Source organism: Gossypium arboreum, chromosome 2 (genome assembly GCF_025698485.1).
Source record: "Gossypium arboreum isolate Shixiya-1 chromosome 2, ASM2569848v2, whole genome shotgun sequence".
NCBI classification, from domain to species: Eukaryota; Viridiplantae; Streptophyta; class Magnoliopsida; order Malvales; family Malvaceae; genus Gossypium; species Gossypium arboreum.
Genome location: NC_069071.1, coordinates 75,709,043 through 75,781,131, shown reverse-complemented (window position 1 = coordinate 75,781,131; position 72,089 = coordinate 75,709,043). Strand labels below are relative to the sequence as shown.

The 72,089-nt window shown below is 32.8% G+C and overlaps 1 protein-coding gene and 2 long non-coding RNA genes across 3 annotated transcripts; 2 read left to right on the top strand and 1 right to left on the bottom strand.

The window, feature by feature from the left end:
- Nucleotides 1-33,808: 33,808 nt before the first annotated feature.
- Nucleotides 33,809-34,322, top strand: LOC128283742 (uncharacterized). Its single transcript, XR_008274151.1, has 2 exons — nt 33,809-34,125; nt 34,219-34,322. It is a non-coding gene; the product is annotated as an uncharacterized LOC128283742 (long non-coding RNA).
- A 27,071-nt stretch (nt 34,323-61,393) lies between these two features.
- LOC108466801 (uncharacterized) lies at nt 61,394-64,940 on the top strand. Its single transcript, XM_017767164.2, has 7 exons — nt 61,394-62,229; nt 62,320-62,583; nt 63,353-63,869; nt 63,962-64,161; nt 64,249-64,361; nt 64,441-64,581; nt 64,671-64,940. The coding sequence occupies exons 1-7, from the start codon at nt 61,690-61,692 to the stop codon at nt 64,750-64,752; spliced, it is 1,857 nt and encodes a 618-aa protein (XP_017622653.1). The 5' UTR covers nt 61,394-61,689; the 3' UTR covers nt 64,753-64,940.
- Nucleotides 61,775-62,913, bottom strand: LOC128289169 (uncharacterized). The gene is made up of 2 exons (XR_008278878.1): nt 62,339-62,913; nt 61,775-62,218 (listed from the first exon to the last, which is right to left on the bottom strand). It is a non-coding gene; the product is annotated as an uncharacterized LOC128289169 (long non-coding RNA).
- Nucleotides 64,941-72,089: the final 7,149 nt, after the last annotated feature.

Here is a 72,089-nt window from a genome sequence, read left to right as displayed (position 1 = left end):
ATTTCTCGTGTTTCAAGCTATCTTTATGTGAAGATATTGGATAAAAATGGTAAGCTTTAGCTATTTTTAGTTTTATTGGAGATAAATGGTTAGTTTTATTTTTATTTTTGGAAAACTCAATTATTTATGGACAATTTCCTTTTTCCAAACTTGAGCAATCATCTAATAAAATAATAATAATGTTTGCTATCTTCTATGCTAACGTTTTCCACGCGAATTACCAACTTTGCTAGCATGAACCCGGCCTTGCTGTATTCGCCAATTCGTTTATTTCATTTTTATCCTTTAAATGTTAATTTTATTTAGTATTTAAACCTTTAACTTATTATTCGATTTGACACCTAAAAGTTAACAGTGTTAAAAAACATGTATTGACGATGTGGCATGTGTGACTAGCATTGATCAGTGTTTACCAGATAAAAATATGTTGAAAAATCATTTTAAAATTGTAAAACTTATTTAAAATAAAAATTGTAAAAAGTATTTTAAAATTTAGAAAAAAATTTGTTAAAATTATTTTAAATATTAAAAAGTTGTAAAATGATAAATATTGTAATTTTTTAAATGTAAAAAGTATTTTAAAAAACTAAAATGTTAAAACTATTAAAAATATTAAAATGGTAAAATGGTTAAAAGTGTTTTCAAGTTAAAAAATTAATATTTTGTGAAACTTGCCTGCCTTAGCTTAAAAAGAAAAAAAAACAATTTGAGATTTATGGAAATTTCGTTTGGAATATGAAGAGTGAAAGTGAACCAAATTAGCTCAAACTGATGATCGGAGTCGTATTCATTTAGTTTTGCTTAGTTCGAATATCAAAACGGTTAATTATTAGTATTTCTGATATTCGGTCGCAGAGTTAGAAAAAGTTTTAATTAAATTCTATATTTTTTAATAATAGAAATGTAATTTTATTATTTTAATTAACTATATCTTTATAATTTTTAAATTATTATATCAAATTATTATTATTTTAGAAGGTTAAAATGTAATTTTATTATCATTAATTTAAAATTTTATAAATTATAAAAAATTAAATAAAAATTATTCATTTTAGGTGCTCTCTTCAGCACAAGCACTATGGTTTTTCACCACATGTGTGCTGCAAATTGTCTTTGCCACTCTATACCATAAATGTGGTCTTTTTAAGTTATAAAATGAATAACTCCAATGTTCTGCATTGAATTTGATGCTTGTCTCGAAAGTTCGAAATAAGACACCACTATTAATCTTTTTTACATTTTTTAAAAGTTTACAATTTTATAATTTTTACAAATTTTTAATGTTTTTAATGATTTTTACTAATTTTTAATGATTTCTTGTCCCATGAAAACAGTAGTCAACTCCAATTACTGATGATCAACTTTCATCATTGGTTACTGTGACATGTCATCGATTGATGATGTAACGTATTTTTATGGGTCAATTTTTTTTAACTACGTTTGCTTTTAGGTACCAAACAGTAAAAGAGCAAAGTTGAGGTATGAAAATAGAATAAAAAAATTTAAGCATTCAAGTAGGAAAACGTATATAGTTCAGAATCAAGTCGTGAATAAAACTTTTGTTTTTTATTCTTATTGTATTGGGCAAACTATCTCGTTAATTACTCTAAAATAGTATTATCTCTATCTTCATCATCTTATATTTTTTTTCATTCAGTCATTGTATTAAGAAAACTATCCAAAATTGTCACTCACTCATTTTCTCCATGACGGAAAGATGACCTAGCATGTCAGTAATTTTTTCCACCTATTTTCCACATTATTAAAAGATTATAAATTTAAATGAATTTAAAACGTCAATGATGTTAGTAGAAAACGCCACCCTAAAAAAAAAACCTCTCCAATAACAACAACGTTACTGGATCCCTACATCTGAGCTGACTCGACGAGAAAGCCGCTACACTTGAAGCCATTAACCTTACAACATTAGTCACGCCATTGACTTACTTCTTCTTGATGAGTCTTCGCCACTGTTAGAAAATCTAACACTTGACTTCAACAATGGAAGATGTAATAACTTGAAAGTCGGTGGTGCCAAAAAAATGTAGTTTCAGCATCCCGATTCGTTAAATCAGACTCGTAAATATTTTCATTATATTTTTACAGAGTTATTTTTGTAGTGAATTGAATTTCGGTTAGATAATTTCGTCGAATTAGTGTTTAATTTAAGTATATGGATTAAATCGTATAAGTGGTAAAAGTGTAATTTACTAAGGGATTATATTTGAAGTTAAGGGATTAAAGTAACAATTATTCACTAAAATAAAAACATGTGGCCGGTTAATAGTATATATAGGTATGTTATATTATATTTTATAAGTTAAATTAAAATTTAAGTTATAAAAATGGATTATTTAAAAAAAAAAAAGAACAAAATGCTAGTAGTGGATTGAAAGAGAAGGTGATGATTCTCTTTTCAATCGCATCATTTTCGAAACAAGAAAGGCCAGGGAGAGGAAGAGAAACGCACCGAAGTGGTTTGCTAGCGTTTAAACTTAATTTGGTTTGTGTAATTTTATCTTTTTTTTTGTTGTTGTAATTTTTATGTTTTTATCATCCCAATATTATAAGTTAATCGATTCATGTCCTATTTTTTGGTATTGCTTAAGATTTTAGATGTTACCATTGTTGAGTAGTTAAAGTTTTAGGGACTAATTTGATAGGTTTTTAGGTTAAAATTGAAAAATGACTAAATTATGAAGTTAATTGTTGATTCTGAACAATAGAGATCAAATTGTGAGAAGTTCAAACTTTAGGGGTAGAATTGAGAAAAAGGGAGTTAAATTTGGCTTAGAGTGAAATTGATATAAAAAATTAGGGTTAAATGTGAAAGTTAGGCTAGTCTCGATTTTAGGAACTACATTGAATTTTATGCAAAAGTAGTATAAGCTTTGTAATTGAATGTGAATTGGGTTGTGCACTGTTAATTTATTTTAATTATTTCCTTCTGTAGCTAACTTCATCTCGAAATCTTCAAAAAAAAAAAAAAGAAAAGACAAGGTCGACGACGAATTGTTCAGAACCTACGGTGTGTGTTTCTATAATCCAAACTATTTTAATTGTTGCATTGAACATTGCATTATATGGTGAGTTATAAGGTAAGCTACAAAGTTGAATTAGTGTGATATGTATTGAAATGGTTGAATTAGTTGCTTGTACTTGGGATTGTATTGAGTATTATTGAAAAATGAAATTGATTATATGGAAAGAAAATATGTTGGTATGAGCATATATATATATATATATATATACATATGATTGAATTATTTGGATTGATGAAACTATATTATGAAATTAATGAATTGATTTATGAATTGAACCGAGAATTATACTATCCTATTGACTGTTCGGGCAGGCTTGAGTATAATTGGCATGCCATAGGATATGAAGAGTTCAGCATTTTACAACTACATGTTGGGGAGTGTCGGGCACCTCATTTGTCGGTTATACCGACCAGTGCTGGGAACATCTATTGTTGGTTTTATCGGCCAACACAAGGCGTAAATTTTTTTTACGGATTATTCCGTCAGACACTGGGTTCCAAACATTGGTGTGTTGGTTAGATCCGCGTATCTGAGTCCGAGTCATGTTAATAGAGAGAAATAAAAAGAAAGTGATGAAATTGGAAATGGCAATGGACATAAAGATGGATGTGAATTTTGGATAATTTATAATGAACGTATAAAATGGAAATGTAATGATTCTTGAAATTGCTTATGTTTGAATTAAATAATGAGTTACAAAAGATGAATGAAGTAATATATTTTTCCTTTCATTACTTGAATTGCATTTTTCGTTATGTAATTGAATATTTTGTACCATGTTTAATTACTCAGATTATGGAAGCACCACTGAGTTATACTCAGCGTATGTTTGTTTTCTTATGCGCAAGTTAGGTACCTAGTAGATCTATCATTCACTCAACATCTGGTAATGATCCCAAATTCAAATGTTGGTGAATGGTCCTTTTTGTTGGTTTTGACATGTACCTAGGTGTTAATATGTTAGTTTTGGTCATTTGGAATCATAGTGGTCTTTTGTGGTGTATAAATATGTATATGTGTGATGGAAATGATTAATTTGTTGATAGCTTGGAAATGTTTTGCTTTGGGATAATTGCTTAATGTTGTCATAAATGAGTTGGTTACATAATTGGCTTTATGCTTAATGATTGTTTGGAACTAGCTAATACTTGATATGCCTAGTGGTGTTAGTATGGAATTGGTAGAGGTCAAATTATAATTATGTTTTCCTTATTAGCCTTGGAAGTCTTGTTACCTAAGTTGTAATGTTAGAATGGTCATCAAATAGGAAATAGTTAAAAGACTTAATGTGCTCAAGACTAGTATGTTTGATCAATTTCATTTTAAGTTGTTTTGAATTATTGAAATGTGGTGCCAATGAAGGCACATTGGTTAGGCACATTGGTTAGGCACTTAGGTTGAATGCTTTGACATGATTTAGGCTTGTTATAATTTGTTTTGAAGGCTTGAAAACTTGTGATGTTTTTGGTTTGGTACCCAAGTAAATGGTTGTGTTTTGACTTGTTTTAGAAGCTATTTAAGGTGCACATGGCCTGAGACATGGGCTACCACACGGCCTATCCACATGATCGTGTGTTTTATTGTTTTTAGGTGTAGGTCTCATACGGTCTGGCACACAACCTGTGATACAGTCGTATGTTCTAAAACAATTTGTCAGATGGCCTGCGACACAACCTTGTGACACAACATCGAATTGAACACGGTCTAATACACGACCTACGACACGACTGTGTGTGAATATTTCAATTGTTACATGGTTTAACACACGGCCTGCAACATGGTCGTGTGTAATCATTTCAAAAGTTACACGGTCTGTCACACGGTTGACTACACGACCATGTCCCTATGACACATGGCTTGGGCTATGCCACACGACCATGTGACCTTTGTTTTCAATTTTTTTTTAAAATTTTCCGAAATTTTCTATTTTGTTTCAAAATGATCCCCAAACGTTCCCAAACTATTTTTAGGGTCCTATAGGCTCGGTTTAAGGCCCGTAAGGGTATTTTCATTATAAATCAAATGTGTTTTTTATTATTATTTTGTAATTATATTTGAATAATTATTTCTATTTAAAGTTAAATGTTTCTAATTGTAATGAAATATTCCATTACCTTAATTCAGCGACGGAGATGGGTTAAAGGTGTCACAGAAGAAACCCTCTCTGATGAAACAATGGTGAAGCTTTAATCTCTCTGTAGTACCTAAATGAGAAAACCCTTGGTTTAATCATTAACGACCCAAACAGAGACGTCCTTTTGCTCCAACATACACTCCCTCCTCTCCTATACCTCCAAGGTGACGTTGTGTTAGGCTTCATTTTCATCCTCTCCATTGCTAAACTCCTTTCAAACCCAAATGAATACAACCTTTTTAAAACAAAATTAAAAATTTTCTCACAATTGTTGTTCATGTTCCTTCTTCTAGGTGAAGACTTTTTGGTTATTTTCGTTATGGTGTTTTTTGGAAAATATTGCAGAGGAGTTTTGGTTAGGGACTAAACTATTTAGGTTTTTTTTTTGTGTTTTTTCGTTTCCTACTAACACTATTGTTGTTTTAAATTTATTTAAATTTCTAACCTTTTAATTATGTGGAAATAGGTGAAAAAAAATGTTGACCCGGCATGCCCAATCATCTTTCTATTATGGAGAAAATGGTTAAGTGATCATTTTAGACAATTTTCTTAACGATAGCGACTAAATTGATAAAAAAAAAATTAGAGTGACCAAAATAGAAACAACACTATTTTAAGATGATTAATAGAGTAGTTTACCCTATTTTATTTTAATATCTAAGTGATTGGGTTTGTACCATTTATATACATTAATGGGTAAACTACCTAGATAGTCACTTTAAAATTACTGCATTCCTATTTTGATCACTCTAAATTTCTTTTTATCAATTTTAGCACTATTGTTAAGAATTATTCCTGCTTTGGCCAATCCGTTAAAAACCAAATGGAATGTTGATTGTGTCACCACGTGTGCATATTTTTTTACAAGTATTTAAATTAAATTCCCCTAAAAAATCTTAAACAACAGGCTTTCAACCCCAAAAAAGCCAGCCCAACACCTCTTCTGTTCTTTGTCTCCATTATTGCATTATTGTTATTAAAACTCTTATGTTTCATTATTTTTAAGTCAAAGCAATAGTCAGTCCTTCACCAACCTCCTTTTGCTCCTCTTTTCACTTCTCATTCACCACCTTATCTTCAGATGTCTCTCATCTTATTTGAGTTTGTTTGTTTTTCAATTTCCTTTTGAGCTGTCAGAAGTTTGATGTATTTTAAAGAATTACTAAAATCCCACATTGTTAAAGAAAGACCTTGAGGCCCTTGTTTATAAACCATTTTACTTTATTGGGCTAATAAGAACCAAGTTGAGAATGTGGATTTGTGCTTTTAACCCAAAAGGCTAGTGTAATGTACATCTTACCCTTTTTGTTTTCAGAATTATTTTTTAAAGTCCAAGAAAAGTGAACTTCTTAAGTTCTAGCACCTACATTTAGCCAAGCTAAAAATAGCTTAATCGATTGAAACTATTTTTAGTTAAGTCCAAGTTCATTGAACCATTTTCAAACTATTTTTAGCTAATTTAATCAGCTTACCTTCTATAATTAAATAGTGAAACTTTATAAATACCATGCATGACAATCTATTCAATCAACTTACCTTTGCTATATTTAGCTAGTGAAATTTCTATAAGTACCATACATGGCAACCTTCAAAATCATTCAACTAGTTTATTCTTTATGTTCTCTTTCAAACACTTTGTTTTCTCAAAAGCTTCTTTCTACAATTTTAGCTAAGTATTTAATTGGTTTGTTTTTCCTTATTTCATTTTCCTACTGGTTAATAGAACTACTTGCTAAATCTTAGGGGGTATGCAAATTCATGCTTCAAGCAACAATTCTAATTTTCTAAACCATGATTTCTAGCAATTCTATCTTCAAATCTGCCATCTTATTTGAGTTTATTTGTTTTTTAGCTCCCTTTTGAGCACTATAGGTTCTTCTATCCATGGTGTCTCTTCCTTCCACATCTCCCACCCCTCTTATTTCTCTTCACCTTTTTTTTTCTCTTCATTGTTGCATTGCTTTAAACCTATCAGGGAAACCTTCACCTTCTTGTTAGATTAAAAACATGTTAAATCCTAAGTATAAATTCAAATCTTGTGGTAAAATCAAAAACTTGTTAAATACTATTAATTTAAATTTCCAATAAAAATATCATGTTTAGACCTAAAACCCAGATCTTATTCGTTGCATAGGCAAGTATTCTAGGTTTAAGATGTCCTATCGCAATTTCTTAACAAGTTTGAACCTTCGACGAAGTAAGCACTGACCATCACTATCGCCCACCGTGGCTTATATATTCATATGTAGTCTGAAAGAGTCCTTATTTTTACTACCCAAGTTAATCCAGTAGGCTTTCAAAAAGAAACAAAAAGCTAACTTAGTGGGTGTAACATCCCTTGCCTGACCCTATCGTTAGGTCCAAGCTACAAGATGTCACATTCATTGCTAGAACAATTACATTCAAACACAACATAATTTTTCTTAATTCAACAATTTATAGCCAATAACATGATCATTACATCATTATATCATAACATATAATGCACCGAAGTGCAAAGACCATAGGCATCAAATGTTTAGACATTTTCAATTACATCCCTCCACTACACCAAAGTCTCCGTAGAGAAAAATAATACTCGATGATCCATAATAGATGTTGAATCTCGATATAACCTGTCATAATCTTTATATCATCACATATCATGTACAAGCAAGCGTATGACCCTATTGGCATGTTAATCATATCCTAACATTTTACTAAGTTCACATAGGCATCAAATATCCATATTTGCATTACCATACCCTATAATCATTCATATTCGCATATTCATGCCCTACAATCATCCACGTTTACATATCAAACCCTATAATCAGTCACATTTTTATTTTCATACCCTATGCAATAAACTATCACATAGTAAACACTCTTATTTCATTTCAAATTCCATTTTGTTTAATAGCCATGTTTGCCAATTTTCACCAAACTTGTATCAAATGTTCAAACATATATATAATGAAAAAACATAAACATACATAAAACACAAGGAAAGGTAATAAGTTCCATATCAACTTACCTTTTCAAAATACAAAAGGGTAGATTCTTTAGGGACCAATCCATAATTTTTGCTTTTCCTCTATTAGCTCCACTTTGGTCCAATTCTTAGTCTATACAAATATTTTATATATCAAATCAATACCATACATTATCACACAATGTCATGAGATGCATGATCCTAAATAAATTTATTTTTTTTTGTAACACCCCTAACCCGTATCTATTGCCGGAATAGGGTTACAGAGCATTACCTGAATTTACAGATTAATTAACAGACATTTTATATAATTTAGCATACATATCAGGAACCAATCAAAATAAATTATAATGTCCCTTATGCCAGCCCTCGAGGCTCAAAATATACATTGGAAATAAGACGGGACTAAATCGGTTACTTAAAGAATTTTTCAGAAAATATCAAAATTTTTCAAAGGTGAAAGAGACACATGCCTGTGTGGCCAAACTGTGTGCAAGAGACATGCCCATGTCTCAGGCCATGTGGGCGTTCGAAATTGGGACACATGGCCGTGTCCCAACCTGTGTCCAAACTTTTGAGCTCTCTAACTTGGGTCACACGGCCAAGTCATACGCACATGTGTTAGGCAGTGTGAGCATTCATTTTTGTGCAAATTTAATTTACAGGGAACACACGGCTATGTCACTTGACACACGGCTGAGACACACGCTCGTGTCTCTGCCCGTATGGACAAAAATAGACTATTTTCCTAGCCATATTTCTCATCAATTTGTCATCAACCTAAATCAACATTTTTGGACATCAACAAGCCATAACAAAGCATTCAAATCAAGCCAAAATCAATACTTAAACATGTAATACTATCACATACCGACAATATGCCCTTAGGCTCTTTAAATGACAACATAACTCATATCAACCAAATAACCAATTTCACCTACATGACCTAATACATATATGCATAATTTACCAAATATACCAATTCAACCCAACCATCAATATTCCTATAAGATTTTCATCATTCAACCATTTCAAACACATATCAAACATGATAAGGCCACTTATATACATATCAAAATTTATCCATTACAAGCCATTCAAATGGCTAGTTCCATCAAAACATTTATATGCCATCAATGTCAAGTTAACCTATACATGCCACTATAACCAAAATTAATTTACTAATTATACCGAAAAGGCCGATAGATACTGTGAAGTTACTCCGCCAGTTTCCAACCAAAATGAGCTTTTGAATTACTATAAAACATGAAAAATAACACAGAGTAAGCATTTAAGCTTAGTAAGTTCGTATAACAAGGAAATTAACTTACTATTTAATCACATTTAAGGTAAGCATACTAATATAACCAAACCAATTTGGCCTAAAGCCTAAACACATATCTTCAACATGTTAGCCATGTAACACTTTCCATAACCAATAAACATGGATGTACATAATCGCTAGGTAAGATCCACATACATGTATCATCCATTTCATATTTCAATATATCATGTAATATCATTTCCATGTAGTTCAAGTATATACCCGTAATTGTTCATTTCAAACTCATATTGTTTCATATTAGAACTTTACCCCTTGAACCATTTAAAATATCGTTGGATACACGGGTAGTACACACGAAGTGTACAAATATGTAATCCGTCAATTCATTTACTTGTATGCTTATACAAGCATATAAATGAGAAGCTCTTCCCAGCCATATAACGGAAAGCTCATATGAGCTAAGTAACGGGAAACTCATACGAGTTGTATACCGAAAGCTTTTGCGAGCCAAATATCGAAAAGCTTATGAGAGCTAACTATCAGAAAGCTCAAGAGAGCTGGGGTGTAACGCCCTAAATTTCTGTAATTTTGTCTTTTGTGATTGTTGAACATGGAAATATCAAAAATTTTGTTTTGATTATTTTTGGTATATATATATGTGGTTTAAGAGGTTATGTGCTTTAGGGTGTGTTTGGGAGGTCCCAAGTTCAAGTTTTAACTTGGGCTAAATTTTGGTTTTATTTGAGTAAAGCCTGACTTTAGGTCAGTGGGCTTATAAGGAATTGATGGTAAAAACCTAACAGAATGGACCTGCTGGTCTAGTGGTTAAGATGTGTGTTGGTGTGTTAGAGGTCTGGAGTTCGATTCTCAATAATAGATATGAGATTATTTTTGCTGCAAGTTTCAGTAAAGTGTTGGGTTTTATTAAAATTCTGAGTTGAGAGTTTTAGGAAAAATTAGGGGTTTTCTTATTTCCTTCTTTTTGGAAAAATATTTTCTCTGCCGTTCTTCCTCTTCCAAACCCTAGCTGTCGAACTTCTCTTCTTCTTTTTCCCTTCTTCTCCGTCTTTCTTCTTCTTCGTTTTCTTCTTTTTCGATTAGTGGTTTCGTCGGTTCGGTAAGTTTGGTTTTTAATAAAATTTAAGGGATTTCCTTGGAGATTTTTCAAGAGGGATTTTGGTTGATGTTTAGGGAATACTCTAGGGTTTGTGGATCATTAATCGAGCTCTTAACAGCGAGGAATCACCATTATTTGTTGAAGGTAAGTAGATATCTCGTTTCAGGATTTGCCTATTCTTAATAATCTGACTTAAGAGACTGATTTTGGACTCGGTATTGTCAATTAGGCTTTAGAGTGCTCATGGTTGGATTAATAGCAAAAAGGAACCAAGTGTGTACTCTGATTACGCAGAAAACGAGTTTCAACGAAAGCCGAAAAGTGGCCTATCGACCCCATACGGGTGTATGGTCTTCCGTGTGGTAGCCTACGTCGCTAGACACGGGTGTATCACTGACGAGCCAGGCCGTGCGCGCCATATGGGCGCAACAGACACGAGTGTGTGATGGCTTGTAGGCCGTGTGTGAGGCACGGGCTCAGACAAATGGGTCGTGTGGGCCACACGGTATGTGGGCCCACACGAGCAAACCACACGGGTGTGTGGGATCTGGGCCAGGCCGTGTGATCCACACGGGTAAGGCCAATTTGAGTCGTATGACCTACACAGGTATGTAGGCCCACACGGGCGTGTGAGCCCCTTTAATCTGAAATGTTCTGTAAGGTTGCACGGGTCGCCCAAGTCGACTGTGACCTGTAGTGGGGTCAGTAAGCCTTATCTAGACTTTTAATTCTTGGATGTATGGGTATGTATGATATACTTAGCATGATTATTTGATCTGTTCTATTCTGTAAATAAAGGTATGATCTGTTTGTCTGCATTATAGCATGCCATGCGTGTATGATGCATTGCATCGGGGGGGTTTGACGAAGTGAAGGGAGTACCTGAAGGGCTTCATAAGCTCGTTAACGGGCAGCTAAGTTGTATACTTATGATATGTGCTGCGACGCGGTACTTTATGGTGTGTAGGGTTGGATGGGTCAATTATATCCCCATATACGGTGTACAGGGATGGGTGAGTTGATTTTATCCCCACATGGTGTGTTGGGTTGGACGGAGATGGTGTGCAGGGTTGGTGGGCATGATATTTCTGATATCGATCTGTTATGCATGCAATATCTGTATGGCTGAGGCTGAATAACTGTATTCTGTTATTTGTTTGTATTCATGTTGTTTGTGGGGATGTACACACTGAGTTGTGAAAACTCATCCCTTTATTTATTTATCTGTTCAGGCAATCCCCAGCAGTAGATGGATCGATGTGACGGAGGGCTTGATGGTGACCACTGGTAGACATTTATGGATCTTTGAGTAACACTTTATTTTGTCTGCTTTATTTAAATATTTATTTTGGGTTTATCTTGGGGATTTTAATTTGTTAAATTATAGATTTATGAATTAATGATGTTTTAGCTTCCGCGTTAATGAAATGTTTTCACTTAATATTTGGAATAGAGATTTCACGACTTAAGTAAAGATAACAAATTGGACGACTTTTAACTTGCTAAGGTTTTTCTAAAAAGCACTCACATATGACGCCGCCAGATTCGACCGTAGAGTCTAGGCCAGGTTTGGGGGTATTACATGGGGTGTATCCGTAACACATGCAAGATTACAGCCATATCGGGAACCCTAATGACATGTCATTTGTATTCTTCGAATTTCTAAGGTTCAAACGGGACTCGATAATTACCGGATATATTATCATAATTATACATGGAAATTTGTACAAATCACACACAACAATATTCAATTTAAAACATTTAAATATATAATTTAGTTACAGGAACTTACCTCGATCAGTATATGTAGATACGAAGGCTACTAATCCGATACTTTTTCTTTGCCTTGATCTAACTCCGTATTAGGTCTATCTAGATTTATACGAATGAATTTAACTCAATTTAATATAATTCATATTCAATTTAATCCAACACACATTGTTGGAAAAATTACTATTTTGTCCCTATACTTTTAATTAATTACAATTTAGTCTCTAGACTCGAAAAATGAAATTCAGACAATTTAATCCTTATTCAAGCCTAGCCGATTTTGATACATATCAATAGCAGCCCATGTTTTCCACAAAATTTAGAAATTTTCCATAAATTTTTCATCTTTTCAATTTAGTCTCTAATTGACAATTTCATCAAAATTCTCTTTACAAAAGTTATTTACCTAACAACAACCTTTCATTTTCTATCTTAAAACTTCAAAATTCAACTATACTCATCCATGGAAAAACCCTATTACTTTAACGGTTTTTGCAAATTAATCCCCGAGATAGCTAGATTAAGCTATTACGATCTCAAAAACATAAAAATCATTAAAAATAGGATAAGAATACTTACCCAAATGAGCAAAATAAGTTTGCTAAAAACTCAAACTTCCATGGCTAGAGTTTCTATATTTTTGATGAAAGATGATGAGAATAGATAATAATAATTATTTAATTTATTTATCATCATTTTATCATTTAGTTTCTAAAATTAACCTTAATATTTTCTTCAATTTGCAATGATGAATAATCCTACTTATCCACTAATTACTCTAAATGGTCTATTTGCTATATAAGGACCTCCAATTTTAAATTCGATAGCTATTTGATACTTTTAACTATTAGAATTCAATTTTCACACTTTATGCAATTTAGTCATTTTTATCAAGTTAGGCATGTAAACTGTAAATTTCTTAACGGAATTTTTATATGATATTTCTATCATACTGTAGACCGTAAAATAATATTAAAATAAATTTTCTTCCGACCTCGGATTTGTGGTCCCAAAACCACTGTTTCGATTTCACTGAAAACGGGCTATTACATTTTTATTACCTAAATATTTTATATTTTATTCAATTTAGTTCCTATACTCGGGATAAACATATATTTTGATTTTTATCTTTGGATTAAAAATCAGTTTCACATACTTTCATTAGGAACCTTATATTTTCTATTTCTAGCATAATTTTATGAAAAGTTTTACATCTATACAATTTGATCCCGAATGTTACAAAGCTAGCAAACAAGCTTAGATAACTTTATAATTTAGTACTTTTCATGTTCTAAGCTCAATATCTATCAATTCCAAGCTTAATTTATTAATTTATCAACAATGACAACTTCCTAAAATTTCAAAAATTGATCAATTTGATGCATGAGCTAGTTAAATCAAGCTTTTATGATCACAAATCTATAAAAATTACAAGAGCTCGTTAACGGGCAGCTAAGTTGTATACTTATGATATGTGCCGCGACGCGGTACTTTATGGTGTGTAGGGTTGGATGGGTCAATTATATCCCCATATACGGTGTCTGAGGATGGGTGAGTTGATTTTATCCCCACATGGTGTGTTGGGTTGACGGAGATGGTGTGCGGGGTTGGTGGGCATGATATTTCGATATCGATCATTATGCATGCAATATCTCGTATGGTGAGGTTTGAATAACGTATTCATTATTTGTTTGTATTCATGTTGTTTGTGGGATGTACACACCGAGTTGTGAAAACTCATCCCTTTATTTATTTATCTGTTCGAGCAATCCCAGATAGATGGATCGATGTGACGGAGGGCTTGATGGTGACCAACGGTAGACATTTATGGATCTTTGAGTAACACTTTATTTTGTCTGCTTTATTTAAATATTTATTTTGGGTTTATCTTGGGGATTTTAATTTGTTAAATTATAGATTTATGAATTAATGATGTTTTAGCTTCCGCGTTAATGAAATGTTTTCACTTAATATTTGGAATAGAGATTTCACGACTTAAGTAAAGATAACAAATTGGACGACTTTTAACTTGCTAAGGTTTTTCTAAAAAGCACTCACATATGACGCCGCCAGATTCGACCGTAGAGTCTAGGCCAGGTTTGGGGGTATTACATGGGGTGTATCCGTAACACATGCAAGATTACAGCCATATCGGGAACCCTAATGACATGTCATTTGTATTCTTCAATTTCTAAGGTTCAAACGGACTCGATAATTACGGATATATTATCATAATTATACATGGAAATTTGTACAAATCACACACAACAATATTCAATTTAAAACATTTAAATATATAATTTAGTTACAGAACTTACCTCGATCAAGTATATGTAGATCTGAAGGCTACTAATCCGATACTTTTTCTTTGCCTTGATCTAACTCCGTATTAGGTCTATCTAGATTTATACTGAATGAATTTAACTCAATTTAATATAATTCATATTCAATTTAATCCAACACACATTGTTGGAAAAATTACTATTTTGTCCCTATACTTTTAATTAATTACAATTTAGTCTCTAGACTCGAAAAATGAAATTCGACAATTTAATCCTTATTCAAGCCTAGCCGATTTTGATACATATCAATAGCAGCCCATGTTTTCCACAAAATTTAGAAATTTTCCATAAATTTTTCATCTTTTCAATTTAGTCTCTAATTGACAATTTCATCAAAATTCTCTTTACAAAAGTTATTTACCTAACAACAACCTTTCATTTTCTATCTTAAAACTTCAAAATTCAACTATACTCATCCATGGAAAAACCTATTACTTTAACGGTTTTTGCAAATTAATCCCGAGATAGCTAGATTAAGCTATTACGATCTCAAAAACATAAAAATCATTAAAAATAGGATAAGAATACTTACCCAAATGAGCAAAATAAGTTTGCTAAAACTCAAACTTCCATGGCTAGAGTTTCTATATTTTGATGAAAGATGATGAGAATAGATAATAATAATTATTTAATTTATTTATCATCATTTTATCATTTAGTTTCTAAAATTAACCTTAATATTTTCTTCAATTTGCAATGATGAATAATCCTACTTATCCACTAATTACTCTAAATGGTCTATTTGCTATATAAGGACCTCCAATTTTAAATTGATAGCTATTTGATACTTTTAACTATTAGAATTCAATTTTCACACTTTATGCAATTTAGTCATTTTTATCAAGTTAGGCATGTAAACTGTAAATTTCTTAACGGAATTTTTATATGATATTTCTATCATACTGTAGACCGTAAAATAATATTAAAATAAATTTTCTTCCGACCTCGGATTTGTGGTCCCAAAACCACTGTTTCGATTTCACTTGAAAAACGGCTATTACATTTTATTACCTAAATATTTTATATTTTATTCAATTTAGTTCCTATACTGGATAAACATATATTTTGATTTTTATCTTTGGATTAAAAATCAGTTTCACATACTTTCATTAGGAACCTTATATTTTCTATTTCTAGCATAATTTTATGAAAAGTTTTACATCTATACAATTTGATCCCGAATGTTACAAAGCTAGCAAACAAGCTTAGATAACTTTATAATTTAGTACTTTTCATGTTCTAAGCTCAATATCTATCAATTCCAAGCTTAATTTATTAATTTATCAACAATGACAACTTCCTAAAATTTCAAAAATTGATCAATTTGATGCATGAGCTAGTTAAATCAAGCTTTTATGATCACAAATCTATAAAAATTACAAGAAAATGACTTAGTTTCCATACCTAATGAATGGTCGAATGTAGAAGGAGAAGTTTGAAGTTTTCTCCAACCCTTAGCTATGGTGGAGGATAGGAATTGAAAAAGATGATAGCAATTCCACTACCTCAACTATTTATATTCTAATTAGTCATTAGTTAATTTAGTTTGATTACTTTAATCATTTTTAATTAACTTAAACTAGTTGTTAATCACACTTAATGAAAATGGTATCACATCTACTATATCTCAATTCAATATGGTTATTAAACCATTTTGGCCCCTTTGGTTAATTGTTATATAAGTCCTCAAGCCTTTTCTTAATTAAAACTTTATAGCTATTAGACTTTTACAATTTAGTCCCTGAGTTTTAATTAACTATTTTATCGACTACATTACTCAACCATTATTCAATATATTTTTATATTAACTCCATAAATGTTCTTATTTTATATTTAGACTCGATTTACGAAAATAAGATTCTAAAATTGCATTTTCCAATACCACTGAAAATCAAGTTGTTATAGTGGGACTTTCCATTGACAAATCAATACCTTTCTTTTTTATATAAAGAAGAAGCTAACATCACCTGTAGAACATGTCTCTAATAGTGGTAGTTCCAAGCACAAGGTGTAAGAAAACAGAAATAGGGAAATGGGTATCAGAAAACCAACTTTCTAATGATTGTGAAGATATTTGGTTAGTGTCTTATGACTCGATAGAGAAAGCAACCAAGACATTTGATGTGGCTCTTTATTGGACCTGAAGTTAACTTCAATTTTACTAAAAACCCACTAGAGTTCGTCGAAGAGAGGTCACTTACCCACTAGGAATTCAAGCAGTGGCTGCTAGGTTCGCTAACTAGGTCGTTGACTAAGACGAAGCTAATAATAATAACATTAATTATTCGAGTAACGAATGTTTCATCAAGACAGAATAGTGCATGTCATTGGGAGCGGCTGCGTTTTAGGAATAGGAGAATAGTGAAATAGGGCAGTAGTTGTTTTTTAGCATTGATACTAAATACCAAGGGATGTTAGATTATGGGTTATATGTACCGTGAGTCATCTCTTGTTGAGTGGTGGTGATCAACTGTATTCTCCACCCCTGATAAGTTCGCCACCTATTAATCAATTGAAAGTGCTAAAACAATTTCTTTCTTTTTTTTGAAAAATTAAATTAATGATGTGTAAAAATATATATACATGTGGTAGCATAATCAGCATTTCATGGTGGCACAATCAACATTTTGTTTGAATTTTAATGGATGAGTGACCAAAACAAGAACAACTCTTAATAACAATGCTAAAATTGATTAAAAAAAATTAAATAATCAAAACAAAAGCACAGTAATTTTAGAGTGATTTTTAGGTAGTTTAGCTTACATTGATTTGATGAATTCTAAATGTTAACTTGCCCATGTGTTGTACTGCAAGAACTAAATAAAGAGTCCATTTTAAAAAAAAAATAGCTTGAGGGTGTAAAAAGCCTTCAAACTTAAAAAAAAAAAAAAGAAATTAAGCTCCCGCTTCTTTTTTTTTTTTTGCACTAAATCCTGTACTTGAACTGCTAAAATGTATCAAAAAGACGTTTTGATTGTTAACTTAACAACTGATCGTTAAAGTTAACTGCCCCTAATTTTTTTCAATTAAAGCCACTACGTGTCACAACCACGACGTGACATATGGCAAAAATAATAATAAAATAAAAATTAATAAAAGTTATAAAATTATAAAAATTATTAAATTTTAATAAAAATTTAAAATTTATTAAAATTAGAAAAAATTTATAAAAATCATAAAAAATTATAAAATATATAGAAATATAGAAAAATTATAAAATTTTATAAATGTTAAGTATGACTCTATTTCAATCAAATTTGAGAAATAATCTTATAGTTAAACTCTGTTTATTTGTTTTAATAAACACCGATTAGTTTAGATTATTTTATTATTATTTGACCTATGAATTTAGCCTATAAATAGGCTCTTTTACGACCTTATAAAATACACCCATTAGATATTAGAACTCATAACACATTTAGAGAATTTTGTGTTTATGTTTTGAAGGTTTTTTGTTTTTGGGTTTTCGTGGTTTAGTTTTTATCTCCATCTTTTGTACTCTTCGTTCTTTTGCCATTATAGTAAAATTATCTTTGCCCGTGATTTTTTATCCTCTTTGGAGGGATTTTTCCACGTTAAATTTGTGTGTTCAATTTCTCAATTTATTCCGCTATTTTTTTACTTGTTGCTTAATCGGGTCGATCCTAACAATAAATTCGTAAAAATTATAAAAAAAGTAAATAAATATAAAATTCGTAAAAAGAATATAGAAATTATCCCATTATCGTGTCTCTCCAATATGCCCAAGTCAATCATAATCAATCCAATGTTTCCTTGGTTTTGCTTACCTTTCTCCTCCTACTTGCATTCAATCTTTTCTTGTTGGCTTTGTTTAACAAACCAATTTTTACCCAAACTTTAGAAATATTAGAAAAAATGGTGTCCTTGTAGCTATTGTTGCATTTTGTTATCCCATAGCATGCACCATTTGATTCCTTGTAATGCTTCCTTGTCAATGTTAGTAATGATGTGCAGTGTACGTGTGTATCCAAAAATTATATGATTTAATATGTTTGTAATGATTTATAGTGAGTATGTATGTATGTATGCATGCAAGTATATACATATGTATGTATGTAACACTCCTCGAATCAACTCCCACAGCAATTTTGATGCAAAAAAATTTATGACCTTTTATCAACTCATTCACTAGTATAGCTTTTTCCTCTATTTAATTTTATAATTTTTATAATATTTTTAAAATTTTATACTTTTACTATTTTATAAAAAGTTATAATTTTTCTATATCACTATATATTTTATAATTTTTACAATTTTTATAAATACTTTACTATTTTTATAACTTTTGTGATTTTTATAATTTTTTCTATTTTAATAAATTTTAAATATTTTTCTATAATTTTTATAATTTTTCTATAACTTCTATTGGTTTTAATTTTTTCATTTTTCATCACATGCCATACCGTATTATGACACGTGATGACTTTAATTGAAAAAATTAGGGACCATTAACTTTAACAATTAGTGGTTAAAGTTAATAATCAAATGACTTTTAATATAATTTAATAATTCAAGTATACAATTGAGTTTAAAAGAAAAAAATCTTGAAAAAGTTGAAGTACTTTTTACATTGCTAAGTCAGAATAAATAAATAAAAAAAGAGGCTACGGCAGAGAATAGGGATGCTTTAAAACTAAAGAGGGTAAAGTTGGAAAATAAATATAAGTAGCCTTTACACCCCACCCTATCATTTCTTCTTCTGCACATGGTTTATTTTAATTGAAATCTTAGAGTTGACTGTAAGTACCCTAAACTTTGGGTAAATTAAGAGAATGATACTCTGGGATATTCTACTCATTAGGGAATTAATAGTATTTTCCATGCGCTAAGTCAAAACTAGGTATTTAATTAATGATTACATATCTCTCTAACTTTAATTTTATTCAATTATAAAAATAAAAAAAACTTGATTTTACTCAAAATTTAACAATTATACAATGTATAATTTTATACACCAATAATAATACATTATCATGAAAATTAAATCCATATGATATATCTATTAATAATGTATAGTTTATAGTGTTAATACAATATAAAGGAAGTTTTTGTTTGGAACGTCATATCCCATTCTCATCAACCCATGTTCAAATTTTTGTAAACACCTTTCACATTTTCAATGATAAATTTTTAAAAAACGGAATACTGCATGTCTCTCAAAATTTTATGAAATCTACATTTTTAATTCTATTTTTTTGAAAAGGAATTACGTGGATTCTTCGCTAACTTTAGTTGAGAATTACGATACTTAGACTATTAAATTTTACAAGTAAGATTAACGTAATGACACATTTCAAATGAGTTAATTACATTTTTCATACATTACTTTGATTTATGTCAAAATGCGACCAAGTTTTAATTTGTGATAACTGTTAAAATTAATATGCTTTAATCACATTTTTAATGTGTTTTTGGGTAATTATTCTACGTTAATGATGAATTTTTTACTCATAATCCTTTAAATTCATATTTTTACACTTAAGAGAGTATTTGGGAGCGAAAAACAAGTGAAATCCGAAAAATCGGAGAAGGTACAGAAGTCACATGGGCTGACCCCTTCCATACGGCCAAGACACACGATTGTGTGAGTTACACGGGCTGCTACACGACCATGGGCAGACCGTGTCGATTTCATGAATTGACACTCTGAACTGCAGGAAAACACGATTTTTAGGATTTTCAAGATTTTAAGACGTATATATGACAATAACAAGAAGATAGGAGTGAGCTGTCATAGAATATTTAAGAATACAACTCGAAAAACACCATTAAAGCCAATTCTGAAGCAGATTTCCGTAAATATTGAAGACTCTTAATTGATTTCTTAGAAAGCCATCATGAGTTTCTTTGTTTCTTGTGGTTATATTCTGTCTTGGATGTTTCTATTTTCAAGGATGAACTAATTTTCTAACTACCTAGGAGAGATGAACCCTATGATGAATTATGTCATTTGATTTCTATTTTACGCAATAAATACTTAGATATTGTTCTCAATTTTGTGCGCTTAATTCTTGGTTTAATATCTCTACACTATTGATTCATATTTGATGTGCTTAAATCAGAGGAGGAATAGACCCTGTTTAGGAGTAAATCTTGCATAATTGAGTGGAATTGCATGTAATCATAAAAATAGGACGACATAAATCTACAGGATTAAATTCAAATCTAATTGAGAAATTCATAGCTCGAGTTAATGTGATAATAAGGGTTTTAATTAGACAGAAATTTCAATTAATCAACCTAAAGTCAGTTGCTCTTACTCTCGAAAGAGATATTAATATAATTTAGGGATTTCTACGAATCAAGATCCTAAGTAAAGAAATTGCGTAATTTAGATTGATAGTAACAAATGAAATCTAGGTGAATTCTTTCATGAGTATTGTTTCGCATATTGGTTATTATGCGACTATTTTCCTGATTTGTTTTTTGTTGTGTTTGTTTTTAATTAATTTAGTTAATTTTAGTTTTTAATCAATCACTCGAATTTATCGGTTAAATAATAAAAAGATGATAATTACTAGTACTTTTAGTCTTCGGGGGAACAATATTTGTGCTCTCCGTAGCTATACTATTAATTGATAGGTATACTTACCTTAATCAAATTTTTAATTAGTTTACTATGCATCAAATTGATAAAAAAAACTTGAAAACTTGTTTAGATTTAATTCTTAGGTAGGTTTCTTTTTCTCACAAATTTATTTTAATTTGATTCATAATTATAATTCTAAGGGTTTGGTTCAATCCTTAACACTATATTTAGGTAAATAAATGTAAAGAAAAGAAAAGAAGAGGAAAGGAAATGAGATATGTTTATTTTGTTTAGATAGTTAAAACTCATAAAGTAAATGGCTTTTTATTATCTTTGTTTAATTAAACCGTAGAAAGTTAAGAAAATAATTATTTATAATATTTTTTCTGATTATATTATTTTTATAAATTAACTTACATAAAATGTTAACAAGAAAGATTATCTTAGCCCAGAGTGATCCCCCACTACCAAAGTAGAGACACTTTTATCTCGCCAGCTTCTTACTGCTTCATGGGGCTACCTCAAAATGATATTTTGTATCTTAAAGGAAACATTACTTTCGTTTCTCCAACTTTTTATCTAAATTGGGATAATTAAAAACTATAAGTAACTCAAAGAAAAGTAAAAGATATTCAACTTTCTTTACTCTCTTTGCGTTCCCTTAGTTTCCTTCCCTTGTTTTTATTCAATCCAAACTATATACATGGTGGGAGGACTTGTGTAACACCCCTAACCCACATCCATTGCTGGAATAGGGTTTCAGAGCATTACCGATCAAACAGTTATAATTTCAAAACAAAATCAAACGCATCCAAAACATGTCATAACAATCATCCTACGTGCCTAACCAATATACCCTCATAGGTACCACAATTATATCAATAAAACATATCAATAGAACATCATTCAAATCCAACTTGTAAACATGCCAAATTCAATCTATTTTACCTAAATCATGTTCATTTTAGCATTAACTTAAAATATGCCACAATATGACCTCAAACATAAACACATATTATATGTATATAACCAACCAATATTAAACTTATAATCTCATTTACTTTACAATCAAACCACAAAAGAATTATTATTTAGACACCCTAGGTACATACTGACACAAAAGGATAAAACATCACCACTTTTGAGTTCGAGACTGTTGTTGGATGTTGAATCGACGATCAAAATTTAGTACTAAACCTACACACAGAAAACAAAAATGTACGTTGAGTAAAACTCAGTGGTATTTCTATAATTCGAATATAAAAAACTATGAATTCACAAATATACAATCTAAATATTTCAATAACCATATCACATTTCATTTGTTTCACAATATCTCAATTCTCATATTTGTTATATAAATAGCTTTTCACAATATAATACACTTATCATTTAAACAATAATTTTGTTCATTCCATATCCAATTCATGAATACACAAGTCATGTGTCTCAATCCATCTTTCAATTCATTGTCTCATTTTCATTTCACATGCAATATCATCTAACATCAATCATAATGCAATTTCAATTAATTACCCCTATTAACACGACTCGGACTTGGAAGGATTCACGGATCCAACCAAACACACCAATTTGGCACCCAATGCCTCATCGGATAATGTGAAGTAATAATTTGACACCCAATGTCCCATCGGCTAAACCGAAGTAAATTGGCACCCAGTGCCTCATCGAATATATCCGAAGTAATAATTTGACACCCAGTGTCTCATCGACTTGAAGTCGAAGAAATCCCTGAACTCTTCCAATCTTATGGCATGCCATCTATATCCGACTCAGCTCGATACAGTTAATAGGGTTTCAATTCTCTTTTCAAATAGAACCAATATCCAATTCAATTCAAATAATCAATATATTCAATATATATATACCAATTCAATCAATATAAATTTAATAAATTCATTACATACTAAATCAATCCATTTCAATTGCAAAACACAACAATTGCAACCTCAACACTTACCATATGCATTAAATTGAATTATAACAATTAACAACTAAATTTGGATTATAGAAATACAAACTAGAAATTCCGAGCTATTGCTCGTCGACTTTATATTTTCCCTATTTAGTCGAGGGTTCTGGTACGACATTAGCTACGGAATTAAAACAATTAAAATTCATCAATACAACACAATTCAATCTCATATTTACTATTTTAAATTTTTACTCAATATTTACTTAAATTTCAATTTAGTCCCTAAACCGAGACTAACTTTATTTCTTTACAATTAATCCTATATTTTCATACAAATTTCAGATTAAACTAAATTCAACTCCATAATTTCATTTAAATCCCTAAAATTTGAATTTTTACAATTTAGTCTCTATTACCCAAAATTTACAATTTATTCTACAATTCAATCATTTTTCATTTCTAACTTAAAATCTATAAATTTAATCCCTAATACTAAAATTATTCAACATAGACAACACTTAAAAACTCAATAATTTCTAAAATTTTGACATGGGTCGGGTAGTATTTAATCTGGATTCTAAAAACATAAAAATTACAAAAAAATAGACTAAATTAACTAACCAATTAAACTTAAAACCTTGAAACCCTAATTTTTCATTCATTCTTTCTTCTCTTTCTTTTCTCCCTATTTCATTTATCTTTCTCTGTTTCTTTCCTTCTTTTCTATTTCTTATAATAATATAATATATTATTATATAATAATATAATATATTTACTTAACATTTAAGGTTTATTTTATATATATAATAAATTTTCACATGTTTTAAATTTTATGTCGCCTCATTTAATGTCAATGGCATAATTCTTTTTTAATCCCTTTAATTTTCTTTAATCTATAATTCAACTTTCATCCTTTATGCGTTTAGTCCTTTTACCTAATTACTCTTAATTCATGCAAATTCACCTAAACAAAACCTAATTAACCACACAATTAGCTTAATAAATATTTCTAATAAATGTTTACTAGTCTAATTTATGAAAGCGGAGTTTTAAAAATACATTTTTCGACACCCGTGACTATCAGGTTGTTACTGCTTGACTCATTTTTTTTTCCAAATTTATTTTCCATTTTTAAAATTTTCTAGTTTTGTAAATTTATATATGGATTACAATGTTTTTTAAACTAGAACTTTGATTGAATCAATCGACTACCAATTATTGGTTCGACCGATTTAAAGTAAATGATTATTAAAAATTTTAAAAATAAAAACTAGTTCAACAAGATTTTTAACTCGATTCAATTATTTTGTACCAATTTACAAGTCAATCAATTTTATACTTTTAATCAATTTGATTCTAACCAATTGGATTAGCTGTGATGTATTTATTCATGTTAATCTTATTTAAAATTATTTATTTAGATATTTTTAAATTTTATACTGCTTTATTTCATAGGATAATATGCATATTGATATTGTTTATGTATATAAAAAGAAAATGTTGAAACATGAATAAGTGACATAATCTATTTTGATAGGTTTGGAAATATATTATTACATTTTGTTGGATTTTATTCGACTAATTTATCTATAAAGGCCCATTTCCAAGTATATTTACGGAGATGGGCCAATTTCTGTATTATTTATCGAAAAGGGTCGATTTTGACAAAACGCATCACGTAGGAGAGTTTTACGATGAAATTTTAGCAAAACGTGCCCCTGGGGGAGCGATTTTGCCATGTCAGCACAAAATGTGCTGACGTGGACGCGCTTTGCTGATGTGGCAAAATCGCTCCCTTAGGGGCGCGGTTTACTTTGAGTTTTTTTCTAGGTTAGGGCTTTTTGGATGTTTAGTCCCTATGGTTTTTTGGTTTAGGGTTTTTATGATTTTTAGGGTTCGGGTTTTGTTAAAATAATTTAGGCTTAGGTTTGTAAGGGTTAGGGTTTTATTAAAATAATTTAGGGTTTTTGGTTTTAAAAATTTTAAAAAATAAATCAGGATTTAGTGTTCTTTTTTAAAAATTAATTAAATTAGGGTTTAGGGGTTTAAAATAAATAAATTAAACTAGGGTTTAGTGTTTTTAAGAAAATTAATTAAATTAGGGTTTAGTTTTTTAAAAAAGAATATTGTGTTTAGGTTTAGGGTTTAGAGAAAATTATATTGACAATAAGGATTTTTTTTCTACAGTAGTTCCTGAAAAAATAATTTTGAGAATACGGTTCTAAACAAATAGTGTAAAAAACGCTTCAAGCAGGATGCACTATCAGTAAAAATACTAAAAAAAGCTCACACGTAGACATTCTTTTTTTACAGTAATTCCTAAAAAAATAATTTTGAAAAGACGTTTCTGAACAAATAGTGTCAGAAGCGCTTCAAGTAGGATGCACTGTCAATAAAATTACCGAAAAAAGCTCCCATGTGGACGCTATTTTTCTATAGTAGTTCTTGAAAAAAAATTTTGAGAAGACGGTTCTGAACAAATAGTGTCAAAAATGCTTCAGGCATGATGCACTGTCAGCAAAATTGATGAAAAAAGCTCCCATATCGACGCTCTTTTTCTACAGTAGTTCTTGAAAAAATAATTTTAAAAAGATGGTTCTGAACAAATAGAGTCAAAAACGCTTCAAGCAGGATGCACTATCAGCAAAATTGATGAAAAAACTCTCATGTCGACACACTTTTTCTACAATAGTCAAGGGTGCTGCAATCAGTGAAAACCCTTTTACAAAATGTCGGTAGTACCCTGCCAGTCCTAGAAAACTGCGGATCTCGGATACAGTATTAGGCAGCTTCCAATCCAAGATAGCTTCAATCTTTTGACGGCTGACTTTAATCCCCTTAGCAGAAACCACATGTCTCAGAAACGTTACTTCACGTAACCAGAACTACATTTAATGAACTTGGCGTACAATTGTTTCTCTCGCAAAATTTATAGAATCATTCTGAGGTGTTCATCATACTTATCTTCTTCGAATACACCAATATATCATCAATAAATACCACCATGAACTGATCTAGATAGGGTTGGAACACTCGATTCATCAGATCCATAAAAGCTACTGGTGCATTCGTCAGTCCAAATGGCATCACTAGGAACTCGTAGTGACCGTATCGAGTCCTAAATTTTGTCTTATGAACATCAACCTCCTTAACTCTCAACTGGTGATACCTTGATCGGATGTCTATCTTAGAGAAAACTGAAACACCTCGAAACTGGTCAAACAGATCGTCTATCCTCGGTAAGGGGTACTTATTCTTGATGGTTAACTTATTCAATTATCGGTAGTCGATACACATACGCATGGATCTATCATTCTTTTTCACAAACAGCACTGATGGTCCCCATGGAGACATACTAAGACGAATGAATTCATGATCCAGTAATTCTTGGATTTGAGCCTTCAGCTCCACGAGCTCTTTCGGTGCCATTCTATAGGGAGCGATGGAAATCGAAGCTGTACTAGGAAGAAGCTTAATCCCAAAATCCACTTCTCTGCTTGGAGGTAACCCCGGTAAATTTTTAGAAAACACGTCTGGAAAGTCTTTAACCGTCCTGATATCCTTAACCACCGAATCCCCAGAATCTGAAGCACTGATATAGGCCAGACAGGCCTCACATTCCTTACGAATCAAATTTTCGGCCCTTAATGTAGAAATCACATTTGATAAATAATTCTGACGCTTACTACTACCTCGCTATCCTCCGCAATTCTCAGTACAACCCTTTTCGTGGCACAATCCAAGATCACTCGGTGCTTGACCAACCAGTCCATTCCCAATATTAGATTAAACTCTCCAAAAGGTAGTTCCATTAGATCAGCCAGAAAGATAACCCATTGAACCTCTAAAGGAACGTCTCTAAACAACTTATTTACCCTTACTAATTGTCCTAGAGGACTCAGTACTGTCACCTCACTTGTAGTGCTCTCAACCAAGATACCCAAGTTCTCAGAGATAGTACAAGCTATATAGGAATGAGTGGATCCTATATCTATCAGTGCAGTATAAGGTATATTATAAATAAAGAACGTACCAGTGGTAATGTCCGGAGAATTTCCGTCCTCTTGGCGACGTGTAGCATAAACTAGAGTTGGCTACCTAACCTCAATATTACCAGCACCTTTGCCCGGTGCTCTTTGACCACGGCCCAACCTATTACCACCTCTGACATAACCACGGCCCATCGGTGGCTGCTAAACTGCTCTTGGTGGTGCAATACTAGTACCCGTAGTTTGCATATGTTTGGACCTCCTTGGACACTCTCTAATATGATGCTCTAGAGAACCACACCTCAAAGATGCCCTAGTTCTCTTCCTACACTCGCCCTAATGGCGCCTACCACAGTCAATACACGGCTCATCAACTCTGGCCTTTTTCTTAGGCCTCTGAACAAAACTCGAGAACTCTGAATCCCTCTTATTCCTACCCCTCTCTCTGTTCTGGCGCTTAGTGCGCTTCACTTCCTCAACAATCTTCGCCTTATCGACTAGAGTAGCAAAGTCCCGCTCCCTCTATGGAGCTATTAGTACCCTCAGATTATCCTTGAGGCCGTCCTCGAATTGAATGCATCTCTCATACTCAGTCGCCACTATACCACGCGCATAGCGACTTAGTCATAAAAACTCGGCCTCGTACTCGGCCACTGATCTATCCCCCTAAGTCAGATTTAGGAACTCCCTCCTACGGGCATCCACATAACTGGTGCCCACATACCTCTCTTAGAAAGCGGTCTTAAAGATCTCCCAGGTCTGTCGATCGAGCTGAGTGCCCTCTTTAAATGTAATCCACCACTGGTAAGCCTCATCTCTCAGCAGTGACACTGTACCCTTTAGTTTTACTCGGGTGTGCAGTCCAAATCGTCCATAATCCTCTCTATGGCCTCAATCCAGTACTCAGCCATGTTAGGGGCAACTCTAGCAATATCCCTGAAAATCTCGGCTCCATTAGATCGGAGATGTTACGTAACCGACCCTCGGCCTCTAGCTCCAGTGTTGGGCCCAACGACTCTTTCTAAAATCTATAACATGGTTTGAGACAGTGCGTCATCCCCAGCCGCTCGATCATGAGATCCAGACCTAAACCCAGTCTCTATAACAGGCGACACCGACGTCTCACTAGTGTCTAAATTTGGCATATCACCCAGTGAAGAGAACTCAGCTCGAGCCCCTCTACGGCCTCTACCACGACCTCTTGTACCCTGTCCGCGAGTACCTCTTGTGCTTATTATCTATTCGCATTTTATCTGTATTAATAGTTTTATGCATCAGTTTACAGTTCCAGTATTTATTAACAGATATTTTATGAAAACACTATTAGAAGTTTACAGCTTGTTTCGTACATCGTAGTGTCTATCAGTTTAACTACAGTCTCAGTGTATATTTTTTTATGTGTTTTCAGTACAGTCTATCTGTGGTAGTCTCAGTATATACTACCTATAGCAGTTTCAGTTAAAAACATTTAACAGTTATAAAGAACTTAAAGAATCGGCGTCAGAGACTCGATGTACCACACGTTCGGTAAAAATATTTACAAATCAGTTCCTAGAAAATCACATCTTAAAATCCACATCCATAGCTGAGTTTTACAACCTGGCTCTGATACCACTAAATATAACACCTCAAACTCGGCCTAAAACATTATAGCTTAATCTGACAATGTCACATGATAGCGTTTGAAACTAAGTTCTTACAGTAAAATAATTTTCCATTTGTTTACACTTGTTGACCCCAAAATTATGACCCATCGAGTCAATCATTTTTACCCATTTTGTTGCAGAAGCTTTAAAAAGTAATTTTTGAGTAAATCGCATGATTAGAGAAAATTTTCCTTTTTAAAATCGAGTTTTTAAACGTCTTAGCCGTTATAAATCCATAAAAGTAAATAATAACCCAAATTAAGTAAAAGTCCCAGAAAACCCGCAATTTACATAAAAAATTACCCCAGAATATGATTAAATATTTAAATAACCAAAGTTGAAGAAATAATTTAAGTACGTGTCGCTACTGTTAAGTCTTCCGCTGCACCAATCCGTCAAGTCTGGGGATTACTTGTACAGGATAAACAGAAGGATGAGTTTATGAAAACTCAGTGTGTAATTCCTCGAGCAAACAAACAGACAATATACACAATAAACTTAGTCTGGCCTAAGCCCCTTTCAATATCAGTGTCAGTATCAGTTAGTGTTTTAGCCCTTCTCAGTACAAAAGCAGCTATGCATTTGGGCCTTAGCCTACTACAATATCAGCAACCAGTACAGTAACAGATTATGTAGTAAACAAGTCCTACCCAGCTAGCCTCTACACACCATCTTCGTCCAACCCTACACTCCTTGTGGGGATATAATCAACCCACCCATCCCTACATTCCAAGATAGTACCGAAAGCGGCACTAGATAGTAATTTGCAGCTGAGATATCAATATTAGACTTGAAGCCGTCAGTATACTTCCTCCATATATATTATCCCATCCCCATGCAATGCAACATACAGTCGTGGCATGCTATCACATAGTGTCATGCATATAATTAGTACAGTATTCTAATTATGCTCAGTAAACAGTCATACATATATCACTCAGTCAATTAGGGATCAAAGCATTGCTTACCGACCCCACAGTAGGTTCACAGTTGTCTCGGGCGACCCGTACAACCCTAGCAAACAAATCAGTAAATGGAGCTCACACGCCCAAGTGATCTGTAGCTTTGGTCATGTGGATCACACTATCTGGCGCAAATCCCACACGTCCATGTAGCCCACACGGCCTAAATCGGTCGAGCCCATGTCTTACACACAGCCTACTTGGCCATCACACTGCCTTGTCTAGCGTGCACGACCTATTTCGTTGACCAAATACTTGTATTCTATCACATTGCCTACCACACAGGCGACCACACGCCCGTGTGGCATCGACAGTAAAATTTTTTGACTTTTCGTTGAACCCCGTTTTCTGCATTTCTGGTACACACCTGCTTTCGATTCGAAGCTAAAGTCACCACGAGCACTCCAGGGCCTATTATTAGACACATTTCACTCAGTTGATTTTTTAATCAATTGAATTAAACCAAACCCAAAATAGGGTGCTCGTTGAACGAGCGATAAAAAACTTACCTTCAAAAGAACAACAATGATTCCCACAAATCTAAGCCTCCAGCAAACAATTTTGAATCCCTGCAACCCTTCCTAAACGATAACAACGACACTTATCAACAAACAGTTAATAACAGTTAAACAGAGACCAAGTTTACTTAACTAACAATACTAAACGATCGCAGTTAAAGGAGGAACGGCACGAAACCGAGTGGGAAAGAATTTGGAAAGAATTTCGGCGGCAAAAGTAAGGTGAAAATGACAGCAAGAAACAGTAAGAGGAGAAAATCGACAGAGACCTTTTTTTGGAGAAAAAAAATCAGAATTTTGGTAATGGGGAAAAACATACAATCAAATCCCGATAACTACCCCATTATCCCAATTTACTCCTAAAAACGTTCCTCTTGACTCCCCATTCATTCCACTACTCAGAATCACATTCTACTCAAACACTCACACGATACAAACAACAAAATAAATCATTTATCCGCATAGGGATTTGAACTTCGGACCTTCAGGCACTTAACAGTCCACTTAACCACTAGACCAGCAGACCCATTCTGATATATTTTATCAACATTTATTTATAAGCCTACTAACTAGAGATAGGGGTTTATTCATTTAAAAGAAAAAAATTGCTCAAACTAAGGCTTAAACTTGAGACCTCTCAAACACTTCCCAGATCACTTAACCACTGAGGCAGACATATATTTGTGTCACACACATATGAAAATAAATATATGGGATTTTGGGACGTTACATTTGAGAAATTTAGGGAGAAATTTTAGAGTTTTTTACCAAAATTTGAAGAAATATTGTGTGAAATAATAGAAGGGGGTTTTATACTTTTTTTTGACCATTGGACCCCCTAACGGTCAAAAAATAAAATAGCGTTGGGGAAAAAACACAGAGCAAAACACGCTTCTGGGGGAGCAATTTTTCCACGTCAGCAAAGCGCGTCCACGTTAGCGCATTTTGTGCTGACATGGCAAAATTACTCCCCCAGGGTCGTGTTTTGTTGAAATTTCACCCTAAAACGCTCCTACATGGACGCATTTTGCCAAAATCGGCCTTTTTTGGTAAATAATGCAAAAATTAGCCCATTTCCAATGAAAATGAGCCTTTATAGGTAAATTAATCATTTTATTTCCATTTATATTTAAGCTCTCTCAATTTTTTATCCTAATTCAAATTATATATATATACAAGGATAAAAGGATCTTCCTCCTATTAACACGTGGGTACTCACCCATGCTCCATTTTTTTTCGCATTTTACAAAAAAGGTTTAATTTCAGTTTTAGTCTTCTATTATACTTAAATTTTAAATTTAATCATTATACTTTAATATCTAACATAATTTAGTCCTATATTTTCATAATATTATTAATTAGTTCAAATAATTAATATAGTTAAATTTTTATTAAAATGTTACATGGTTATATATAATTTGAATATTAGAGATAGGCACATTTTTAACTTTATAAGACAATAGTAAAATTTCAATTTTGACCCTTTACTATTCTAAAACTTGGATTAAATCTATATACTTTAATTTTGACATAATTTAGTCCTTCTACTTTTATAATGTCATTAATTAGTCTAAATAGTTAATATTGTTAATTATTTCAATTACAATGTTGTAGCCATTTTTTTAAGAACACTATTCCAAAAAAAATTATTCTATCATAACGAGTTCAAATGCATGTTGTTAAGAGAAAAAATCACATAATTATTTTCAACATAATTTTTATTACATCATTACTAAGCGATTTTTTTTTAAAAAAGGTCACACTATCGAATTTAATTAAAGAATTTTAATGGTGATAACAATTGAACTTGAATTTTTAGTTTTGAAAAGTAAATGAACTAAATTCTTGAAAATTAAAATAAAGAGACTAAATTTCAAATATATGAAGTATATAGGGACTTAAATCATATTTTAACCTTCAAATCTTTACTCCATAGTTGGATACAAACAAATTATCAACCCATTTCAAAATGTCACACAAGTGAATGATAGAAGAATTTTAACAGTAATAACAATTAAACATAAAATATTAAATTCAAAAAGTAGAGAGTTTATATCTTTAAAAAATTAACATTTAAATTTTTACTTTATAATTTAATATAAAAAATAATTAATTTAAGACGAAATGTGAGAATCAGATGTTTATTTTGTAAATTGTAATCTAAAATAAAGTTTGAATCCACCCATGTTAAAAGTAAAATCATATGAATTAATCAATCGATGGGTTGCCCTAATATAACATTTCATTGGGTATAAAAGTTTGAAAAATTATTATGATTAAAGCTTTGAGATTAGATGTAAACAAAAATTTAAATAATAATACACAAGTGATTAGTTGAGTTCATTGATAATTGTTAGTTGGTAGGAAAGATCTCACGTTGAAATTTTGTCCCATATAAACCATTCGCATTTTCACTACATTTTATTTTAGTTTTAAGTTTTATGTTGTGCCAGAATGGTCTTATTTTAGATATATTGTATATTTTCTAATGATTGATTTTAATTATAATTATTTGAATTGTATTATAAATTTCTAATTTTTTATAATATTCCTAAAACAAAAGGGAACATTTCTTTTGTTGGTGTTTTTTTAGGGATAATGTTGACTTTAGCCCTAAAACTTTGGTCAGTAGGATAGAAAGAAAATTGGAATGCTGAAAATTTGTAAGGGTAGAAAATTAAAAGGATGGAAAACATATATTTTTTTTCGTAGCTATGCTTAGTAGGAGAGATAGAAAATTGGAAAGAAATGGTAGAGTTGAAAAATGAAAGAAAAGAAAATAAAACATTTGAAAAATACATAATTTTGAATTAACATGCATATCTCTCTTATTTTCTCTCCTCTCATCATTCTAATTTGGAAGGATTGATTTTTATGCATCAGGATGAAAAATAATCATCTTTCTTGTTTTCTTTTCTCTCACTTTTCTTCTCAACCAAACACGTTCAAAATTTATTTTCTTTCCACTTTTTCACCAAATCAAGCACACACTTAATTTTTACATTTTTTATTTTAATTAAATTTGACCCTTAACCTTTTAAAATATCCAATTTTGTTTATCTACCTTTTGCAAAAAGAGTCGAATTGATTTTTTTAATAGAAATACTAACTAAAATATTAAAATTTTAAACATGGCGGTCTACATGACAATCCACATGTACTTCATGCTAATTGTTTTGAATTTTTATGAGCTTTTTATAATTTTTTTGAGTTTTTTTTATAAATTGTAAATTACTATTAATGTGACATCAAGACAAATAGTACTATGTTCGTATGAAGTGGACGTGAATTGATATGTAGGTTGCCAAGTTAACATTGTTAAAAATAAATGTTTAATTAGCGTTTTTGTTAAAGAAAAATAATTTGACTCCCAATGACCAAATTTAACTAAAAAAAATGAGCCAAATTGATAAAAAATATAAATATCAAGAACTAAATTTATCATTATGTCTTTTTTTTAGCTAAATGGTTATAAAACAATAAATTCATTGTTGGTATTTATAATTATTTAAAGGAAAAGGCGGAATTGGTAATTGAAAAAAAGAAAAGAAAAATAGAAAGTTGGTTTTGATGATAGCCGTATCCAATAAAAAAAGCAAAAAAGTTGAGCCGTCCTATCGTTTTTCTGGGTTGTATCATATTGGCAGATAACTTATCGTAGGAGCAGATTTCACATGCACCATAATATTAGATTTGGCTTCTCCTCTAATTTTGAAAATAGATATGAAATGAAGTCGTGCGATGCCATGTGCAGTTTCAAGTGTGTCGTTATCCTAGTCCAAATTCATGGCTGTCATTTGCACGGCGTTGAAGTCAGAGACGCATTGCTTTACTGTCATATTCTAATCTGCCTACAAGGTTTCGGCTAGTTGTTTGTTGTTCAATGTTTTCTTTCCCCCCATGACCATGTGATTCAAACTAACGCACAACTTTATTCTGTACCCGTTTCAGGAATCAAGAAAGTTCTTATAGTTTTGGGAATTAAAAGAAAAAACAAATTAAGCCCAGTTGGTTAGGTCACTAACATGTCTTTCTGGGTGCGAGATGGGAGGTGCTCAATGAAATCATTTGTTATTATATCATGAGCTTCATCCATAAGAGCCCATAACACAATTCTGTATATTGTAAGAGTGTGTGTTGAGAGCCTTAACGGAAATAGTTGGGGTGCGCCTTGGATTCTTGAGTGGTGAACATGGGTGATGGCAGAGTCACATGTGATTTATAGGAAAGGAGGGCACTCACTCAATTACCGTATTGGGAATGTGACCAAATACAAAGGATATATTATATATACAAATCAACATATGATTTGAGTTGTTTGTATTAGAATTAGAATTAGAATCGTATTTTATTTTGTTTATTTTAAAAATAAATAAATTATTTCATAAAAAAGTAAATTAATAATTTTATTAAAAATTCTATTCATTTTGTTTGAATTAATATTTTCACGTTAATATGAGATATATATGATATATTACGATTCTTTATTTGAATATTAATAGTAAAACGGATGAGATTTTATTTTAAATGAGGAGTTTGTTGTTTAATCTAAATATAAGGATTAATTTTTATATATTTTAAGTAAAAGGGACAAAATACACTTAATTACATAATATCTTAATTTTAAATATAAAAATAAAATAGCAATAAATATAATATTGAAACATTCAAGTTTTGAAGGACGGAAAGTGGATTAAAGAATATGGATGAAGCTAGAATAATTTTTAGGGTCAAATAAAATTTTAATTTTTGATAGTTTATATTTTTAAAATTCTTAAAGGATTAAATTAAATTTTTATAATTTTAGGACATCAAAGTAAAATTTTATTTTTAGTAATTTAAATTTTAAAACAATTAAAAGCTAAAATAATAGTTTTACATTGCCCAGCCCCTAGATGAAGAAATCAATCGATGAAAAAAAAAGTAATATTGCGTAGTTTTATATATAAAAAAATCCTTATCATTGATGCACCGCCCGTCTCGATCCTCCTTAGCAACTACTGTACTGGGTTCTAGTTTGACTGATCTTGTGGCAGCGACTACTTCCTATTTTTATAAAAGAGTTCACCATCTACAAAAAAATAACCTTTTTTAAGAAAAATGATGGGTAGGAGTAAAGTGACAACAACCACTTGCTTAGTTAGGAAAAAGAAAACATATACTTAATAAACAAAAATAGTTCATTTAAAATTTTATTTCAAGATCCTACAGTTTTGAAAACTATCACTCCCGTTCAACTTTACTATTGTCTTCAAAATACTACTTTCATATATAAAGTTTCATTCACTTAGTATATTTTAAAAGTTTTAAGTAATTTTGTTGATTAAATTAGTGATTAATTTACTTTTTAACACCATTTCAATACATCATTATAGAGATTTTAAGAACTCTAAAAAGAAGAAAAAATCAATGAAAAGTCAAACAATTCAAGCTGCCCAAGCCTAAAAATACATGGGTTATATTTAAGTTGGTTTGTATCAAGAAGCTTTCATGCGTAAGGATTACAAAAATAAGGTCCTACAAAATGCTAAACCTTGCAATATCGGCCCATTTTATTGGGAGGTTATGAAATTGTGTTTTGGACTTCAGACTTAAAAAAAGACGAGTTGAGATCTTATATCTTTTTTTTTTTTGTATTTTCAATGATTGTTTTTACGGGTCATGTTCAAAATTTATGTCTGCTTCAATTAATAATATTGTTTTCAAGATTTGAACTTATGTTTTTTATTTGAAAGTGCAATGTACTTTACTAATGCATCCAATCATTTGTTAATAGATATTATATTAAAATTTATATCTATTTAAATTAATACAAATGTGAGTTTCGGTTGCTTGAAATTGGTGTGAAAATTCAAATATCACATGAATTTGAAATAATAAGATATTAACTAGTTTTGATAAATAACAAAATCATGTGACTTGTTACTTAAATTGAGTGATTGTTTTCACTTATTGATGGCTATTAAGACCACCGAATATAAATTTCTACGCTCTAACTGAATTAATCAGTAGTTTTGAGAAGCAGGGTTGATCTCACATGGACTATGATTTCTAATATCATTTTTATTGTGACTAGATTCCAAAGTCGTAGCATCTGTTGTGCCTACAACTTGTAACGTGTTGAGCTGAAAATAAATTAATGGAGGTTTTAGTTGATTAGGTTAAAAATATAAAAATGAATAGAAGGAAATAATAATTGAATTATAATTCTAAAATAAAATTAAATAACTGAGATTAAATTAGGAAATCAAATATGCGAATTCTTAACCTTAGACTCGGAATATTCCAGAAGTCGATCCTTAAAAGTGAAAATTTCTTTCCAAACAATAAGTTGGTTATATCGATCAATGACGCCTTAACAACCAAATCTTCCTTATGTAGTTGACTCTGATACGCCCTGCAAACCAACCCTTGCCAACTATCTAACCACGTAACACGCGTCCACAATTTAAGATCTCAGCAGCCTTGCGATCTAGAAGAGCTCAACTCGAATTAACGGCCTCAACCGTGTGGGTCCTTTAAATTCGAACACTATCTCCTTTAATGGAATCCAACAGGTTTTTTCCCACCTGGACACGCCAATTTGTTCGCGGGAACCAGAATGCGGCAAACGACCGACTCATTTTCCCAACTGTGCGCCAAAAACTCCAATCCAATGCATACTTTTTGAATTGAAATTGAATTAACTTTAAGTGACAATTGTGACTATCCCATATCCCGGAGAGATAATGAATACGTGTTGTAAGGTTTTTAGTGTGAGTTCATTTCTTACGATTCTCGATTGAAATGATAACCGGCCCAAAGCTAAATGGAGATTAGTCGAGCATGAAATTAATCCAACTTGATTGGTTTGTAAGAGTGGATTTTAATGGAAAATAATAGGTGGAGAATGGAGGGGACTAAAAGAGCAATTGCACCAAAGTATAAAAGGAAGAAAGAAATGACAGAATGTTTGACACAAGAATATGCAAATTGCTTTCTCAATTCCAGTCTGTTTCCATGTCACAATTACAAGCCTTTATATACACATTTCAAAGAGTCAATTTCACATGATTTTCTCCTAGAATCATGTTCGACAACCATACAAAAAATCATATATTTTTTATTTCTAAATATAGGATATTGTCAAAGTAAAAAAAATCTGATATTTTTTCTCAACCCAAAAATAATTCTACAACTTTCAATACAGTCCATCATATTGCTTTTTGTACCAATTTAGCTTGATTTTGCTTATTTTTGAACTTCGGCTCTTCAATTGCGTCCCTAATAAAATTTAAGCAAGAAATCACCAACTTAGTAGTAGTCTATTCAAAAATTGACAAAAATTAGGTACATTAAACACATAAAATTAGCTTTCCATCAAATTCTTCCTACTTAGCCTATGCTTGTCCTCAAGCATGTTGTACATTCCCATAGTAGAAACCATTCAATAATTTTGTTTCGAAATCAAGTCTCATTCAATAGCCATGCGCAATGCAAGCAATTTAGGTGTAGCACGAATAACAATTTTCTCAGTTTAACTAATAAGTTTTTATAAAATTCCAACAATGTGCAAAATCAATCATTTCACTAAATTGAAGCTCTATCAAACTTGCAAAGCAGTTGTTCTTGATCAATTTATTCAACAAGTTTGGTACATAGTTGAATCTTTTTATGTGATATGAGATGACAACCCAAGCACCTCACCCCGGTTACTCAAATTGAAACGTCTCCAAACGGATTAATTTTCCCTACTCATGGTAGCTCGGTTAGTGAATGTTTGCAAATTTCAATTTGCCACTCAAAACTTTTGACGTGAGGTGAGATGACAACCCAAGCACCTCATCTCGGTTACTCAATTTGGTCACATTTCTAAAATCTTCATTCATAACTAAGCTATCAACGGAGTAGTATGTATATATATATATATATATATATTATTTTAATTTTATTCTATATTTTTTCTTTATATTAACATAAAATAAAATGACTAAACTGAGATATGGGTACTTTAATTATGCAAGTTTAAAGAGCTAACAATTTCCATTTATTATTAACTTAGCCACAATATTTTCAATTTTACAAAACACTTGTCAATCAAACTAAGCAATAAGCAATTATTCATGAATCACCCAACCATTTGAATCAACTAAGCATAAGAATTAAAGGCTCAATTTTAAACAAATTAAGGAATAATCTTAGTATAAGAATTAACACATGCAATGAAGATCAAATAATAGCATGACATGTCCTACAAATCCCGCTACTTAGCCTACATTACCCTCAATGTCCAAAAAGTATAAGAAAGAGAAAGGTTAAGTGTACTCCCTATGTATGTTTAATTTGGCGGAGGGTCGGTTCAGGTTGATTTTGGTTGGTTAGAGTTGGTTCTGGCCAGTTTGGTTCGGTTCGATTTGGTAGTCCTGAGTGTTTGTTTTAGCAAATGGCAGCACTGAAGTTTGATAAGACATGCACACGCCATAATAAAAATTCAATTCTGATTTATTTTCGGATGAAAAATGATAGCCTTAAACATATAACCTTGCATCTACGACGTGTTTTGTAACTTTGGCACCTCCACCATTGTTCTTAGAAAACAACACACTAAAATAGATTAAATAATAATCTTAATTTTTTATTTTTAACATAAATTAAACCAAATTCAAAATTAAATAAATTAAAATAAATAAATTAAATATGAGAATTAATTCTTCCACTACGTGCACTTGGAAGTTCTCATAAAAAGGTTTCACCCTTTGCCCATTGACCTTAAAGCACTTTCCAGTTTCTTTGCTTTTAATTTCGACTGCACCATGAGGAAACAATTGAGTAATAACAAAAGGACCTAGCCATTTGGTTTGAAGTTTACCTGTAAAGATCCTTAGTGTGGAATCAAAAGCAACACTTTTTGTCCTATTAAAAATTGTTTACGAGATATTTTTTGATCATGAAATGTCTTGGTTTTGTCTTTATAAATTCAAGCACTCTTTTATGCATCATACCGAATTTCTTTGAGCTCTTGAATATGTAATTTTCGATATTCACCTGTGGCGTCCAGATCCATATTGCATTGTTTAACATCCCAATATGCCTTGTGTTCCAGCTCTACCAGAAGTTGACACGGTTTACTAAATACGAGTTATTAATGTGACATGTTTATATGTCACTTGTAAGCTGTGCGGTATACCTACAATGCATCATTTAGTTGTAAGCTCCAGTCCTTTTCTATTTGGTTTCAGGGTCTTTTTCGAAATTGATTTAATTTCTCGGTTCGAAACTTCTACTTGAAGGTTTGTTTGTTGGTGATAAGCTGTGACCACTTGTTGTTTTACCCCCATACTTCTTCATAAGTGCATCAATTATCTTATTATAGAAGTGTGTTCCTCGATCATTGGTCAATGCTCTTGGTGTGCCAAACCTAGAAAAAATAGAGTTTTTCAAAAATCCCACTACAGTTTTAGCATCATTACGACTGATAGCTTTAGCTTCTACCTATTTAGATACGTAATCAACAACAAGCACAATATAAATATTACCAAATGATGAAATAATTGGACCCATGAAATCAATCCTTCGTACATAAAAAATTTCACAGACATGTATAAGTGAGGGGCATTTCATTCCTTCGGCTCAAATTACACATCTTTTGACATTTTACGCAAGTCTTACAAAATAAGTATCACGAAAAATGTATGGCCAAAATAATCCACACTTAAGTACCTTATGTATAGTACGTTTAAAGTTAAAATGTCCTCCACAAGCTAAGAATGACAAAAGGCCAGAATAGATTGTACCTCGGTTTTGTGAAAAATCGTCTGATTACCTGATTAGAACAGTGTTTCCATAAGTAGGTGTCATCCCAAATATAGTACCATGAATCTCGTTTGATTTTGTCCTTTTTTAGAATGTGGTAAGTTAGAAGAGATAATACCTGTAGCGAGTTAATTTACCATATCCGTGTACCATAGGTAAACTGTTTGTGCCGAAAGTAGATTCTCATTAGGAAAATTGTCCTTTAGTGGCGTATCATCTTTTGAGAGCGGTAACAGACTTAAGCGGTCTGCTACTAAGTTTTCACACCCTTTCTTATCTTCAATCTCGAGGTCAAACTCTTGTAAAGTAGAATCTATCTAATCAACCGCGATTTTGCCTTTTTTTTATCAAATATTTTAAAGTTGCATTGTCAGAGAAAATAATGATTTTATTTTCCAACAAATATTATCGAATTTTTTCCAAAGAAAAAACAATAGCTAATAATTCTTTTTCAGTGGTTGAATAGTTTCTTTGGGCGACATCTAATGTTTTTGAGGCGCAAGAGATGCGTGGGGTTCCTTCCTGATTCTTTGCCTAAGGACAACTTCTACATTGTAGGGTTCCTTCCTGATTCTTTGCCGAAGGACAACTTCTACATTGTGATCACTTGCATCACACATGATCTCAAAAGGATAATCCCATTTCGATGGTTACACAATGAAAGTTAAAATAAGTTTATGCTTGAGAGTACTGAATGCGTCATTACATGCTTGATTGAATTCGAACCCTTTGTCTTTTTACAAGACATTGCAGAGCGATTGTGAAATTTTGAAAATTTTTCAATAAAACGCTTGTAAAAACCTATATGACCAAGAAAAGAACAGATTTCCCTCATATACGTAGGGTATAAAAGTGAGTTAATAACGTCAGTTTTGGCCTTATCGACAACAATCCCTTTAGTAGAGATAGCATGACCTAAAATTAATCCTTATCAACCATAAAATGTCATTTCTCATATTTTAGAAATAGATTAAATTCTAGGCATCTTTCCAAAATATTGGTGAGGTTTAATATACATTCACTAAAAGAATTACCATAAACCGTGAAGTGATCCATAAATACCTCAACTATTTGCTCAACATAGTCAAAACATATGCTTACCATACATCTCTGAAATATGGTTGGCACATTATAGAGTCCAAATGACATCTGTCTATAGGTGAATGTGCCAAAAGAAAACATGAACATCATCTTCTCTTAGTCTTTCGGTACCACTGAAATCTGGAAGAAATTTGAATAGCCAGCAAGATATCAATAATTAGATTTACCGACCAAGCGTTCGGGCATTTGGTCAATTAAAGGAACTGGAAAGTGGTCTTTTCAGTTAAAGCATTCAACTTTTTATAGTTTATGCAAACTCTCCACCCGTTTTGGACCCGAGTGGGAACCAGTTCACCTTAATTACAATCATGCCAGTTTTATTAGGAACTACATGAACTGGGCTAACTCAGTTACTGTCTAAAATTAGGCATATCATCTCGGTGTCTAGTAATTTCTGAATTTCCTTTTTCATGACCTCCATAATCAGTGGATTGAGGCGTCTTTGAGCTTCTCTTTGTGGGTTCACATTTTGCTCTATCGGAATCCTGTGCATATAGGTTGAGGGATTTAAACCTTGGAAATAGACAATCGTCCATCTAATCGCCCCTTTGTAGTCCTTCAGGACTTGGACCAAGTTCTCTTCTTCTAGCCTTGAAAGCTTACTTGAAATTATTACCGATAAAGTGTTTCCTTCACCCAAGAAGGTATACTTTAAATGTTTTAGTAATGGTTTGAGCTCCAATTCAGGGGCCTACAAAATGGAAGGAAAAAGTTTAGTTTGAGAATGTGACAATTCAAAGTTTTTACCTAAACTTCTGGGAACTGTGATGCCTTCATGCAAATGACAGCTTCGCGTATTGGTTATTTGATTGTCAATAATTCTTCTAATTTTTCCATGGCATTGAAATCTAAACTCCTGCAAAAGAAAGTTTGTAATTCATTATCTTCGTGATATTCAAAATGTAAGTTTGTCAAAGGTTCAATTATATCGGACTAGAGATAATCGTCATTGAATTAATGTGACCTATGGCCTCATAAACATTAAACTTGACCACTTCACTATCGAATTCCATAGTGAGTGTTTCACTCAAAACATCAATTTTCATTCGCACGGTGCTTAAAAATGGTCTCCTGAGTAGAATATCAAAAGAATCTATCGAGTTATCATCCTTTATGTCAATGATGTAAAAACTTGCAAGAAAGATTAGTTCATTTACTTTGACAAGGACATCTTCCGACACTCCTTTCGGATACACAACTGACCTATCCTCTAATTGAATGATTACCTTTTTTTTTTCAAAGACCCGTGTTTAGTAGTTTATAAATAGATAGAGACATAACGTTAATAGATGCACTTAAATCACACATGACCTTTTTTAATGCCAACATTACTTATTTTGCAATATATAATAAACATACTTTGGTCCTTACACTTAGGCGAAATTTTTCTTTATAAAATCGCAGAGATGTTTTCGCCTACACTTACCCTTTTGTTACCCAGGAGCTTCTTGTTGTCAGTGCATAATTCTTTTAAGAGTTTCACATAGCATAAAACTTGCTTTATCGCATAGAGTAGGGATATGTTAATTTCAACCTTCTGGAAATTTCTTAAGGATTTCATTTTATTCTTGTTCTTTTTTACATTTGGTGAGCCTTCCAGGGAATGGGGTGGTACCACAAATGGTTTTTATGGTGCTGACTCCGTATTAGCTACTGGATCAAGTTTTTGTACTTTTTTTCTTGAGTCATGATCATGACTCGTGCCAAGTGTTGGCTCCAAAATCGTTCCATTTTTTAATGTCATAACACTTGTCTTTTGTCGTAGATTTGGCTCTGTTTGAGATGAAAACTTTACTTGGGATTCCAAACGACTAACTGTAAGCATAAGCTTACTCATTTTCTTATCTAGTTCTTGTAGGTGTGTTTCAGTCTTTTGTTGAAACTTTTCAATACTAACAACTAATCTCTCTACAATGACCCTAAGATATGTAACACCCCAAACCTGGCCAAGACATTATGGCCAAATTTGGCGTGTCACATTGAAGTGTTTTAGCGAAAATCATGTTTTCATTGAAAACTCTTCTTAAACAAAAGAAAGCTTAGTTAACTTAGAAATAAACACACCTTTCAGTTATGAAAGCCTTATTTAAAACATTTGATTTAAAAATTGAGTTGCGAAAGCGTAGAAAACATACTATAATTTAGGAAACCCATGTTCAACTTCTCGTAATTACAATGAAAATAGTAATAATAATTCAAGTAACCATAGCATAATGAAAACCTTATTACAATCTGATCTGAAACATATTTAATAAAATAAAACTTATAAGCTTAAAAAACAAGTCCAATTTTTATCTTGCTCGCTGGCCACCCAGAGTCCCTCCAAACATCAAACCGTCTATTGAGCATCACCTGAAAATAAAATAGAAAAGGGGGTGAGCTTTCGCAAACTCAGCGAGTGCAACCCTCGATGGAAAACAATCATTCAAAAATCACCATACATCAAACATGCAATTCAATCCCATCCAAATTATCCATCCCCTACACACCAGCTTTGTCCCCCGGCACACCATGTGAGGATATAAATATCGACCCACCCAGCCCACACACCAATGGTAGCCCGGTTTTGGAACTACTTTCATTTACATATTGAGCTTTAAAAGCCGTCGGTGGATCCACGATTTTCAGGCAACCATGAGATCCTCATATACTGCCACCGTTCCATAGTTCCTACCTCATATACAACCTAAGCAGAAGATCATATGTATGCATGTCACATCCATAAAACTTACATTCAACACCTAGGGGTATTTTGGTCATTTTCTCCCTTAGGGGCATTTCAGTAATTTTCCTTTAATTATGGCTTTCACTTACCTTGACCCGTTAACAAGTCCTGCGAGCTAAGATGAACGAATACTATGCACCAGGTAGGATTCTTGAGAAGAGGAGGTGGGTTATTAAAACCGCTTAAGTACCAAGCTCTCCCTAGATCCATTCCTAGACATGCATATACCCGTTGCCACAACTTAACCCTATGACTTGTCCACGGTCTCAATTAATTAATTAAGTTTTATGTAGTCATCATATACTAGGCCCAATACCCCTACATACATGCATATGGCCCATTGGGCCCAATCACATTCATATGGCCCATCTGGCCTAGTTCATATTCTTATGGCCCACTGGGCCCAATTCATATTCATATGGCCCATTAGGCCCAATTCATATTATACTAATACTCACATACAAATTTTCTAACACATAGCATCACTTAACAATCTTTGCCTATTATGGGCCCAACAGCCCATCAGGCCTATTTAGCCCATTTCGGCCCATTTGGCCAATTCTCAACCCAAGTCCATGGAATCGCCCGTGGGCCTCAGGTAACCTATCGATTTTCTCTCCAAGAGTGTTCGCGCACTCGTATGACTACTGTAGCCCAACTTTCAGCTCTTCGGCATTTCGGCTTTTTGGCATTTTAGCTTTTGGCGATTCATTGTGTGTGTAAAGTGTATGTACACACCTAATACGCAAGCGTGCTGCGATTACTTTAGTCACCAACCTACAAACGATATCACCCTTCCATTAATCGCATGCTTAATACATATCCTTACTAAAATCGAAACCTCACCTTAACCTTACCTCGCGCGATCAACCCTTTATTAAATCACTAACCACGATCAACTCCTAGATATGTACCAATCTTAACTATTAAAACCAGAATAATAGGTGACTCATATCCAACACAAGTCCCCTTACCTTAACTATGAACATTCGGCCACCTTAGCCAATGGAAGTGGAATACTTACCAAAACTGCAAACACTTAAAGAGTAATTCGGCAGAGAGCTAAGGTTCGAGATCCGATACTAATTCCCTACCAAAATTGATTAGAAAGAGTGAGGGACAATAACCAATACCTAGCAAAGAAAACCAATTAGAAGAGCAACACTTACACTAGATTCGGTCAAAGAGTATTCAGCCCTTGGGAGATTCGGCTTTTCAGCTTTTCAAACTTAGTATGGTGAATAAGGTTTATTTGGTACAGATTAAAGAAGAAGAGTAGAAGAAAAAATCAACTAAGTGAAACAAAGAAAATTGTGTAGAGAAGAATAGAAATCGGCAGGAAGAAAAGAAAGAAAAACAAAAGGGTTTTCGGCTTTTGGAGAAAGGGGTTTCTGGCAACAATGTGAAGAAGAATTTCGATAGTAGCCTGACAACCCTGTATTCGGCCCCTATTTATAGCCCTTATAACTGAATTTTCCATGCCCAATTCTCAATTCGGCTCCATCAATTCTCCCTTCTCATCTCCTCGTTTTTCTCCCTGATAACCCCTTGATCTTTTCCTTAATTTTCTCTTCTGAACACTCCCCTTGGAGTCCATCTTCATGCCACTTCTATCCTTCTAGAAGGCCAAAATTAAACTTCTAAAAATACTAAGCTAGGATTCGAACCTTCAATCTCCTTGTTAGCTACTAACGCCACCTCCCTACTCCCTAAGTGGCGTCACTTAGCCACTCCTCCACAAGGCTTTTTGATGCTATTTTTCCCCTATTTTTATTTAAAAGCCCACTTACTTGCCAATCCTGATTCTTTTAATAATTAAATTAAAATTCCTCCACCACAAAACTCGAACCCAGAACTTCTCCAACATACCTAGACACTTCAAATTCTTTAAACCCTGAAAGCCAACATGTTATTTGTCATTTTCTTGCTCACTTAAAAATTTTATGAGACCCATAGCCCAAAGCCTAATTCATCTAGGCCCAAAATTCAAGGTGTTACAACTCTACCCCCCGAAAAGAAATTTTGTCCCTGAAAAGAAATTTCATCCTTGAAATTTCCAACTACCCATTAGTCGCACCACCTAGGTTACACCACTACGCTTCTGCTGTGCACTTTATTTTTAATTCCAAAATAGATAGATCGTACACTATGGATAAAGTACGTACCAGTATTTGCTTCTGGAGCGTCTTCGTCTTCTCGGCGACAAGTAGCATACACCAAAGCTGGCTGCCTCGCCTCAGCATGGCCTGCATTTTCGCTTGGTGCTCCACGTCCACGTCCACGTCCATTGCCGTCACCGCCCTTGGCCTGGCCACGACCCCTTGGTGGCAGTTGACCACCCCTTGGTGGTTGAGCACCACCTTGGCCGACTACTGGCTCTCGGCCTAGCATTCGGGGGCAATTTTTAATCCTATGTTCCATAGATCCACAAGCTAAATAGGCTCCCATCCACTTCTAACACTCTCCTCTATGGCTTCTCCCACAATCAGCACAAGGTGACACCCCTGGATTAACAGCAAGGGACCTTCCTCTATCTGGCCCATTAACTATGGCCCTAGCCCTAGGCATCTGTCTAACACCCGGAGTCTTAGCCTCCCTCTTATTCTTACCCCTTTCTTTCTCCCGATTTAAGCGCTCAGTGCACTTTACCTCCTCCGCTATCTTTACCTTCTCTACTAATTTCGAGAAAACTCGCTCCCTTTGTAGAGCTATCAATATCCTAAGGCTATCTCTCAGTCCGTCCTCAAACCTAACGCAATGCTCATAGTCCATAGCCACCATTACTCTTGCATACCTACTAAGGCGTAGAAACTCCGCCTCATACTCCGCCACCGATTTGTTTCCTTGGGTCAAGTTCAGGAACTCCTTCCTTCTAGTATCCACATAGCTTGCACCCACATACTTCCCTTGGAATGCAGCTTTGAAAAACTCCTAAGTGACCCGCTTCGGTTGGGTGCCCTCTTTCACTATCAACCACCACTGATAGGTTTCTTCCCTAAGCAATGACACTACTCCTTTTAACTTTTGTTCCGGTGAATAGTCCAGGTCCTCCATTATTCTTTTAGTTACCTCCAACCAATATTCCGCCACGTTAGGAGACACGCCAGCAACGCCCTTAAAGATCCCAGCCCCGTTTGATCGAAGTCGCTCTGGAATGGACCCCCGATTTCCAGACTGTTGTTGGGCCCAGCGACCCTTTCCAAAATCCTCAGCATTGCCTGCGACAATACATCTTCTCTAGCGGCCCGATCATACAGTCCATTCCTAGCCACAAGTGAGGCCAGAGCCTCGTCTACTCCAATATTAGGCGCATGGCCCAACACCGACGATTCAGCCTTAAAACTTCTGCGGCCTCGGCCACGGCCTCTTGCACCTCTTCTAGCACTCATAGTCGATTCACTTATTATCTAAATTAGAAATTTTATGAAGTCTTAGTTAGTTTCAATAATTAACCTAATGTTTTATGGAAGTAATTAAAGAGAAGATTGTTTTCGAAAATCCTCTACAGTTCCAAGATCCTACGGGCTTTAATTCCATTCTAACAAAATCATCTAAAGTAGCCCTTTAACTATCTGCTGTATAACAATTTAAACAAATTTAAAAGTAAAATTACTTACTTGGTTCGACGTCGGAGACTTGGTGTGCCGCTCAGCAAGACTTCCCTTTTTCCAAAACATTGTGATTTAAAATAAATTTTTTTAAGACAAACAAAAAACCAAGTAATAAGACCAATTTCATATCTCGAGTTTTGCAACCTGGGCTCTGATACCACTAAATGTAACACCCCAAACTCGGCCCAGACGTTATGGCCAAATCTGGCATGTCACATTGAAGTATCTTAGCGAAAACCGTGTTTTCATTGAAAACTCTTCTTAAACAAAAGATACTTTAGTTAACTTAGAACTAAACACACCTTTCAGTTACGAAAGCCTTATTTAAAACATTTGATTTAAAAAATCTTATCATTTAAAAATTGAGTTACGGAAGCGTAGAAAATATACTATAATTTAAGAAACCCATGTTCAACTTCTCGTAATTACAATGAAAATAGTAATAATGATTCAAGTAACCATAGCATAATGAAAACCTTATTACAATCTGATCTGAAACATATTTAATAAAATAAAACTTATAAGTTTAAAAAACAAGTCCAATTTTTGTCTTGCTAGTTGGCCACCCAAAGTCCCTCCAAACATCGAACCGTCTAGTAGGCATCACTTAAAAATATAATAGAAGAGGGGGTGAGTTTTTGCAAACTCAGTGTGTACAACCCTCGACGGAAAACAAGCATTCAAAAGTCATCATACATCAAACATGCAATGCAATCCTATCCAAATTATCCATCCGCTACACACTAGCTCCGTCCCCCGACACACCATGTGGGGATATAAATATCGACCCACTCAGCCCACACACTAATGGTAGCCCGGTTGCGGAACTATTTTCATTTACATATTGGGCTTTAAAAGCCGTCGGTGGATCCACTATTGTCAGGCAACCATGCGATCCTCATATACTTCCTCCATTCCATAGTTCCCACCCTATATGCAACCTAAGCATAACATCATATGTGTGCATGTCACATCCATAAAACTTACATGCAACACCTAGGGGTATTTTGGTCATTTTCGCCCTTAGAGGTGTTTCGATAATTTTCCCTTAATTATGGCTTTCACTTACCTTGACCCGTTAACTAGTCCCGCGAGCTAAGATGAACGAATACTATGCACCAGGTAGGATTCCAGAGAAGAGGAGGTGGGTCATTCAGACTGCTTAAGTACCAAGCTCTCCCTAGATCCAATCCTAGACATGCATATACCCGTTGCTACACCTTAACCCTATGACTTGTCCACGGTCTTAATTAATTAATTAAGTTTTATGTAGTCATCATATACTAGGCCCAATACCCCTAGATACATGCATATGGCCCACTGGTCCCAATCACATTCATATGACCCATCTGGCCCAGTTTATATTCTTATGGCCCACTAGGCCCAATTCATATTCATATGGCCCATTAGGCCCAAATCATATTACACTCATGCTCACATACAAATTTCCTAATACATAGCATCACTTAACAATCTTTGCCTATTATGGGCCTAACAGCCCATTTGGCCATTTAGCCCATTTCAGCCCATTTGGCCAATTCTAAACCCAAGTCCACGGAATCGCTCGTGGGCCTCAGGCAACCTATCGGTTTCCTCTCCATGAGTGTTCTTGCACTCATGTGACTATCGTAGCCCAACTTTCAGCATTTCGACTTTTCGGCATTTCGGCATTTCAACTTTTACCGATTAATTGTGTGTGTGCAGTGTATGTACACACCTGGTAGGCAAGCGTGTTGCGATTCCTTTAGTCACCAACCTACAAATGATATCACCCTTCCATTAATCGCATGCTTAATACATATCCTTACTAAAATCGAAACCTCACCTTAACCTTACCTCGTGCGATTAGCCCTTTCTTAAATCACTAACTACGATCAACTCCTAGATCTGCACCAATCTTAACTATTAAAACCAGAATAATAGGTGACTCGTATCCAACACAAGTCCCCTTACCTTAACTATGAACATTCAACCACCTTAGCCAATAGGAGTGGAATACTTACCAAAACACCAAACACCTAAAGAGAAATTCGGCAGAGAGCTAAGATTCGAGATCCGATACTAATTCCCTACCAAAATTGATTAGAAAGAGTGATGGACAATAATCGATACCTAGCAAAGAAAACCGATTGGAAGAGCAACACTTACACTAGATTCAGTCAAAGAGTATTCAGCCCTTGGGAGATTCGGCTTTTCGGCTTTTCAAACTTAGTATGGTGAATAAGGTTTTTTTGGTACAGATTAAAGAAGAAGAGTAGAAGAAAAAATTAACTAAGTGAAACAAAGAAAATTGTGTAGAGAAGAATAGAAATCGACAGGAAAAAAAGAAAGAAAAACAAAAGGGTTTTCGACTTTTTGGATCTTGAAAAGAAAAGGGTATTCGGGTTTTGGAGAAAGGGGTTTCTGGCAACAAGGTGAAGAAGCCTGACAACCCTGTATTCGGCCCCTATTTATAGCCCTTATAGCTAAATTTTCCATGCCCAATTCCTAATTCGGCTCCATCACTTTTTCCTTCTCATTTGCTCATTTTTCTTCCTGATAACCTCTTGATCTTTTCCTTAATTTTCTCTTCTGAACACTCCCTTTGGAGTCTATCTTCACGCCACTTCCATCCTTCTAGAAGGCCAAAATTAAACTTCTAAAAATACTAAGCTAGGATTCGAACTTTCGATCTCCTTGCTAGCTACTAACACCATCTCCCTACTCCCTAAGTGGCGTCACTTAGCCACTCCTCCACAAGGCTTTTTGATGCTATTTTCCCCTATTTTTATTTAAAAGCCCACTTACTTGCCAATTCTGATTCTTTTAATAATTAAATTAAAATTCCTTCACCATAAAACTCGAACCCAGAACTTCTCCAACATACCTAGACACTTCAAATTCCTTAAACCCTTAAAGCCAACATGTCATTTGTCATTATCTTGCTTACTTAAAAATTTTATGAGACCCATAGCCCAAAGCCTAATTCATCTAGGCCCAAAATTCGGGGCATTACAAGATATGTCTTTGGGGTTTGAAATTGTTGAGACAAAGGTGGCCTTGGCTGATATAGTTGGTTGTACCAATGATTCGATTCATAGCTCATATTTGAGTGATCTCTCCACCCTGCATTGTAAGTATTTGAATGTGGATCATAACGCCTTTAAGGCAGCCTTAGAAAGTTCCCAATGACATCTACTTGTGTTGTTGTATCTTCCTGTAAAATTAGACACAAGTCTATTGAGTAATCACGCATAAAAAAAATCCCACACAATCAAGCTGAGTTCGTTTTTCATACAAGTAAATTTTGAACTACATTAGTGAGTTTTTCAATTTTATCTTCTAATGATGAAGTACTTAGCCTATGAACTCGTATCGTAGGTTCTATAGTTGGTCAAAATTGTTCTGAAATTAATTTCCTTACTTTTTGAAGAGTCATGTTAGCAAATGCCCCTCCGCTGGCAGCATCAATCATCTTCATTTCCATAGGGAGTAACCGCTCATAGAAACATTAAAGAAGTGATTGTTAGTTAGGCCATGTTGTGGGCAGCTTGCACACTTCTTGTACCGTTCCTAGTAATCATAGAGTGATTCAGTCTTATTTTGTCATCTTTTGATAATATCCCTCTTTCATTCAGCTGCCTAAGTTGCTGGAAAGAACTTGTCAAAAATAGGCGAGACAAGTTAGACCATGGATTAACTGAACCTGGAGGTAAATAAAACAACCACTCTCTAGTAGAGCCAGCTAGCAAGAAAGGAAAAGCTTGAAGTTTAATTTAATATTCGGTTTCCCCCTGAGATTTGATGCTTAAGAAAACCATATGAAATTCCTTAAGATTAGTATGGGGATTCTTATTTTGCAAACTGCAGAAAGTGGGTAATAGATGAATTAAGCCCGATTTTAAATCGAACGATGTTCCTCCTGTCGGATAAGTTATGCACAATGGTTGTTGCTCATCTGGTGCCGTAATGAGCTGTCGAATGGTTTGATTCACCATTTCTACCAGTTCACTAAGGGTATCGTTAATTTTTTACGTGTAAGATTGTTTCATATTCAAATTCTTTCACTTGTAGTTGTTTTCTATGTTGAATAACTTTTATTCGCAGTGATCGAGCTAACTTATAAATTTTCGGGTCAAACTCTAAGGTCCCTGATTCTGTCCTGGTCTTAAGTAAAAGAAATGAAAATTAGAATTATTTTTTAGTTTTTCGGGAATGACGCCAAAATTTGATGGCTGTCGAGACCACAAAATATAAATTTTCTATGCTCTAACTGAATTAATCTGTAGTATAGAAAAGTAGGGTCGGTCCCTTACTGATTGAGATTTCTAATATCAGTTTTAGCATGAACAGATTCCAAAGTCGTGGCAGCTATTGTAACACCCTTAACCCCGTCCCGTTACCGGAACAGGATTACAGAGTATTACTAGTCATTACAGTACATTTGCACATAAACAAGTATAAATGCAATATATCCATCTAAATATAATTTTAATGGGTCCACAGTACTTTACTAGTGTAATTAAAACAACTAGGGTTAGATCCTAAAGCTTAGTAAATTTTTTATGAAATTTTAAATTTACTTCTTTTGAACAGTACCACACGCCTGTGTGGCTAATTTAACATGTCCGTGCGGCATGGGACACGCCCGTGTCCTCAACCCATGTGCAACATTGACTTTTAAACACGGCCATGACACACGTCCGTGTGGCCTGCCCGTGTACTAAACTAACTTTAAGACACGGCCGTGGCAACCAAGGCACACACCCGTGTGACAAACTATATGAACTCAAAATGAACCTTGTATTTTAAAAATTTACCAATCCTGTAAATTTCTTTCCATAACCAATACAAATACCAGTATTAAACCAATCTAAACACATTTTACATATTATCTAATACTTAACTTTAAACACTTATCATGTATCATGTATCATTATCAATTATCAATTTACTTATTTCACTATTACAATCACAATCCAATATAAAACACTTAAGACATCCTAGGTACATGCCATTACCGATAATTAACATGCTTTACCTTTTTGAGTTCGGGATCGGCTTATAATGCTGATTCGACGATCTATCTTTAACCTAACCTGCGCACGGAAACAAACCGTACGCTGAGTATGAACTCATTGGTATTTCTATAAATCAATACTTAAGTCAATAATAAATCATATATCAATGAACCTTGAGAATTCAATCTATTACTCCTAATAGTTCAATCATTTGTTTTTGATATATAATGCTAAGATCTTGTTAATCACTTTCGGTGAAATGTATACAGTTTCAATGTTTATTCATTATCCGTCGATTTTTCATATTTATTCAAGAATAACTTTGTGATCATTATCATTCGGATATTCAAGAGCGATCCATTATTCAAGAACAATTAGTTTTTCAAGACTTTTATTTACAATTCATTTGAGTAATAATATTATTCACCTTTCATTCAATATTCTGTACTATCTCATTTCAATAACAATCAATATTCTTTGGTAACAACCAATTGATCTTTATCGTTCAGTACCAGTTAGTCAACAGTAATAATCGGTTAATCAGTAATATTCATTTATTTAGTATCAGTCGTTTTTTCTATAATAGTCAATTATTCAGTAGCAGATAGTCTTTAATACTTTTCATTACCCCTATTAACATGACTCGTACCTGGATGGATACACGGATCCAACCCACACACCGGGGATAGTATACAGTGTTTTATCGGCCGAAGCCGGAATACACCGTAAGGGTAATAAATAAAGATAACGATGGAGTAAGATACACAAAGTACCTCATCGGAACAAATCCGAGCGATATGATAATAGATCAGTGCACGAGTACCTCTTGAAACGAATCCGGAGCAGATCCACATGAGTCGACACATATAGTGTCTCATCGACACACAGTCGGAATATCCCTAAACACTTCCAATCCTATGGCATACCAATTATATCCGACTAGCCCGATACAGTTAATAGGGTATTCAATAAACTTTCAAATTTTCAATTTCATTTGTAATTTAATTTCAATTCAATTTAATACATTTTTCCATATCAATCCGCATGCAAATCAATTTCAATGTAATATACATTTTTCAGTTTTCTACTCAATATTCACATATTCTATTCAATATCAATAATCACTAATAATTCATGAATTTTTATTCAATTCAATACCATAATAATAATAATAATACTTACCATTCATATAAATAATAAATTCAATAAATAATTATTAGATTCGGTTTTTAGAAATACAAACCGTAATTCTCGAGTTTACTTGATATCCTCGTCCACTTTCTCTTTCCCCTTCTTCGATGACATTTCCAGCGCTACGTTAGCTACAAAAAAATTTACATTCATTCAAAGTCATTAATATCACATTCTTAAAATTTCCATGTAACTTTTCCACAAATTCCAATTTAATCCTTCCACCATAACCATTCTTTTTCTTCAAAATTAACTTAAGTTTTCATCTTTATACTTGCTTAAAATAAATTCCAGCTTTTCATATTCAACATAAAACTTAAATTCTGAATTTCTTCAACTTAGTCCTTACTATGTCAAAACTTAACTTTCTCTTTATAATTTAATCATTTTCCCACTTCTAACTTAAATTCCTATCAATAAAACTCATAATTCTTTAATTTGTTCAACTTAATCAACACATAAAATTCATTACTTCCTAACTTTTGATATAATTCATGTAGTACTCCTCTCTAGGATTCCATAAACATCAAATTTACTAAGAAAAGGACTAATTTGACTTACCAATCAAACTTCAAACTTGAAAATCCTAATTTCTCCTTTTTCTTTTTCTTTTCTATTTTCTTCTTTCTTTCCCTGCTAACCGTGGCCTTCTTTCTTTCCTTTTTCTTTATTTCATTTCTTTATTTCTTTTATTTTAATTACTTTATAATATTATATTAATATAATATACTTTAATTATTATTATTATTTTACTTATATATTAAGTAAATATACATATATAATACATGTGTACCATTTATATTTGTACACATTTAACTTATTTTAACCATACATTTGTCACCCCTTTTGGCTTATTTGCTTATTTAGTCCCTTCACCTTTCTTTATTCTATAATTAAACTTTTATTCTTTATTCAATTTAATCCTTATACTTAATTATTCTTAATTAAGCTAAATTCTCTTAATTAAGTTTTAATTGACTATTCACTTAACTTAAATATTTACGAATCCACTTTTCGAAATAAAGACCCGAAAATAAACTTTTCCGACATCGGTAAAATTCGGGTCATTACAGGTATCGTGCCCACGACTTGTAATGTGTTGTGTTGAAAATAAATCAAATGAGGGGCTTTAGTTGATTAAGGTTAAAAATATAAAAATGAATAGGACGAAATAATAACTTAATTATAATTGAAAAATAAAATTAAATAACTTAAATTAAATTAGGAAATCAAATATACGAATTCTTAGCCTTAGACTTGGAATATTCTAGACTCGAGTCTCTTTAAAAGTGAATATTCCTTTCCAAACGATAAGTTGGTTATAGCAATCAAGGACGCCTCAATTATCAACTCTTCATTGTGTAGTTGATTCTTGTACACCTTGCAAACCAACCATTACCGACTATCTAACAGCATAACACCCCAACTCGAATTAACGATCTCAATCGCGTAGGTCATTAATTCCAATCATTACCCCCCTTGACGGGACCCAACTGGTCTTTTCCCATTTGGATATGCCAATTTGTTCGCAGGAACTCAAATGCCACATACAGCTAACTATTTTTCCCAACTATATGCCAAACAACTCCAACCTAACATGCGCTTTGTGAATTGAAATTGAATTAACTTTAAGGGACGATTGTGAATATCCCGTATTCCAGAGAGATAATAAATACTGTGTTGTAAGGTATTTAGCGCGGGTTTATTTCTCATGATTCTTGGTCGGAATGATAAGCAGCCTAAAGCTAAATGTAGATTACTTGAGTATGAAACTAATCATACTTGATTGGTTTGTAAGAATGAATTTTACTTGATTGGTTTGTAAGAATGAATTTTAATGGAAGATAATAAGTGGAGAAGAAAGGAGACTAAAAGAGTAATTGCACCAAAATATAAAAGGAAGAAAGAAATGGCATAATGTTTGACGCAAGAATATGCAATTTGCTTTCTCAATTCCTCTCTATTTTCATGTCACAATTACAAGCCTTTATATTCACCTCTCAAAGAGCCAATTTCACATGATTTTTTTCCTAGAATCATGTTCAACAACCATACACAAAATCAATTTTTTTTCTATATATAGGGTTTTGTCAAAGTAAAAAAAAATTTGATATTTTTTATCAACCCAAAAATAATTCTGCAACTTTCAATTCAGCCTATCATCTTGCTTTTTGTTTCAATTTAGCTCGATTTTGCTTGTTTTTGAACTTCGACACTCCAATTGTGTCTCTAATAAAATTTAAGCAAGAAATCACCAGCTTAGTAGCATTCTATTAAAAAAATTGACAAAAATTAGGTATATTAAACACATAAAATTAACTTGCTATCAAATTGGAAACACAAAAATATATAGACTTTTTCAGCAACTTTTGAGCCCTAATTCGTGCAATTTCATGGTAATTTTTGTCAAAATTCTTACTTTAATTATAAAATAATTAACTTACACTTAAATTATTAACATATTAAATTTTAATTATTTTATAATAAATCTACACAAATTTGGTTTATTTTCGACAGTTTTGCACAAAAAGTGAAAATTGGCTCGAGAGACACCTTAAGAGGCTTGAACAGTTGGGGTAATGTTGTGCATCAAGTGATCAAGAGCAAGACTAATAACGTTTTTCAAACATGGATATCCAAAAATATGTATTAAAAATATTTTATAATTAATTTATGTCTAAAATTAATTGAGTTAAAAATTAATTATAAGCTTGAAGATGAAAAGAGACCCAATTGTGTTAAGTAAAGAAGACTGATCCACTTAGCAAATGGGGTAGCCCAAACCGTCCAAAGAACTGACCCAGTCAAATGATTTTAGCTGATTTCCACACTTGCAAAATAGCCCTTGAAGTTTCCTTAAAATCCTATTCAAACCCCTCCACTTTTTGTGCTTTCAAACTTTTGCCCCTAGCTTAAAATAACAAGTTTAAGCCATTCAAACTTGCACCATATGTGGCCAGCCAAGGGAAGAGGAGTGGTTGCTATTTATTTTCTATTTTTAGCAGCCATTCCCTCCTATAAATACCCATTTTCTCTTCCTCATTCAACACATCTTTCATTTTCCCACACATCTCTTTTTGTCACTTGCTTTTCTCTATTCCATTCCCTTCATTATTTTCCCATTTCCTTTGTCGATTTCCCTCTTGGAAAAGAGCCTCTTCCACCTTGGAATAACATCATTCAATTTTTTGTAGAGGCCTCGGTTCAACAGAACGAGTAGAGAAGAAGATGAACACACTAGTCTGGCTTTAGAGAAATACTGGATTTGCTTTCTAGTTTCCTTCTCTTTAATTTTCTTGTTTATGTTATGATTATGAATATGGATGATTGTTGTATTGTTGTTCTTATTCTAATTAAAATGACTTAAATTAGTTTGTGTTAGGTTGATTGCATTTTGGCCACTTGAATTATTAAAATCATGTTTGTGTTATTATAGGCCTTGATGAGTTGCTCAATTGAATAAAATCATGCTTATGTTGTACTTGCATTATAAAAAGTAAGGTGACGAATGAATTAATTATTAAACGTATTGAAATTATAATTAATTGACCCAATATTTAATTGGTGCATGTTTAATCTTCTGAGGTAGCTGAAGGTTATATTAGCAACGATATTTAATGGTACATTAGCCTTGCATAACTTGCAAGATTATTGTGATTAAACTGTTTTAATAAAGATATATATTGTTACCTCACTTAATCTTATATGTGCTTATGAAGATTGATTAATTGTTTGAATTGGCATTAAAAAATATTCAAGAGATTAGTTAATTTAGTAAGTATGAATTTGCAGTAGTTAACAAATTACCAAGTTGCTGTAAAAATATTTGTAACAACATGAACATGAATTTAGTAATTCTAAGTTAATGAATGTAATCGATCTAGCACAATTATGTCATATTGATTAAAAATCTTCTTTTTGAAATCATGCATTGAAATTTTTACCTTTTATTTTTTACTTAGTTAATTTTTATTTTTAAATCATTTCTTCAAAACAAAATATTTTTCTCATCACCAAAGTGTTTGATTTACATTTCATAAATATTTTTCTTTCACAGTCCCTGTGGGTATGATAACTCGACATTTACTTGTCACTTTATTACTTGTTGCGATTGTGTACACTTGCACATATTCGTCGTTCCACAAATTCACCCTACTTAGCCCATGCTTGTCCTCAAGCATGTTGTACATTCCCATACGTGAAACCATATTGTAATTATAACTACTGTTTTATTTAATTTTAGTTATTTTTATTTTAATTTCATCTATGTTAAACATGAGTCCAAAGATGTGAGTGAGTCCCCAAAGGGCTCATTATCTACTTAAACTTTTTTTCGTCAACTAAATCGGTACTTGATTCTAACTCTGTTAAGTTCAAGACAAATGACAAAATAAGATTGTGACACGTGTCATAAATGATGTCATGATGATGTCATAATCTAAAAAAATTAATTTTTTTCCTTTGACTTTTCTCCCCCAAAATTTTTTGTCCTGTAATTAATTTCTTTCTTTTCTGTTTTTTCTTTCCTTCCTTCATTTGTTATTCTTCTTTCTTCTTTTTCCCTCAACTCAAGTTGCTGCATCCATCGATATCGACAGTTTACCTCCTTTTCGGCCTAAAAATGGCACCGAAGTATAGCTTTCAAAAGTAAACCCCAGTTTTGACAATAGTATCATCCTTACTAACCCCAGTTTTCAACGGAAAAACTTCATGACTAACATTCTCTTCTTCTTGTTCATCAATTTCGGGTATGTTCGGTGACCTAAAACTCAAAAAGGTACCAAGCAATACAATACTGCAAACCAAAACACTATATGTAATAACCAAAAAGTAAAACAACAAAAACAGTTTATCTATACAAAAATATTAAAAAGCAAGCCAAACCAACAAAAAATGGATGATACAAACAAAACTATAACATATTTTAACTAATATCACTATATATTTCCTAACTTCAACTCCAATGTCCATTTCTTTCAAGCCCCATCTCTCTCTATATTAAAGAATTATGTCTTTTCAATTTCCAATCTATAAAAGAGGAACCAATTACAAGCAAAACAAAATATTGAATTCAGAAACAAATTTATCACAAAAGTTGTTAAACGGGAACACATCTTTAGGGGTGAGCGTTCGATCGAATTGAATGAAAAAATTTTAAGTTAATCGAGTTAATGAATCATATTTTATCATCCTAATTTGATTTGAAATTTTCTCGAATCGAGTTGAGTAAGATGAAATCCGAATCGAGTGAATCGAATATATTTGTTCGAGTTAAATTTTAAAAAATAATTTTGGGTCCTTGTAACCACTGTCACCCATCGTAATAAAATTTGTCCACCTTAATCAAATTTTTTATTAACTTTCATCACCTCATAATTTATTTATTAAACTTTTATATACGTGTTAGTTTCTTTGCTTGCTTAGTTGTTTCAATTATCTTCAAATTCTTGTCAATATATATTTTGGAATTAAAAAATATATTAAATGTAAAAATATGATTTTTTAATAAAAGTTATTTTAAAGATAAAATGTGAAATTGATACAAATATAAAATTTTAATATTAATATTTAATGGCATAATTAATAATTCAATTTTAATATAAATATTCAATTTGACTAAACAATTCAATAATATAAATAATATAAAATGTGAAATTTAATTTAATAATATAAATAGTAGATATAAATAAAATTATTACTATTTATGTTTAGTGATTTTTTGGATAATTTTGATTATTTATTTGAGAGTAAAAGGTGAGAAGTAAAAGTTTAGGGGGAAAATAAAAAGTTTTGGGGATTAAAAGTTTGAGAGAAAGTAAATAAATAGGGGGAGTAAAATTTTGGAGGGAAAATATTAAAAAAATTGAGGGGGGGCGATGGGTTTGGGTAGATGGGAGGTGAGATGAGAAGGAAGTAAAAATTTTAGGGGAAAAGTAGGAAGGAGTAAAAATTCTAGGGAAAAATAAAAAGTTTTGAGGGTTTTTGGAAGTAAAATTTTGAGAAAAAGTAAATTGGATAGTAAAATTTTGGTGGGTAATGGATTTGGGGTAAATTGGGGGGTTAAGATGGAAGGGGAGTAAAAGTTTTGAGAGAAAGCGAGAATGAGTAAAAATTTTGAGGGAAAAGTAAAAAGGTTTGGAAGTTTGGGGTAAAAATATAAAATATTATAGTTTGATATTCGAATTATTCGAATACTCGATTCGACTCAAAATTCGAAAAAAATTCAAGTTGACTCGAATAACTCGATTCATTTAACTCAAAATCCGATTTTTTTTTCAATTCTTTCAAATCGAATCGAGTTTTGCTCACCTCTACTCACCTTAAAACTAAAATTAAAAGCAAACAAATGAAGATCAACCCAGCAAAAATGAAGATCAACCCAGCAGCAGAAAAGCAATAATTAAGAGCTTTTGAGAGGTAAAATTGCTAAGAAAAAAGAGAGAGGAAATTTAAAGCAAAGCTGAAAACTACTCAATTACAAACAAACAAAAAAAATTAAAACTTCCCAGCAATATATTAAAGACCTAACAATACCCGGAAAAAACCAAAAAAAATCCCAAGATCCTTGAAGCTAAAGAAACTGAAATTAAAAGGATTTTCAAAGTGGGTTAAACACAAGGCAATTGGTAACTAAAAACAAAGAAAAAAAAGGAATCCTGTATTTTTTATTCTTCTTTATGTACAGTGTTTTATCACTTTTTTTTTTCTTACTTTTGACTGCTACACTTAGGTGCCATTTCTAGGTCGAAAAGGAGGCGAACTGTCGGCGACGATGGAAGTAGCAATTTAGGCTGAGGAGAAAGAAAAAAGAAGAAGAGAGAGAGGAAGGAAGAAACAAAAAAAGGAAATTAATTACAAGAAAAAAAAATTAGGGGAGAAAAGTCAAAAGAAAAAATAGGTTTTTTTTTTAATTTTTTTTTAAATTAATCACATCATTTATGCCATATACCACAATTTTATTCCACTATTTATCTCGAACTTAACGGAGTTAAATTTAAATACCGATTTAATTGATAAAACAAAATTCAAATACCAATATAGAACAGAAAAATTATAAATTTCAATATAAGAGAAATGAATAAATTTAAGAACTAATTTTATATTTAACCCTTCTCTTTTCTTTAACTTTCCTCAACCAATCCTTTGCCTTGTTCTGGATGAGTGCATAAACCAACAGGTTCTCGGTGAAAAAATAACCCTAGTCACGTATTCGTTTTTATCAAACATTTGTGGTGTATTCGGTGGAAAAATATTCCATAATTTCATACACACTTCACAAATAAGTTGACCTTCTGAGAAAATATTAAAAAATAAAATGGATATTTGTCCCACTGTCTTTTAACGGGATAGTTTTTATATATAGGTATATATACAGAATTTAATTTTGTATTCTCAATAAAATTAAAAACTTTTCTAGTATCCTTAGTTAAATTAATTTGATGGATTTTTATTTAATCGGATCATAAATTAATTTAATTTTAATTAAATAAATTATTAAAATTTTATAAAAAATTAAAAATCTAGAATTCCAACAATTTTGGTATCTTTAAATTAAATTTAAAATAAAAATAGTAAATAAATGATTTATAGCAGTTTGTGTAATTCTTTTTAATTATTGAGCAGCTCATAATGATTTTAATGTTTCGCTCATAAATTTTTGGTAGACATTTTTTTTATAAAAATTATGCAATATTGAATTCCAGTAGCAACCAGAAAAGAATATGCTGTTGTTTTCTTTTAATCCAGAAAAAAATATGAAATGCAACATGCACAAGGAGAAGAAAAAGTATAGTAATGCTTTCAATAAAAGAAAACAAGAAAAATATCAAGCTATTTGGAAGTTTGTTCATAGATATTTTTCTTTTTCCTGGATAGAAACTGGATTGTATTGTAGGGTTATAGTTCATTGGTTTAAGCGGGTTCATCTTATCTTCCCCAACTTCATCGTTCTAGACACCATCCTTCCACATCTTTCTTCAGACAAACCCTGGAACAAAAATCCATGGCTTCCACTTCAACATCCTTGATACCCTTACGAGGACGTGGTCGAAAAGCCAGTTTCTCTTCATCACCAGCAAAAACTGCACTAAAAAAAGCGTTGAGATTTTCATTTTCGTCAAAGTCAAGTGTAGTTATATGCGTTAAATCTTCTAGCGGTGCAGTGAAATATAATGAAGTGGTTGTTGATGAAGAGATGGACAAGATTAGGAGACTTCAAAATGGGTCCGATGTTCGAGGGGTTGCACTGGAAGGTGAAAAGGGTCGAACCGTGGACCTTACCCCACCAGCCGTGGAAGCCATAGCCGAGAGCTTCGGAGAGTGGATTATCAAGGCCTTGGAAAAGGAACGAGGACGTCCAGTGGAAGATGTTACAGTATCACTTGGCAAAGACCCTCGAATATCAGGAGCATCTCTGAGTGTAGCAGTATTTGCAGGCCTTGCTCGAGCTGGCTGCTTGACATTTGAGATGGGCCTTGCTACTACACCAGCTTGTTTTATGAGCACATTGCTGCCACCATTTGCTTACGATGCTTCAATCATGGTAGAGTAAAAAAAGCAGTCTTAACTAAAATCTGTGTTGAAAAAAATGTTAAATCAACTATGGTAAATTTGTATGTAATTTGTGTTGCAGATGACGGCTTCTCACTTACCCTACACTCGCAATGGTCTGAAATTTTTTACAAAGAAAGGAGGTTTAACTTCGCCTGAAGTGGAAGAGATATGTGACGAAGCTGCTCGTAAGTACGCCAACAGGCTCACAAAAGTGTCGACCATGCTTAACTCTCCTCCAAAAAAGGTTGACTTCATGAGGGCTTACGCAAAGCACCTACGGGACATTATCAAGGAGAGAGTGAACCATCCTATTCATTATGATACTCCACTCAAAGGATTCCAGGTTTTATCTCTATCTTTTGGTGTGCTTGCCATTTGTTTACATGTATTTTTCTACGTTAAATATTGCATTTTACCATGGAACTCTATTCGGTTCACTCTTTCTTTTTGCATCCAATTAGAAATAGTAGGAAACTTCAAATATAAATCATATGGTGCTTGTTAGGCCGTTGGCTTGTCGAAAAGGGAACATGATTTATTTTATCCTCTAATTTTATAAAATAAGTTATTTTAGTTATTTATTTAATTTTCTTTTATCTCTTTTAATTTTTAAATTTGTATTATTTATTAAATCACTTTAAAATATATGAAAAAATTAATGTGGTTGACTTTGCTCACGTTATTTAAAATTTTAAAATTTTTAAAAATTATTTTAAAAATTAAATACTTTTAAAATTAGTAAAAAGTATAAAAATTATAATAAAATATTTTTAAATTTTAAAAATAATTAATTGCTGACGTGGATGTCATATATTAACTTTTGATCTATTTTAGGTGATTTGATAAATAATATAAATTTAATGAGACAAAAATTAAATAAAGAATTAAAATAATTTTTTTTATAAATTTAGAAGGACAAATTAGCCATTATCCATCCAAAAACAGGCCAAGTTTTCGTGTGGTCAAGAATTCTTCTAGTAAGAGGGCCATATCCGTGGAGATCAGGCTAAGGGCTTAGTTTGCTGAAGATCCTAGCCCACGTAACACAGTGGCAATATATTTATGCATCGTTACAAGCTAATTAATTGCCTTGACATTACACCTGATTGCAGATAATTGTAAACGCTGGAAATGGATCAGGAGGTTTCTTCACATGGGATGTGTTAGACCAGCTTGGCGCAGATACATTTGGTTCTCTACATCTCAACCCTAATGGGATGTTCCCCAATCACATCCCCAATCCCGAAGACAAAACTGCAATGGCATTAACCCGAGCCGCTGTGCTAGAAAACACAGCTGATCTCGGCATTGTTTTCGACACTGACGTAGACCGCAGCGGTGTGGTCGACAACAATGGAAATCCCATCAATGGTGACAAGCTTATAGCCCTCATGTCCGCCGTTGTTTTGAAAGAACATCCCGGTACCACCATTGTTACTGATGCTCGTACAAGTTTGGAACTTACAAGGTTTATCACTGATAGAGGCGGCCATCATTGCTTGTATCGTGTCGGTTACCGGAATGTTATCGATAAGGGGGTTCACTTGAACCAGGATGGCGTTGAAACACATCTCATGATGGAAACTTCAGGACATGGTGCACTCAAAGAGAACTATTTCCTGGACGATGGTCGGAAACACACCTCTTGTTTCTTAATGATCTTTTTTTAATTGGTTTCCAGGGTTGAATTAATCTAAGGTTTTGATTTTCAATTCCTTTAGGGGCTTACATGGTAGTGAAAATCATCATTGAAATGGTACGCATGACGCTTGAGGGATCAGATGAAGGAATAGGTAGTCTAATAAAAGATCTTGAAGAGCCATTAGAGTCCATAGAGCTTAGGATGAATATCATCTCCGAGCCTAAATATGCGAAGGCAAGAGGTAGAGAGGTGATTGAAGCATTTCGGTCCTACATTGAGGTATCATACATCTCGTAAAATGAGAAGAAAATAATAAATAAATGAACAAAACTGAACTTCATCTGCTAATATTTAATTGCTTTGCAGGAATGTCAGCTTAAAGGATGGGAATTAGACGCTTGTGGAGATTGCTGGGTAAGCGAAGGTTGTCTTGTCGACTCGAACGACAGTCCAGCTGCCATTGATGCTCACATGTACAGGTACCACAAAACATCTCTATCAGATTCTTAGCATTTACAAACAATTGTTTCAACCGAAGTTGTGTTTTGATGTCTATAGGGCTAAAGTTTCAAATGAAAAAAATGATGAGATTGGTTGGGTACACATAAGGCAGAGTATCCACAACCCAAATATTGCTATAAACATGCAATCATCAGTTCCGGGAGGCTGTCAACTAATGACAAAAGTTTTCAGAGACAAGTAAGGCAAATTAATTAACTAAAATATCTATTATGTTGAATTTTGCTTTCTCTGTGATTAATATTGTTGATGACCTTGAGGATTTCCAGGTTTCTCTTGGCAAGTGGAATGGACAAAATCCTTGACTTTTCTCAGGTCGACAAGTATGCCAAACTTGGGAAAATGGGCTAAGCTATGATTCAATTACATAATTTGTATATATAGCATATGGGAACATCCAACGAAATTGTACCCTATCTGTGTATTGTTTGACATATACCGAGGTTGTATTTCAATGTATAATGAAGACTGTATACTATACTATTGCTGTTTCCTCATTTTGGAAATTAGAAGAAAAAAATTACTATTAACTTATGATATGAGGAGATTGCTCACTTCTTCCTCCTCTCTGAAAATTATTTCACACAGCGTTGTGTATTTTCATGAGTATTCAATATTATGGATATTTTTGTTTCAAAAAATTATTAGGGTTATTTTGATAATTAAATAAAAATTAATTTCATTTAAAGAGATTCATGCATTAAATGAATTTATTTACTAAATAAAATGATTTCAATGAAAACCTATATGGTCATATTTAAAAATAATGGAATCATAAAAGCACTTGCACTTTTTAATAAAAGATTGCATATTAATATAATGTTTATTATTTTTATATAAATATTTAAATAATACAAAAATACAATGTCTCAAGCCTATCATTTTATTTAAAATTTAATTTTAATGGAATTTTTGTTATAAATATAATTTAAATAATAATTTTATTATTAATATTATTTCTTTATTATAATTATTTTATCGAGCTTCTGTATTGAAAAAATATATTTTAAGATATATTTATCCTAATGATTAAATTACAATTTCTAGTATTTTAAATTGATTAATTTTTTTAAAATTTTAATATTTAAAATTTTCATCAACTATACCAGGGTTCCAAAATTATGAGTCAAATTCTAAACGGATTCTAAAGTTGAAATGTTTTAATTAATTTCTCAATTATGAATCAAATTCAATTAGTATCGTTTAAAATTTATTGATCAAATTTACCCATAATTTAAGATAATTAATCCTAATTTTAACTTTTTAGAATTTAATATTTTCTCGGTCTAATATTATTTTATTTGTGAGACTATTGAGACAAGGTTTAACATAAATAGGGGTGTGTTAAAAAAAATTCTAAACCGAAAAACTGAAGTGAATCAAATAAAATTTCTATTTTTTGGTTTATTTGGTTTTTTAATTTAATTGATTTTCTTATTCAGTTTAATTAGTTTATTCAATTGATTTTGATTTTGACATTTTAAATTGAAACCGATTAAATCGATTAATGTCACAATCCATTTACTTACATAAACCCAAATTTAAATATTAAATCTAAATACCCATTAAAATTTAAAACTCAAATTGATAATTTGAATTTTTTATGATATTTATTTTAATTTTTATCATTTAATATATAAAACAACTCAAATTGATATATATTTGTTAAGAACGGTAAAAGACATGAAAATTGTATGTTGGCCGTGTAAGAAAATAAATATTTTTGAGTTTATTAAAATTATTTGCTTTAATTTTTAATATTTTATAATAAATTTGAAATAAAAATAAAAGTAATATAATATACTAAATTGAAGAAAGAAGATAATTATGTAAAAAAATAAATTTATAAATATCTCAATTAAAGTTTTTTTCAATTGAAAAAATCTAAAAATCACCGAAATTATTATTCTTATTAACAATTTCTTTTAATTTACTCCAGCATTCTCACGCGAAATGTAGCAGCAGAACTATTTAAACTGAGAACATAGTGAAGTGTCTGAATCATGTAAAACATTATTATTATTATTATTTCTTGAGTAAATTGTCCACAAGAATTGATGCCAAACTTTATTTAATTTTCCCACAAATACAAGCATTAGATGCATTAGGCAACGTAAAATATAAAGGGTTGAAGCAAGCATATAACCAAGCACACACAAGATTAGATGAATGCATAAAGCAGCTGTGACAAGCAGCAGCTTGTTATTTGGTAGACTCTAGTTTAAACAACATTCTAAGCTTGAGCCAGGTATGCACCGATTTTGATCAGTTTGATCCGTTGGATTCCCTCATCAAACAGTGACTGTGGAGGTGCAACATCCTCATTTAGCTTTACGTATACTACACTTAACCCTACTTTACAGTCCTCCGCCTCAAATTTGGCTGTGAAACTGCTGAACTCATTCTTCAGGTCACCTTCTATCAATCCATAATTGACCGAGTGGTTAATTGGATCAACCAAACTCACAATCATCTTGTAGATTTAGTATCCCCATCTACACCCACAAACGGAAATGAATATGTTATGTAAAGATTATGTGAAAAGTAAAACGTTGATAATGATAATGTATCGTAAAGAAAAAGAGAAAAAAAATAAAGAACACACGATTTTTACGTCGAAACCTTTTTGGAAAAAAAATCACGGGCAAAGGAGAAGATAATTCACTATGTCGAATTCGAATGAATACAAGAGGAGTAGACTATTTCTATTTATAGACTTGAAAAACCATATTCTAATAGGAGTGTAGTAAGGTTGAAACCCCTTATTCTAATCAATATCAAATAGATGAGGTGTAATAAAGTTGAAAAACCTTATTCTAAAATAAAATAAAAAAGTGTAGTTCTATACGGATTTTACTTTTATTTTATTTTACCGCTGTGTTTCATTTTAATAAGGATTCAGGTCACTCAATTCTAAAAATCTCCACCTTGACACGAATTCTTCAACAAACAAGTTCTTCATCACGAACTCTCAATGAACAAGTTCTCTACCTCTTCCATAAAAACCCCTTAAGGGTTTAACTTTAACAATGAATACCAACCAAGTCTAAGCAATGCTCAAACTTGGTTATGGGAAGTGATTTAGTCATCATATCTGCATGATTTTCATGAGTACTAGTATTGCTCACAACAATATCACCACGAGCAATAATATCACGAACAAAATGATAACAAACATTAGTGTGCTTTGTTCTCTCATAAAACATTTGATCTTTTGTAAGGAAGATGACACTTTGACTATCATAAAATACTATATTGATTTCAAGGTCTTCATTGAGTTCACTAAAGAGTCCCTTCAACCAAATGGCTTCTTTACAAGCCTCAGTAATTGCTATGTACTCAGCTTCAGTGGTAGACAAAGTGACTGTAGTTTGCAAAGTGGCTTTCCAACTGAATTCACAACCTCCGATTATAAAAACATAACCTGTGAGAGATCTTCTTCTATTAAGGTCTCTAGCAAAATTAGCATCAACATACCTAATTACTCCATCTCTAGTTCTTCCTAACAGCAAGCAAACATTAGTAGTACCTCATAGGTATCTTAAAATCCACTGAACTACTTTACAGTGTTCTTTATCAGGATTCACCATGTATTTGCTAACTACATTGACTGCATATGATAAACCTGGACATGACCAAACCATATCATACATGAGAAATCCCACTACACTAGAATATGAAACATGTGACATGTACTCAATCCTATCATCTGATTGTGGAGACAAAGCCGATAAAAGTCTAAAATGGGTTGTTAAAGGAGTAATAATAGGTTTAGCACTTTGCATATTGAACTTGCAAAGAACTTTCTTAATGTACCCCTTTTTGACTTAGGTACAATTTACTTGCTTTTCTCTCTCTAAGAATCTCTATACCAAGTATTTTATTTACTGGTCCCAAATCTTTCATCTCAAATTCTTCACTTACTTGGGTTTTGACCTTTCTTATCTCTCTTTTATGTTTCGCTACTATCAACAGGTCATCAACATAAAGGAGTAGATACATAAAAGAACCATTATTGTTTTTCTTAGAGTAAACAAACTGTCAAAGCTACTTCTTTTGAAATCATAATAAGACATAAATGAATCAAACCTATTGTCCCACTGTCTTGGTGACTGTTTCAAACCGTACAGGGACTTTTTTAGCAAGCAAACATAGTCCTATTTTTCTGAGATTGTAAAATTCTCTGGTTGTTGCATGTCAATACCCTTCTCAAGTTCTCCATGCAAAAATGTAGTTTTTACACCTAACTGCTCAAGCTCGAAATCATGCATGACCACAATATTAAGCAAAGCTTGAACCAAACTATGCTTCACAACTGGGAAGAACACATCTGTGAAGTCCACTCCTGGAATTTGACTAACCCTTTGCAACAAGCCTTGGTTTATATCTAGGTTCTTCAACTCCTGGAGCCTCTTCTTTCTTTTTAAACATACATTTACAACGAATAACCTTTTTGCCTTTAGGAAGTTTCACAAGACTCCATGTTCTATTTTTGTGAAGTGATTCCATCTCCTCTTACGTAGCAAATATCCACTTTTCTGAGTCTTCACAGCTAACTGCCTCAGAATAATTAGATGACTCTTGGTTTGCATCTATATCTTCAGCCACATCTAAAGCATAAGAAACTAGATCGGCCTTGGTATACTTTTTTCGATGTTTAATCTCTCTTCTAGTTCTATTTTTGGCGATAGAGTATTGTGGTGAAGAAACAAATCTATTCTAAATTTTTGTACTAGTTTGAGGAGTCAACTCTATTGTAGATTCTGGATTAATCTGATGCTCCACCTGTTTTTGATGTTCTTTATTAGAAAAGTCTTTAAGAGATAAGTTAGGTAGCATAGCAGTTTAATGAAAAAATATTTTTACTACTCACAACTTTTCTATTTTTAGGACACCATAACTTATACCCTTTTACACCATCTTTATAACCAAGAAAAACACATTTAATGGATCTCGGTTCTAATTTTCCATTATCAACATAAGCATATGCAGGACACCCAAAGATCTTTAAATCAAAATAATTAGCAGGACTTGTAACACCTCTTACCTGTACCTGAGACCGGGATCAAGTATGAGGTATTACCAGACATGTACTTGAACATTTTTGGGAAATATGGGTTATAAAATTTCGTTCCAATTTAAACCTAATCAAAAAACATCTTAGTGTCCCTATTATGGGCCTACGGGGCACAAAACATACATTGAGAAAGGTCTGAGACTAAACCAAGGACATGAGAAAGTTCTTGAAAAATTTTCTAAGTTAAGCCTTACATGCCCTTGTAGAGGCAATGCACACGCCCGTGTGCTTTGGGACACGCTCGTGTCCCCTACCCGTGTGAAATTAATTGAATTTATTTTCTATTTCGAACCTACAGGGGTTTTCACATTGCCAAGCACACGCTTGTGTCCCTGGTCCATGTCCTTCACACGGCCTAGACACGCCCGTGTGATCACCCGTGTCCAAAAACTTGAGCATTCTGTTAATGATGTCAACATGTATTTAGGGGCACACGGCCAAGACACATGCCCGTGTGCTAGGCCGTGCCCTCTATACAATTGAGACACATGGCCGTGTGTCTACCTGTGTGTTTAGTACCATGCATTCTGACTTAATATTTTTAGGTGCAGGGGACACACGCCCATGGAGCGGTCCGTGTGTCACACATGGCCTAGACACACGCCCGTGTGTCCACCCGTGTGTACCTTGTTAGGCTATTTTCCAAGCCTTAGGTCACCCTCTAATAATTATATCCACTTATAGTTTTCAATAACACTTAACATGTTAAATGACCTTATTTTACTTCATTACATGTAAACCTCATCTTATCGATTTTTATACATGCTAGGTTGTCCCCTTTATCTTAATGATTTCCATGACTTGTGACTCAATTAAGATTGGCTCGTTATCTTAACTCATTGCCAAAATAGTGGCCTAACTACCCCATGTGATTTGGTCATGCTACATATGACTAATTGTAATACACCATATTTAATCATCACAGGAACATTAGAACATAACATGCACAATTTGGTAGGTCTTAACCTACACCAACATGAGCCAATTTCCATGGCCATATACAAGTGAATATGTATACTTTTATAAGCCTTCATATTGGCTAATCAAATGACACATATAACAAAATAACAAAAGGCCTATACATGCCATTGAACAAAATAAGAGTATCTATATACCAGAGCTAGAAAAGATGATAGAATGTTGACTCTCCAACCGTCTCCCAATCTTCGCGAGTCCACGAGTTCTGTAAGACAGGGAAAAGAGAGAGATAAGCATTTACATGCTTAGTAAGCCTTAATGACTGGAAAGTAAACTTACCGATTAATTAGCATGCATCCATATTAGGCAATAAAACCAACAAGCATAAAATAGTTTCCCTATCACATGCACTCAATCAACAAGTTAGTCTCGTAACAATGCACCATGTAATTTGTCTTAGATGAGGTCATCATTCAACATTTTCATTTTTATTTCTCATGTTAATCCCGTTGAGTTTCTCGGAAGTCTTGATGGATTATCCATTTACCGTCAAGTCATAAGAGCGATCATCTCAAGTATGCACTCCCGCGAACCTCACACCATACGGCGGGATTACCGGTCCAGGCTAAATCTCTTGCAGCGACAAACACCCGTAATGAGCTCAGATCTGAATTACCAGTCTAGGCTAAATTCAGACCCTAGTTGGATTAACCGTCTAGGCTAAATCCACAATGCATACATATTCTTCGGGAGGCTCGATCACTCAAGGAACACCCGACCAAGCTAGGTCCTTCCTATATTTGAGATTGACGGATTACTTGTCCGGGCTAAATCCTTTTCTACAACAAATGTAGGATCTCAAGTCATATAAGCCATGGTTTATCCATCGAATTTCCCTTTTTGACTTCAACCGGGACATTTATTATCATTTCATTATTATTAACATACTTCATGGATTTTCATGCCATCATTATAACCAATTATCTTAAATTTATAACACATGTAACTAGGCATATTAATAGTTTACTTAAAGTTACTCGAACTTACCTGGTATCTGTTTCGATTTTGCGTCTCGGTTATTCCAAAACCTTTCATTTTTCTCGATCGACCTCCAGAAGTTGTTCCTCGAGGTTTATAACAATAAAAATGAATTATTAATATCTCGCATTATTCTTTTCAAGTCTAAATTCACCTCCGGACAAAATGACTGTTTTGCCCCTAACCTTTCACATTATTTACGATTTAGTCCCTAGGCTCGTATGATGAAATGCATGAATTTTATACATTACCCAAGCCTAGCCGAATGTTCTTTCCTCTTATGGAAGCCCACATTTTTCCATTATTTCACATTTCTACCACATATTTTACACCTTTTGTAAAAAGGTCCTTTTAGGGGTTTTTCATGAAAATCACCTAGAAAAAGATGTTTAACACTCATCCGACTTTCATATTCCTCCATAAATCATCAAAGAATAAACATGTCACACATGGTTCACTTTACATACATGAAACCTAACTCAAAATATGGGTAGAAATGGAGAGAGTAAGTTACCGGGATTTAAAAAATACGAAGAATATTAAAAACGGGCTTGGGAGCACTTACTATTGAGCTTGAAGAGTGAAGAAACCTAGTTATGGTGGCTCTCAAATTTAGATAGCAAGGTGGAGAAGATGAGCTGAGTTTTAGCTTATT

What these genes read in the sequence shown, in the direction of transcription:
- LOC108466801 (XM_017767164.2), top strand. Translation starts at nt 61,690, where the DNA reads ATGGCTTCCACTTCAACATCCTTGATACCCTTACGAGGACGTGGTCGA. An exon ending in GAACTATTTCCTGGACGATG is followed by an intron (nt 63,870 to 63,961) that starts GTCGGAAACACA and finishes CAATTCCTTTAG; the next exon opens with GGGCTTACATGGTAGTGAAA. An exon ending in ATTGATGCTCACATGTACAG is followed by an intron (nt 64,362 to 64,440) that starts GTACCACAAAAC and finishes TGATGTCTATAG; the next exon opens with GGCTAAAGTTTCAAATGAAA.